Source organism: Plutella xylostella, chromosome 13 (assembly GCF_932276165.1).
Source record: "Plutella xylostella chromosome 13, ilPluXylo3.1, whole genome shotgun sequence".
In the NCBI taxonomy this organism is placed as follows: Eukaryota; Metazoa; Arthropoda; class Insecta; order Lepidoptera; family Plutellidae; genus Plutella; species Plutella xylostella.
In genome coordinates this window covers 9,530,765-9,590,467 of record NC_063993.1, presented here as the reverse complement: position 1 = coordinate 9,590,467, position 59,703 = coordinate 9,530,765, and the positions used below count along the sequence as shown (strand labels likewise).

The following is a 59,703-nucleotide window of genomic DNA, read 5'->3' as shown; positions in this document are numbered from 1 at the left end:
AAAAATTAGATGTGCAGATGTTCCTTTTTTATCTCAATCACGTAATCGTCAAATCTCAAACCATGTAAAGGAACATAAACAAGTAGGTTCTCAAACGAGAAGCCTACAACTATTTATTTAAGTACCTAAGTAAGTTAAAATAATTTATACCCAACTTACCCTATGAGATGCATACGAGACACATGAAACTTCTCGTGCACATGCTAAGTATATTATAAATTTTATTATAATAATTGAATGCCCCACGGGGGGGTCATATGACGCCAAGAAGAAGAAGAATTGAATAATATTTAAGTATCTACCAACCTGTTAAATTTAACCATCTATTTACCATTCTTATTACATACAGTTTCATTAACCCGTTAGAAAACCGATAGCTGTTATAGTTTAATGGCTATATTAGTGTTTATTTATAAAGGTATTTTTAACCACGTAGGCACTTACTTATTTTAAATTTTAGATAATCTCAAGAATTAGGTTAACCTACTGGCTGTATTTATGTTTAAAGTAGGTAGGCTACCTTTAAATTTCAAACTTTATTTTGTATTTTGTTTGCCGCCATTTTTCATGGGGAAATCCATAGACAATCATAGATCATAGATCGTACTATAGACAATCCAGGCAACATTATTAGTCTGTGGTATACGAAAAATTACTAATAATGGGGGTCGTTATTATTATTCTGAGGCCGCGTTTACAACAGCGGAAAGGCGACGACCGACGGACGGTGCCGGTGGTGTGGCGGCGGGCGCGGCGGTCCCTGAGGTCAGGATTATTTTCATAAATAATTTAAAACCAAAATTAGCGAAATGAATCCCGTTATCATTCTCTGCCCCTTCATCTCCACATCTCCACACTCTCCACACTATTTCAAAGGCTGTTATTATTCGGAGTTTAAGCCCCTGTTCCACAATGTCTGGTTAGTGGCTACCTGTGAGATAAAATACATGCTGTCACTTTCTGTTATTATTTTTTTGACAGTGACAGCATGTATTTTATCTCACAGGTAGCCACTAACCAGACATTGTGGAACAAGGCCTAAATAAAATATATTTTTGTATCTGTGTGTTAAGTTTAAAACGTCAAAATTCTGTTCGTTTGGTTTCGCTTTGCTGTAAATCTTCAAAATCGAATTAATTTATGATTTTATTTGATAAAAATTACATTATTTGATCAATACTTCTTCAATCGCACGGTTGGAATAAAATAAGGTTTATATCCAGCTAGTTAAACCACTTAAATACCGTTCTGATAAGGACATAGAGTAACAAGTTTATAAAAAACATGAAGTCGTTCTAACTATCTACGTAGCGTGTAAATATTGTATTCGCCGGCCTTCGGAGTGATTTGTCTTATTATTGACTGGACTCGGCCAGAATCGATGGACGTAGACGTCGACAGCTGGTAACATGGCCCCGCAACGCAACAATGAGCATCGCCATTCCGGAAACCCGACTGGCACCATTCCGAAAACGAAAGTGAGGAACAACTGCAATGTCCCTCAAGAAGCCGTGACTCCGACTCGCCGCGATATGACCATGACGTCCAATCTTGTCTCGGTACGAATGTTGACTTAATCTTTAAAACTTATTGGGCTTGATGTTTTGCTTATATTTGCAGGCCTCTTGTTAGCAGAGAATGGTTTCCCTTTGTGTTTTTTGACAATAATAGGTATATACTAAGTACCTTATGTACTATTGTCCCTAAATAGTTTATGATTGTACTAATGAACTCAGTATGTACACACACAGTATACACACTATGTATTGGGTGCATTGTATTTATAAGTTATACATAATTTTATTTATGTGTTATTCATCATCTGCCTACACACATGCACTGTAGGGCCAGCCACCTATACCAACATTAGACTTTTACATACATTGGTATGAGTGGTTTATAGTTATTTTATCATCACCTAACAATTGTGTACGGCTGGCAATATGCCTCTCCCAATGAGCACCTCCACACTCTTGCACTTGGCCACCATTAAGGTAATTGTCTGCCTGTTGGCATCAAATGCAATGGATGCATCAGATTAAGTGTTCTTTGTGTAGAAATTCACACAAGTGTGTCCACTTTATTGGCAATGCTGACACTGTTTCTCCATATATTTATGACAATCCATTTGGTGTATACTTACCTTTATCCAACTCATCAATATAGTAGGTTAGACAATGTCCCACACAAATGTTTTGTTTGCAACACATAAGATTTTTGATTGCCTCTGATTTTATGGTTGACATGGGGCTAAGGTCATCTCTCTACTTCATTTCATCACTTTGGTCACTGGAACAAATGATATAGATAATAGATATCCAGACACATTTGCCATTATGATTTTCCTTGGGGCCAATCAAGCAATTCACTTTCCCCCTTTTGTAAAGCCTTTGCAGATCAGATATTCAAATAAATCATAATGCATAACAATCTCTTAGATAACATACTTATATTACTCATGCAGATTATCTCAAGAACTTTACAGTTTTAAGAAAAGCCAAAATATGTGCTACAATTTACAATACATCAGATATTTTTCATCCTCACAGCCACTGAATAGTTTTGTTTTTCTATATATTTTTTAATGAAAATTTGGATGGATAATAATTTTGTCACAAGGCAGCCAACCCCATTGTTTACACACAATACTATACAACACATACAGACTCCTATCTATCTGAAGATCTTTCAGACAATCTGCTGTAGGTACTTGTTATTTTTAGCAATCCACTGGTGTAGTATGACTTGGATCTCTGCCAATACCACATCATTTTGGGACTGACTACTCATCCTTACACTTTCTAATACGATTTCAACACAATATCCATCTGATCCTATTAGTTAACATTTTGATGTAACAGTTCACAAGTTCATTCAACCTATGGGAGGTTGCTTTTCCAAATTAAGTCTCAAAAAGGTGTGTTTTTGAAAGATTTTGGTTTAAGGTGCTTTATTTTTGCTGCAAATTCAATAGCTGTGCAACTGTTTGGTTATGTATTGTGTTGTGTGTGTCTGAGATTTGAGACCTGTTCTAGACTTCCCTTGACTGGGTCCCCGTGTCAGAGTACAACTCAAGATCTAATTATAACCAGTCGAGGAAACCAGCTAATAATTCGGACCACGAGTTGACAGATTTGGGTGAGTGCACTCTATGTCTTATATTGGATATTTAATTGCTATTTATTCATTATTTATATTTGACTTGAAAAAAAATTATACACCTTTATTGGTTATCATTATCATAAATAAGTAAAGGATGTTCCCCAAAGTATTTGATACTGTAAGAAATTTCCAAAAAGTTTTATTCTGACAGTTCAGATTTTCTATTGTATACAAAATATCCCAAATCGCTCCATTTCTTTAAGTCACCAACATGAGAGCCTCACATTCAATTAACATTCCCCTTACAGAAAACTCAGCAACATTTGACAGTGGCTTTGGGCGGTTCGTCCCGGTGCGACCGCAGCCTCGTGTTTTACCACTGAACGTTCAGAGGGACTCACTCACTGCTGACCACAACGACGATGGTGCGGGGTCCACAGCGTCAGGGTACAGCCAGCATGGGTACCCGCATGCTATGCAGAACGGTTAGTCTATACCACTATTCTATTCTATATTTGTTAAGGTCTTAGGTCTGTCACCTGGGTCACTTCAATTGGAGCTTTATTTAACACTGTAAAACTGTGCAAATTTGAACAGGTTTATAAGGACATTGAATGAAATTTCAAGCTTTTCAGGCTATGGACAGTTTACGTATAAAAACAGTGTATTCTCCCGACAGTGTTGTTGCCAATTTCATGCGCATCATTTAAAAGTCTGATTGACGTGCGCTGATTGATCTCCAACGTCTATCATTATGTCTATCACTCAGATCTCTGAAGATTTTAAACATGTCATTGCATCTTATAGGTGTATGAGATCGTGCCCTACGCTATGGGCCTTGTCACATATACTAACAGTGTTTAACAGATATTTAGCGATGTCAAACGCCTTATTAATCAGTTATATTTTGTATAAAAACCTGTTAAACAAAGTTTAAAGTTTTTTGTGTTAGCATTGTATATTTTTACCAGTCTCGAGCCGACAGGTGTAAATCTATGTGCATAAATAAAGTAAATAATATGTAATATTGTAAATTTCAGGCCTAAACCCGCATTCGAACCACGCGGCCGCGGCTGTCATGATCGTGAACCCGACCACGCCTAATGCTGTCACTGGGAACATATCACAGCCTTATAACGTACGTATTCCATGAAATTGTGTACTGTATAATACCTGCACTAAAAACACGTAATAAGTGTACGGTTCATTAGTGGCTAAGTATACTTAGGTACTTAAACTTTTTTACCTTATTGAACTCATAAAACTTTTGAATTAATAGGCGGTAAACTAACAATTGTTTGTTAAAAAAGATATAAAGGTACTACTAATCAAGCTGACTGTACCTTTGTGTGTCTTAAATTCGATTTTATCTTCTATCTATAAGTACTATAAGGTTATCGTTATTTTCAATCTAATCTAATCTATGTCCTGTGTTTTAAAGACTAAACACGTCCCATTGTAACAACAAAAACCTATCAATTCAATTCTCCGTTCAACTACTAATCTTCCAACCGTTCCAGGCACCCGGCAACCAGACTCGTAACAACTTGTCGCGCAACCTGAACGCACCGCGCAACAACCTGGACGCGCCCGCGCGCGCCAAGACCGTCAACCTGGAGAGCAACATGTACGAGCAGGGCAGCAACGGGAGCGATAATGTGAGTTATAATTATAATAAATACATGGCGACGGTGGAAAGGCAAAAATCAGCCGCTTTTAATTTAACAATTTATAAAAGCGCAACAAAAAAAGTAGCTTAGTCATTTGTCTTCGACCGTCGATACCTACTTCTGGCCCATCGCGCAACATCTTGCTTCGCTACCAGTTCCGCCACAGAATTATATAGCGAGCGCCACTGGAGGTACTAGTGTTCTTTTAGCATTTAGCACATAGTTTGTAATAATCTAATAATGACTCAGAGACATCCCTGGCTGGCCCATTTCTTGCTAAGAGCGCTGCCATGTCTGTCGCGGTCTGCCGAGTCTTCGTTTTCCGCCATGTCGGTGATTCCTTAGGTACCTAACCTACCTAAAGGTGTCTTCAGTCTTCTAATAGCGGTACAATCTTCCCCAATGTGTATATATGTAACAAGTGTATGTGGCGGGCAGGGGCGGCGCGCGGCGGCGGCGTGTCCGGACGCGGCGGCCGTGGAGCGCCGTCTGGGGCAGATCCGCGAGTACATCCGCGTCACCTCCTCGCTCGTGGACACCATGCGCGGGTCTGAAGATGAGGTTAGTGCCTATTCTTATTTATTTGGTGTCTCGAATCACTTAAAAAAAAATTACAACTTAAAATTTTATAGTAATTTTTAAAGTTGAAATTTTTGTTGTTCAACTGCCCTGAGGCTGGTTAATGTGCCAACGCTGAAAATAGCGAACAAGTAAACAGAAAAGTGTATAACAAAACAAGTAAATGTGGAAAGTCCGGGTATATTACCATGCATGCCTTTTAGAATATTTTTTATAATGTATCATGCTTTAAATATTATCATATTCAATCATCATTTCATCTATATTTTAACCTCTGTTATATCTTGGCCATCTCAATTTTGATGTGAAATTTCTAATTTAGGCCTATATCGAACACACCAAAGAGGAATACGACGAATTAGTAGGAATGGTAATGAAACTGAAGGAGAGTGAAACGAAACTCGTGAATTTGTTGGAAGACAAAGAGCCTGATAACATTGAGGTGCCGGCCGATGAGGCTGAGGCAGACACTGCACCAGCGTCCATACCTATAGTAGTCACCCCGGCTGAGTCACCGGAACCTGTAGTCAACGAAGATATTGCTAAAACCCCAGCTGTAAAAGATAGCACTGCAACTCCAGTTGTTAAAGATAATAACACTGCAACTTCATCTGTAAAAGATAATACCACTGCAAATCCCGCTGTAAAAGCAAGCAATACCGATTTGGCTCAAGCACTCAAAAAAGTAACCAACATTGAAAATGAACAGTTGAATAAAACTCTACAAAGCAATGTAGTTAGTATCGAAGAAGTGGTTACTCCAGATACTAAGCCTCCAGAAGTGGTTACAGAAATTATCAAAGTTAAAATACCAGAAAGTGTAGTTATAGCTGAGGAGAATGTCGTCGAAAATATCATAGAAATTAAAGAAATTGACACATCTCCACTCATTGACATAGAAGTAGAGAAAGAAGAACATGTAATAGACGACACATTAAGACAAAACATACTATCGTGCGTCGAAAAAGTAGCGCGAATCGAGGAAATGAAAAACAAAAACGTTTCGACAAGTGAATCCGATAATCAGGTTATTGTGAGCATCAGAGTGAATCGCTGTTTGTGAAACATCGCATGGATATGAAATGAATTTAAATCCCACATAACATTATTAATCTTCATAACATACTATTGAACTACCATTTTGAAAGTGATAATGTCTGTGTTTAATATTGTGGAAACAATAACATTAGTATAATCTTTGATATCTGATATAATTTTCATCAAGTTGTGATGAATGATTTGTGAATTTAACTTTTGATGTTACCCTTTCACCATTATAATTTATAAATAACTTCTATCCCCCTCACCTACGACCGCCTTAACTTTTCCGTGCTATCGTTGTTTTGATCAAAGTTTGGTGTTGTTTTGTTATCATACTTTATTTAAATGCCAATAACCTTTTAGTAATAAGGCCTACCACTATAGTTTTTTTAGATGTTTCATCTATGTGTATCTTTGTGTGTGAAATAAAGAGTGTTTTTATCTTATCTTAACCAATAAATAACCAATTCCATCTATTTCTTAGGATGTAGTGGTGCGTCCGATGTCTTCACAGAGCAATGGCTCGGCGTACAGCGAAAATGAACTCTGGCAGAATGAGATAAAGAACAAAATGGAGATCTCCCAACAACGCCTGGCCGCGCTGAAGCAGCAACAGAAGCGACTGCTGAAGTATCAGGTTTGTTTTTATCAATGAGCATAATAAAATTGGTTACTCTATAACAACAAAAAACTGTTTTAGTAAGTGTCTAACACGGTATTTGATGGATGAATAAGGTAGTGCTAAACCTCTGTTAATCTTGTGTCTAGAGAATTTCTGTGGTAAGTAAGGCCTTTAATGACGACTCCTATAAAAATATTAGCAACATTATTATTGTTATAGGTTATACCATTTTGTCAGATAAAGCTAGTTATATTATTCTTTCTTAAAAGCAATGAAATGTTTCCAAAAAAACATCTCCGAACTGCTGTTATAATCATTACACCACAAATATTTATTATGCTGTATAACTTTTAGGAGGAAGCAAAACAGCAGCTAGAAGAGATGCACCGCGCGAGACAAGAGCAGGAGATGCAGCCGTCCCGCTCGCACGACAACCTGGCCGCAGTGCAGGTCAGTGCTTGTTTTACATGCCTATGTAGAGTCCGACAACGATAACTTAATGCTTTAAATAATAGCACAATATTAATGAAGAAGAGTAAGCGTATCTAAACTTAAAGAGTAACATAACTTCCGCACAGTGGTAATCTTTCCGATCTTGCTTCTGACTAATGTGTAATCCACAAAACTACACGTATAAACGTCACTTACACCATCCCAACCTAACCTTTACCATCTCCAAACAGAACCAACTCAACGGCCATCACCAGCAGGCGCCAAAGCAACGGGTTTCCGTCGCCAACCAAGCAGGACTGCCATCACTGCCCACACGCCGCGCCTCGGCCAACGTCGACCACTCGGACAGCGGACAGAGAGAGGTGACAGTCTATCACTGCTATAACTATAGGGGTTTATAATTCGCAGATAACGAGATTAATGAACTTGTTCGACAACTCCGGTACTAACTGCTTTCCTGTACCAAGAAACACACAACGACAGCTCTGTCGACCAACTGACGCCATAACTGTGCCTACCTACGAGTGACAAGGACAGATATATTAATCTCTCGCTATCGCAATGTAACTCAGCAACGGTTCGGACGGTGACAGTCTATCACTGCTATAACTAGGGTACAACCAGGCGGTGACAGTCTATCACTGCTATAACTAGGGTACAACTACGCGGTGACAGTCTATCACTGCTATAACTAGGGTACAACCGGGCAGTGACAGTCTATCACTGCTATAACTAGGGTACAACCGGGCGGTGACAGTCTATCACTGCTATGACTAGGGTACAACCAGGCGGTGACAGTCTATCACTGCTATAACTAGGGTACAACCAAGCAGGACTGCCATCACTGCCCACACGCCGCGCCTCGGCCAACGTCGACCACTCGGAGGGCGGACAGAGAGAGGTGACAGTCTATCACTGCTATAACTAGTGACAGTCTATCACTATATAACTATAGGGAACAATCGGGCGGTGATAATCTATCACTGCTATAACACGATGACCTAGGCCTGAAGTGCCACAACAGTCTTATATTATCCACAGAGCGTCTTACTGCTGGAAAGGTTTGACTACTTGTTTGATCTAGCTACACAATTTAACATCTATGTTTGTCCAGATAATCGCCGTGTTCGTTGGCAGAAAATCCTTACCTTGTAAGCCTTTCAATTAAGGCTCTTTTATAGTCTTTTACCTCTAACGTGACGAATGCCAACGGCAAGGTTAGAAACTTTACCCTGTATCCACATAAAATTAAACTGTATTTTCGCAGGAGGCTTCCGGTGGCGAGGCGGAGGACGAGGACGGGCTGTCGGACCGCGGCCGCCAGCTCACCATGAAGCTCAGAGAGCTGCAGATGAAGAAGCAACACATGGAGTCGCTGGTACGATGCAGTTATGTTTATATGAACTGTTAACAAATTGTCTTGTGGTAGTTCTAGGTCGTATTATAGGAAAGAGAGCGCCACAAGATATTTTTCGGCCTTACCTTATGCTACCGCTACTGTAGTAATCACCTAACCACTTAATTTCAAAATAGCGGTCATCTGCGCAAGTTGCTTTTTTGAATGGATGATAGATAGAGTTCACTGTGCCTGATAATATAATCATAATAATATACTGCCGAAATAGAAATCCGGTGCAAATAACTATTCTATTCTTTAGGATTATAATCAAGATCTAAATATTTTTGTTTCATTCAGGTATCGGAGTTCCAAAAGCTACAAATGGCGACCCGTTTGGAAAGCTCCCACAACACCTACTCAAGCTCCGGAGAGGAAAGCTTAGAAGAAGAACCGACACGGAAATGTAAGCTTTTTATGCATAAAGTATCTATGAAAACTTTACAGCCATGCTAGATTTATTATAATTATACACACGGCATTATATTGTGCACAATTTGGGCATAGGCTTTAAAATTATACGTCTAAACAAAAACATAGTATTTCAATTACCATTTATGTGTGCAGAATTATGTTATAAGCTTTTGTGCCCACCGTCGCTTTAATTTAACGTATAAAATCCTACTTTCATATACGTAGCTTAAATGTAGACGTCTAGATATAAAAACATATTTTCACCTCACATCTAGCACTCTTAAACATGTAAACAAACTAATTAAAAAAATCGATCCGCTATTGTCATAGTCACTTTATTGTTTTTAAAACCGCATTCCTTCGCTTATTTGGACTTAAAATCGTAGTTGCTTTGCTTATAAACTTTATTCACTAAATCTGTGGTTTATCTATTTTATTAATCCCTTATCTCGAAATTACCTTTCAGGTAACAAACCTAGTGGTTCCAATAATAAAAACGAGGATCCATTTAAACTAATGGAAATTAAAGCTATAAAGCAAGCACTGCAAAAAACTAAGGGTAAGGATAAAAAGCTTATGACAGTCAGTACTTAATTTAAAAATGTATAAGTAGGTGTTTCTATTATGCGCGGATATCTTATCTATTTTAAATTAAACCAAAAGACACATAATTTTGCGTTGGATGTATAGTTATTGTAAACGTCATAATAACCTATTATATTTACGGTATTTACTAAACGCTTTCAGAACACACCAATTGATTAATCGCATCGGGTAATTAAAAACATTTTTACGCCTTTAACTCTCTCGGCTTCTATAGTGTGACCATTACCGCTGTGCACTGCGAGGTGCGGGGCGTGGCCGCCACGAGCGTGAAAGAGACAGAGATAGAGACGTGACTCCCGTCTCGCCGCGCGCATACCTCAGGGAGTGCACAGCGATAATGATCACATTTTAACAAAATAAGCTGTAATTTCTATGTGAAGTTAAATACTTATAATATATGTATGTTAATTTTGTCTACAGATCTGATGCGTTCAGTGGAGAACTACGAGGAGGAGCGCAGCCCGAGCGCGCACGACGAGCCCTTCCAGATGACGGCGCACGCTAATAACCATGACAAGTTAGTTGTATTCATTATTAGATAGTAATATTTATAGTGTATCTGCAAAGGAGCGCTTGAACCTTCTGAAAAGAAATGTGGCCTAGCGGGCTGATTTTTTGCTTGTTTGTGGATACCACTAGAAAACAAATCTATGGTTTAGATCAGCTATACTCATCCTGCGGCCCGCGGGCCGCATGCGGCCCGCCAGGCCTTTCTCCGTGGCCCGCGTGCCATGAGAGATAATAGGGAATATGCGTGTGTTTTTTTATATTATATTCGATAGTTTACATCGCTTTATAATAGTTAAAAAAAACAAAAAAATATTGCTTGTGGCCCGCGAAACCATGACTTAAACGTTTTTGTGGCCCGCGAAAAAAAAAAAGGTTGAGTACCAGGGGTTTAGATAGATATGTAGGTTACTCTTTATTTGTATACTAATCCAAAACAAACTTACAGAACTTCAACTTAATTCAAGGGCAAATTTATTTTCTTATGGTTTTTGTGGAACTTATGCTACCGACTCTGCCTTTGCAATATGAAAGTAAATAAAAAAGATAAATGTGACACGTTAATTGAAATCACTGTTGCCAAACCACACCAAAATACTAACTAAATCTCTTCCAAACCACCTATTTAATCATAACAATTTTATTCCCTCAGTAAATCCGACGGCAGCGCGGGCGGCTGGTCCAACGAGGGCAGCGTGCGGCGCGTGCGCAACTCACTACCGCCGCGACACAAGTACACCAATGAACAACACGAGCAGCATCAGAGTGAGTAGTAATCGACCAATCAGAGGATAGATATTGGGCTGTCACGCACGCGGCGGTATGTTTCGGAACTATGATTGGACACTGATGAGCATGCATTCAAAGAGCCCCACAAAAAACGTGTCGTCCACCGTTAAACATGGTACACTAAACTTACTCTATAATCTAGTAGTACAAACTCTGCTTCTTAAAATCAAAGGCCAAGGTTCGAGTTTCAATTTGTGTTACTTAATTGAGGTTCCAAGCTTGGTTAGGAGTTTAGGACATAGATTTTTATTGGGTTCCATGCTACATATAACGACTATACTGCTTTATTAATAAATATTTTCGTAATCAGGTCACGAGGCGAACATAGCGTCGCTACAAGAAATGGCTCAGGAGCTGCGAATGGAGACTGAGAAGATAATGGGCGAACGAGCACGGCTCAAGGACATCGTCTCTAATAAAGGTAAATATTTGGCAAAATATAGTTATACATAATGAAAATGAAAAATATAAGGGCGATACATGAGTCGTGAATGGTATTATTTTCTGACTCTACCAAACAGAATGATAAACATGTCCAAAATAATAATAAATACAGTTCTCCCATATTAATAATGCGCATGCAAATCTTCGCAAACTGTCGTATTCCCGGAAACACCCGAATCATTGAATTATAAGAGCCTTAAACAAAGCACTTGCATTTTGATCCTTGTTCGAAACAAATAGTAGTCAATATCATGTGACACATAATCGAAAACAATTTGGGCGGTCGGTGGCTGTCACCGATCAGTCAAAGGTGTCAAGGTCAAGATCAGTATTACTTTTGTGGAATTATAAAGAGCTGCAATTACACATCGTTCTTGTTATTTTTTTCAAATGTGAATTTAATTTCAACTTTAATTATTTTTGACGACGCCATATTATGAGGCACATTTAAGAATAAAATATACGTCACATTGATAGACTTCACTTTGCCAATAAAGCCACACCCAAAAGACCAAGTTTGTAATTGTAATATTATTGTGAATGATCAGCGCTGTAAATACTTTTGAACTGAGATTTTAATGTAAACATTTTTATTAATGTGAAATAATCAGTGCTGTAAATACTTTTGAACTGAGATTTAAAATTTTTAATGTACCTAAACCTGTGTTTGAAATCCATTTCTCCTTATAATATAAACCTTGTGTTATTCAAACCTTCACATCCATCTTTACATCAGCTTCAGTAAGATACTTGAAAAGTACCTACTGTAACATTTTCGAAGTAAATTTTAATATTATGGAATATTATGAATTATCGAATCAAATTTCGTTACTGATAAATCAATTATCTCTTTTAGCACCAATTACATAATTCTACTAAAATTTCATGAAGAAAATGCACTTAACCACTCTAAATACATAATAGTTTTCTAACGCTCGGGAATACGACCGTTGCCGAACAATTACGAAGATTTCTATGTGCATTATCAATTTTGGGGAACTGTACGGTTTTATAAAATGTTTCGTCTTATTAATATTGTCAGAATTTCGCAGCAGAATTCCGTCGCAAGCAACAGTCGAACTCGGAGGCAGCTCATAGTTCCCACAACGCCCACAGCTCTCAGAACATCCACACTTCCCAGAACGTCCATAGTTCCCAAAACGTCCATAGTCCTCACAACGCCCAGACCTCTCAAAACGACCAGGGTCCCCAGAACCCCTATGCTCACCTCGGCTACGTGCCGGGCCCGGCCGAGCGGAGGCAGATGCAGCTGCGAGCGATATTGGCAGAGAAACAGAAGGAGTTGGAATCTCTACTCAACAAAGAGGTAAGATAGAAAAGAATAGCATATAAGTACCTTATATTATAATACCAATGTAACATATTTTACATTTATGTGTATTAGATTATGGTTCTTTTAAATAGCATTTTTTTTTTTACTTTCTGGCTGAAGCTTATTATTTCTAACGTGATTTTCATTTTATTTTTTTCTAGAAGGTTCTTTGTGGTCCGGAGACGCAAATGAAGCCGAATTCTCGCGCCGCATCCATCGTGAATCAATCGTACAATAGGTAAGGACAGTGCATACTATTAGTATATTAATATTATAGTATGAAATCAGTATGAGAGACTAATTTATGTATATTTTCAGCGAACAAGAAGAGCCAGATTCACGCTCGGAGCAAATCATGATTCACAATGAAGCACAAAACGCTAGAGAGAATGAAAATTACAGGGTAAGTTTACTAAACGTTATATTCGTTGTTAACTGTTAGTGTCCTTCACCCACCGGCTGCCGTATTATTATAGATCTGTGTGTTTTAAATTATAATCATGAAAATATTGTTTTGCTTCAGGGCGGTGGCGACAGCAGTCTAAGTGGTAGACCTATCAACGCTCTACCGTCAAATCTTGGAAGCGTATACGCCAGCGACAGCGATAGGTAAGATAAATTTATCGCATTAAAAGTGTTTCCATATGGCTATTGGGAACGTTTCTGAAGCGTCAAGAGCTAATGTGTTGTATTGATTATGGTAATATTGTTGTATATTATGGTCTATGTAACACTTTTTCCATTTTTCTTACAGTGCATCGCGGACAAAGTCGAATCAAAGAAACCGCAGTCGCAGAAGGCCGCCACAAGATCGCCAGCCTGAGGAAACTCCTGTAAGTTAATAATATAAACGGTTCAAAGAATCAAAGAAGAATCAAAGAATAGTTTATTTCTTTCTACAAATTCAGTAACAAAGTAGTGACCAGAGCCTCACTTGTAAGTTAAAAGAAACCTGTGCCAGTGGGGCCCCGCTCTTCCGTTTAGTATACAATTCAATAAACTTAGGTAGTTAGAAATATAACAAGTAGTTGGTAAACAATTAAATATTTAAAATAAAAACAAGTAAGGTTAACATTAATTATTTAACACTTATTTAAGTGTGTATGTGTGTGTGTGTGTAGTGTATGTATGTGTGTGTGTGTGTGTGTGTGTGTGTGCGTGTGTGTGTGTGTGTAGGTGTGTGTGTGTGTGTGGGTGGGGGGTGTGTTACTTATTTATATGTATACATAATATATAATATATTCTTTTATGCTAGTCAGGAAGTTCTTTCATTTTATTAACGCACTTTCAGTTTTAGTGTAATCTAGAGTATTAAGCCAGTCTGTAATGATAGATTTACATTCTGATAATGTAAGAGAATAAATGTTAAGATTTTTATTAATTTTATTGTAAAGGTAGATGGAAATTGATACATATTGAAATTGGGCAAATTTAGTTTTTACTGCAGTGCAGGGGCCATGGCTACATCAGGAATTCTTCTTGTGGCTCTGTTGTAAGCTACAAATGGAGTTGATTTGTGTCTTCTAAGGATTGTTGACAGTATATATAGTTTTCTAACACTAAGCACTTGCACTGTTTTATACAGTTCTGTTGTGGAAAATAACATAGGCTTAAACAATATTATCTTTAAGAGAAGTCTTTGAGCTCTCTCTAATTCAAGAAATTTGGTTTTACCAGCCCCTCCCCATACTGGAATACAATATAATAAAATAGATTGAGCTAGCGATAGGTAGACATTTCTGATAAGAGAAGGAGAGGATGCATGTCGAAGTTTCTTAAAGATCCAAATAAGCTTGCGGAGTCTGGATATCACAAGGTCTATTTGAGGATGCCAGGAGAGTCTTTGGTCTAATATAATTCCTAAATATTTAACCTGCGATACTTTGCAAATGTTGCTGCAGTTGCAATTTGTGAGGACTCTTGGATATTGCTCACAAGTGTGCATTTTAATATTAAAGTTAGTATCAGGTTGATGTGCGTCTAGAATCGAGAATGAAATATAATTAGTTTTTGATAGATTAAGGGTCAAAAGATTGTTGTGCAGCCAGCTGGCAACCTGTCGAAGTCCAGTTTCTGTTTTTGACTTTAGATCAGACCAGGAGGAGTCATAAAAAACAAGGGCTGTGTCGTCGGCATAAGTAAAAACTTTGCCATTTTCAAGACTCATACTGCATAGGTCATTTATATAAATCAAAAACAGGGTAGGTCCTAAGACACTACCCTGGGGAACACCGTACTCTATTGAGGAGCAAGAACTCAAAGTTTCATTTAGTTTGACTTGCTGTACGCGATTTGATAGGTAATCTTGGAAAATGTTCAAAGTTACATCTCTGATGCCGATTTTTTGAAGTTTCGATATAAGTATGGGAATTGACACCGTGTCAAACGCCTTCTTTAGGTCGAGAAACACAGCTAAGCATTTGGTGAGTCCAGTTTTTCAACAATAAGGTTTGTTAGAGGGCATACAGCATCTTCTGTGGAGACACCTTTTTGAAATCCAAACTGATTGGGGGATAATATATTGAATTTAGAGAGATAGGAGACGAGGCGATTATTCAGGGCTTTCTCTATGATTTTTGAAATAACGGGTAGGATGGCAATCGGTCTATAGTTAGAGATATCAGTTTTTTTCCCCGACTTATAAATAGGAAGAATAATTGCATGTTTGTATATTGATGGAAAAACTCCATATTTGAAGCAAATATTTATGAGGTGAGAAATAATGGGCACAATTATGTGACTAGCAAGCTTCAAAAGCATTGTAGGAATATTATCCCATCCACTTGCGCTGTTCGATTTTAAATTCATAATAATACCTTGAACCTCATAAATATCAGTATCCAATAATACAAATGAATTTTGTTGTTGGGGGTTAGTGCTAGAGAGGGGTGCCACATTATAAGGGGGAGGATTATTTGTAATCTCTTCAGCCAGGTTTTTACCTATACTAGAGAAGTAGGTATTTGCTGTATCAGCAGCCGATTTCTGACTATGATGGGAGCTAAATAGTGGAGAATTATCTGTTTTTTTACGTTGTTGGTCTGTAATATTTTAAATTGCTTTCCAAAGGGATTTGTTACTTTTTGATTTCAAAGCTATTTCTAGTTGCAATTTGTCATATGTTCTCTTTAATTTTTTTATCAGGTTATTACAGAAATTTCTGTAGCGTTTGTATGTAATCTGAAGTAGGTCATTGAATGGGTTATTGCGCAATTTTTTCTGTAATTTATTACGGTTACGAATGCATCTAAGGATACCAGGAGTTATCCAAGGCTTTACATACTCGATGGATTTTCGGAATCTTTATAACTGTAGAATTTTTTATTATGACATCATTGAGGCTTTCATTAATTGTATCTGCCACAAGTTGAGGGTCTTCCAGTTTTGTTAAGTTACTTAAATTTTTGTCTTGAAGGTCCAGTAGAGCAGCATCATAGTTAATAGATGTTTTGTATCTGTCGATATTTTTAGAGATATTAATATGAGGTAGAGCTAGGAGGACCATATCATGATCAGTAATTGTAGATTTTATTACTGAGATAAACAAGCGGTTCAAATTCAAGCGATAATTTTCATTAAACTATAACTTTCAAGCTGGCCCATGAATTTGCCCAGCATGTGATTTGGTCAATTAAAACCGTTTATACATATATGTTTCCTCTGGCTTTGTGTTTATTACTCGCTTCATGACTCGTATCTCAAGGACCGACAAAAATCTTATGTTATGCTTATATACAGATAGCGTAACATAGTCTGGAAGCCCTGTTATGATTGGTTTAACAGTTATTTAAAGTTGCTAACATAAATTCTGACATGTATTATATCACTCATATACCAATTAATGTGCTCCCCTCCAAAATCTATAGTTACAACATAATTATAATAATGTTGAATAATTCCCCCAGCAATCCCCACTTTCCCACCCGCACGTGAATATCAACCCGGGCGTGCGCCACGAGCCTCGCGTCGACACCGTCAACGTCAACACCGTCCCGCCCATGATGCCGCACGGAGGTGAGATCCATTGTGACAGGTTTTACATTCATCAGTTAGGCCTAAGCCTTGTCCGCACTAGGCTAGTAATTTAGTCAAGTGGAGAGTAATTTAGTGTCTACATCACTTGCTATAGGCTAATATTCCATTCAAAGCCTTTATAGATACATTATCATCGGTTGTGATATCTAGTGAATAGTCTCGCATCGACACTGTTAATGTTAACACTGTTCCGCCCATGATGCCGCACGGAGGTGAGATCCATTGTGACACGTTTTACATTCATCAGTTATTATTATCACTTAGCTTATGATTCATTCTGACATGTTTTACATTCATCGTTTCCCAGTTAGTACCTTACCTTCTACTTAGCGGCCATTTCGCAGGCGATTGCTTTTGAAATGCACATAGTAGATTGTTGAAGTTTTCATAAACTTAACCTACAAGTATATTTTCTTTCTTTCACAATTCCACTATCGCAGCATAGCCAACTTTCCTAGCAATATAAATAACCCCCTTTTTTCCATTCCAGTGGACGCGCTTCCCCCCATGCCGTACCTGCCCCCGCCGTGCTGGGGCAAGCCCGACGAGCGCATCTACCCCTCTCCGCTGAATTACGCCATGCCGCCGCCGCCCGGTCAGTACCCGTTTATATTACCTACTAATATAATAAATGTGATGAATGTTTATGGTTTCATGTTATTTGGTATTATGAAAGCTGAAAACCGTTAACACATAAGTTTAACGCCTCTAGTGGTACCGCTTACCATGGGTGTCATTTAAATGACTATGGGAAACAAAAATACACTGTTTTTTTTTTCTCAGTACTCATACATGTAGTGTAGAACACAGTGTATGGCTACTAGGAACAAGAATTCCCATGGGAAAACTCAGGCAAAAAAGTTCGTGGGCAACAGCAACAAATCTATTCAGTGTACCAAAGTCAGGGTGTTTATTAACACCACAATTTCCTCCCCTCAGGCGCCCTACCGATGTCGTCATGCGCGTGCGCGTGCGCGCTGTGGGCGGCGTGGAGCTGGCAGCAGTGCGCGCTGCAGCAGCGGGAGACGCTCGCGCTGCGCCAGCAGATAGCCAGCGTGAGTACAGTGCGGTGCACGAGGGATGACCAGCAGGGCTATTGTCAACCACACCGACTTTATAGAGGCCTGTCTGTGGCGGCGTATATGCACCTATGAATTTTAAAACTCTCTTCGAAAGACAAGTGTTTCAGAATTGGCTGTCGTAGGCAATTAGAGAAGGAGAAGAAGTCCCTTCCCAAGGGACGTATCAATGTGGACTGCCAGATACTGACTACTAATCTAACTGGCTAATCCTTTCAGCACGGTGTTTGCCTCCAGCTCAACGCATCAAATGGCGTCCCACAATTTTGCGAGCAATCCGCACGTGGTTCACGTGTTCATACTGGTCATGACCAATCCCAAGGCGCTCTGCTAACCATTTTATTTACCTATTCTTCAATACCTAAACCATTTTATTTATTCCTTGTCCAGTTGGAGGAAAGATGGCGGTCCAGTGTGGAGACGGCGTCGCACACGCTCAACAACCAGGTGCCTCCTGGAAACCGGGCTAACAACTACTGGGATAACTTTAGAAGGTGTGTAGAGTGTTGGATAATTTTATTAGGTGTTAAGATCTATACAGAATACCTAGTACGGGGCGCACAACAAAAAGGGACAAAAATATTTGCGATTGAGGCTGCGCGATTTGAGCGAGCGAACTTTTGTCACGTATTGTTTTGTGCGTCTTACGACCCGTGCTAGGTATACAGGGTGTGGTAAATTTGGTCTAGTAAGGTAAATAGAGGTGATTTAGATACTCAACAACTTTAAATGTTTTTTTTTAATGGGAGTCGCATAAAAAAGTCACGTAGCCCATTAATTTCTTTTGGTCAAGCAACAGAAATTGGTTCCGAATGAAAAAATCACCTCCTTTCACCTTACTCCACCAAAATCCATTATTCTGTATGTAGACTATGAAATTTGTTCAAAATTAATTAGAATGTGTGAAATTAGATACTTATCTGTTGTCTAGACAAAATTCTAGTTATATTAACACACTTATTTTCTTTTGCAGATATTAGAATTATCAGTAACGTTATAAAGTATATATTTAGTTTTTGTTTTGTATTCAGTATCTATATATTTTATTATGTATTCATAGAAGACTTGAGTAGTAAAATATAAGGGTGAGATTTTATACTTTTCATTGGTTTCTTTACTTTTATTCAAATATACTTACTTACCTACCCATAACAAGAAGGACATCTCATCTATTTATTTATGTAAGTTTATGATCTCCCCGCATCTCTTTCTACTATTTTGTTGAATTTTGTGTGCTGCTAATTACCTATGTGTTTTGTGCTAGTATTTATGTGAATTTTACATGTTCATCTAACTAACAAAAATATTATATTTTGCTTTCCAATTTTTGATTTATGTATTTTTGATGATCTAACCTATGCAATATAACCTACCCAAAATTAAAGTTATCGTCTCACCTACTTGATCTATTAAAATAATATATTTTTTCCAGTTACTCCCGCCAAAACCTCCTATCAGCCAGTAGCAAGACGAACGCAGACGGTCATCTGGGCGTGGTCCCGCAGCACAACCCGCACCCATTGGTCGAGCGATCGCACAACACACTGCACGCCGCCCCCGCCCCCACACCCCCGTCCAATACCCCCAAGCGAAACATCAACGCGTCGACCACTCAGAACACGGCACAGACCAACCAGCCAATCAACAACGCGGAAGAATTCACCAATAGGCACGGCCGCAGCAACGTCACGTATGAAAGATCGCTGTCGTTCTCTTCCGCGCCTGACGTTCTGAATTTAAACCAGAACAACGAGCAGGAAGCTAGCTCCAGCCAAGCCAGGAATTTAGACGATGTCAACATCAACCGCCAGGAACCAGCTAACTCTTTTCGGAATTTGAATATAACGAACCCGATACCAGAGATTATACAGTCGCACGCGAACAATATTAATACCACGTCGAACTCGCTGAATAGCAAGAAGAAATCCTGTTCCAAACTGCCGGCTAAAAACTCGGCCAACAGACGTAATAACGCACTAGATTACTCGCAGACTAGCAACATCAATATAGCGAGCACGTCAGAGGCACCCAACCCTAACCTCGCCTCCGCAAATCGTGAGGTCAATGATAAAGCCACAACTAAACTCTTTGAGTTCCTCAGAGAGAATGTGTACTCGGAAGTGACAGCCCTCATCGGAGTGAACGAATCTCACCCAGACTTCCTCATACAGCTGTTCAGAGAACTACAGCTGATTAGCTCGGACCCTCTGAGGCACCGGGTGCTACAGTCTATTAGGAGTGTGCTCTCCCAATACCCACCGATAATAGAAAATGAGAATAACGAACATATCGCGAACGAGGAACAAATGGGCGACACGGTGACCACCACGACCCACGAGACTACCAGCTACCAAGAAAACGCCATGCAGGAACCAAACTCTTCCAACACAAACTCACAAAACGACAATGGCATCGTCCACTTTTTGTTCCTAAAAAGCGAAGACGTATGCTCGCCCGAACTGCTAGACATGTTGGCCTCCGTCATAATAAACAGCTCTAACAGCCGGCAGCAGTTATCCAAGAAACGCATTCTAGAAACCCTCGCCAAATACGAAGGAAGCCGTGTTTGTGACGTATCTGGCGAAATACTCGAAAGCCTATCTCTAATGTTGTCTGTGAACAACGACGGCGACGAATCGACGCAACACACCGGCGAGTCAGAGTCTTCCATACTGCAAGACGTGGCGGGGTCACTGAACCTGTTCAGCTCTAGCGACACCCAGCTTCACCAAATGAACGGGTTTCCCTACGACATGTGGACGGGGCATATGGAGCTCGACCAAGGAGAGGACAACGCTCGCAACGACGGGAAGCTTGATCTTATAAACTGTTCCGAGATGCTGAATGGGGAGTTGGCTGAGGCTGACCAGACGTGCCCGGAGCCGCCGCCGCCGGAGTTGCCAGATGTCGTCGAGGACGAGACCACGCCCACTGAGGTAATGCAAAACGCCCTTTACTGTAGGTGCCTGCCGCTAATCAATTGCGTCAACCGCCGAGACTTGTTCGGCCCGTGATGTTCTAAAGAGCTTTCGAAATTCCTAATATTTATGTGATATACTATGATGATATAATCGTTAAAAGTCCTGCCATTTTATATTTGCAGTGATGTTTTTGATAATTATTGCGCCATTTTTTATTAACAAAGCACAACTATTTATGTACCAAGTCTTTGATCACTTTTTACGTATCTAATAAATTGAAGAAATGAAATATTTGCCTTTTACTAAATATTGTTATCTATTTACTGTCTATTCATTATCACGAGCCTCCAGTTTTTAGCTGAACAATAGCAATAGAAGTGTTCGACTTTAAACCTGGTGAAGATAAGTCGCGCCAATGGTGAAACGAATCCAAAATGGCCGCACAAAATGATTCCATCTTACTTGCACACGCTATATAGCATGTCTGTTTTGTAGAAATTACTAACAGGTGTTCTAGATTCGTTTCTTTCTTGGAGGGGCTTATAATCCATTATGATACAGTGCAATATGAAGTAGTTAATCAATAATTTGGAAAAAATATTAACTGACGCCATTGTTTAAAGTCAACTGGTCGTATTATTCTCATATTGCACAGTAAGTTACTTGAATAGGAGTAATAAAACAAAATATTACAATAGTAGCAGTCTATTACAAAATCAGTCTAGTAAAGTCAGGTACAAAAATATCACAGATAACTTTTCTTAACAACACAAAGTGCTATCCTTACTTTTTACTAACATGTTACTCTTAGCGTAAATCTGTATTTAATATAAAATACGCAAATTTTTGGTATATTAAAGGCCGAAGCGGAATGGCTGGGGCTGGACCGAGTGCCCACCAGGCTGCACACGGAAGACTCATCTGAAAATCAAAAAGGTAACGTTAGCAACTTCATACTGCTAGATCAAACACTCAAACCATAGGCCCTCCGGCCCGCCCTGCGTTTGAGCGAACCTGAAATCTATAAAGACATGAATTAAATCTTCATTTACTCCATCTGAAACAGAGAAACAGAATAGAAGAGAATTAATAGTTTGCTTTCTTTACAGATTAATTTGAAGAGCTTTCTCAAGACTTTAATTTAAATTAACTTTATTTATTGCATTGTATGTTCCTTTAACTTGATGTATCTCAATGTTCATACTGTAAGTATTATATTACTAGCAATAAAATGTATTATTCAAGATTACTGTGCGTCTTTTTTTTAATGTGAACTTTTCAAATTAATGAGAGAATAGACATAATAAGTTAAATAAAAAGCCTCACTTGTCCTATGTTAAATTTTATTATGAAATACTGTTAGCACAACTATTAAGAAAATGGTCCTTAACCTTATAGTAAAATTTTAACATTAATATTAAGTTAACTGTCCCAACACTGCAGTAGACGAACACCGAGTCACTTATATCTAACACCATCACAAACATTGTACTAAATGAAACATGCTTCCGCCGTGAGTGTTCCACAACAAGGATTCCATCAAATCTTCTGGAGTCTCTTCTAACCTCATGTTTTCTTTAGACTCTGGTTCTCTTTCTCTTTGTACTTCTGCAGATAAAACGGAGATTCCTGAATTAGAACATTGTTTGGCGGGTGGGTCGGCCTAGATCATATGGACCATGAGACAGCGAGAGATGTCGGGGTTGTTGTGGGTCGGGCGGAGTAAACACAGGTTGTTGCTAGTAGTTGGTGGCACCATACCCTCTGAAATAAAGTCGGACTTCGTCACACTGTGCACTCAACTCTCACAGTGGGAAGCCTCCAAGTGTTTTGTTGCAGTTCCAATATTATTTTAATGTTACAACTATTATACTAATTATGATTATAATTGACAAGTTATTTTTAAATTCAGTGTTTTTTTTAACAAATTATATGTATAAAATTTTGGAAAGATTAGGTATTTTATAATTTCATTTAACAAAAAAGTGCTGATTTTGATTTGAGCTTGTTCAGAAGATATTTTTTTTATTTTAGGAAAAACAGAGTAGTTAGTGTATTTTTTATAAATAATTTCGTTGTATTTTCTTGATTCCTTCAGATGCTGCAAATGCTGAAATTTCTATTCAAATTTATAATAAAATATACACATTAGTCAGTCCTGTAACATCATAGCCTTCACTTTAAATACATTATTTTCTTTCTGGAAAACTAGTAAACATTGCTACAGTCTTATCATGACTTATAGTAACTAGATCAGGTCAAATGATAATAATTATTTTGCTTATGATATAAAATATGATCAACTTAGTTTTTACAAGTTAAATATTATTATCATGAGTTAAACTAGTTGCAACAAATATCATACAAAGTTTCGCAATGTTGTAATACATAGAAAAAACAAACTTATCAAACTATAAACATTGTAAGTTACTTTTAATATCTGTATGAGGAAAATAATATGCCTCTAAAACTATACTGCAAGATAGCAATGCCTGAATGTACCTTTGATTACACACTAATTATTGCTAGAGATACACTTTATATTTATATTGCACTATAAATTTTCTGAGGAAGTGGCCACACCAAGACCAGGAGTAAGGGCGCCTTCAAATTAGTCGCTAAGTGTCGCGCGACTGCAGCGCTGCTGCAGCGCTGCAGCCGCGCTGCTGTCAAAATCCATATAAATATTGTAATTTAAAAGATGCGCGACTGCAGCGCCGCAGCAGCGCTGCAGTCGCGCGTTAATAATTTATATGGAATTTTGACAGCAGCGCGGCTGCAGCGCTGCAGCAGCGCTGCAGTCGCGCGACACTTAGCGACTAATTTGAAGGCGCCCTAAAAGTGTATTTAGTTAGTGCACAAATATTTAATATTTGGTTTCTTATGCACCTAGCCACACTTGATTCCTTTCCTTTTTGTGGCCTCTTCTCAATTATTTACAACTATGCAAAAGTAAGCTTTAATATTCAAAGCAACCATAGCAGCTCACACTGTCCAGCTCTCATCTAGAAAAGGTATGTAGGTCAAATGGTCTTATTCAAATTCAAACTGCATTTTGACTTCATTGCAATGGAATCATGATTTTTGCAGTCCTAATAATAGCATACTTGGTGGTTGATTTGAAATCTATGCCATGTAACTTAGAAAATAAGCTAAATCAGGTTCTACCCAATGTTATACTTCTATTACTGACATGAAAGCAATATTCTATGCAGCTGCCAATATTAGTAGTAGAAATATTTACAATTAAATAATTTGACTTGAAATATTATATTGAAACTGCAACAAAATGATCACCAAAAAATTTGGACAAGCGGATGGGTAGTTTACATAAACAGGCAGTTTCACTATTTCCATAATGAGACTTCCCATTCATTACTTAGAAACAAAATAGTTAACTGAGTGCCAACATTTATAAAGTGAAAGGATAATATAGTGGCAATTGCATTAGGTCACAGAAACTCAGTGAATGGCTAGCTTGTGTAATTTATTCATTTCTAACTACTTTGTATGTAACTTGTAAAGTGAGAAATTCCAATTGGCAATGGTTTGATTCACTGAATTTCCGTTGTTCAAAATGAGAAGTGAAACGTACCTTCGCGGAGTCGCTTTGTTTGAGGGCATTCATCGTCAGGAGCGCTGCGTTTCCGGGCGGTGTTGGCGGGCGGCGCGGCGGCGGCCGACGCCTGCACCGGGGCCGCTTCCATCATTTCGCAATCGTTATCCACCTGCACGAATCCCGACGTTTTTGGCTCGTGGTATCCGTAGTAGCAGTTTGTGGATATATGTATCGGTTGACATTGACCCACTGCTTGATTGGCATCAAGACAAACCGGGGCAGGCCTCATGGCATCAAAATTATTTCTAGCGTCGTGCATGTAGTACAAATCGACGAAACTGCTGGCTGGCATTTATCTTGCTTGTTCAGGTATTTCACCGACGTAGTGTGTCGCAATGTTATACGATGAATTGCACAATTTGTAGGCAAAAACAATGTTTGCAAACTTATTTTTAATCTTCACACAACCGGCCGCCACAAACCCAAGCTTAAAATTACCATAGACAAAAAAAAACTTATCCACTGACAGTTCATCTCTGGTCTATGGAACGATTGGAGGGGCAAGTAGCCTGCTATAGACAGATGAAGTAGCTGACTATTCGGACAGTACCTAGTGAGTGAGTGACGAAACAGGCAAAACAAATCATACGAAGACATACAATGCCTTTGGAACAATCAAAGTGGTGAAATAAGGAGCCAACGCGACGACGCTATGGGAAGAATTAGATCATGAATCGTTCCTTGGGAGTTTAGCGGGGTGGAGAGAGAGAGAGAACTAAATACCGAAATTTATTTACACGACGTTGTACTGGCCAAGTTCTGGTTTATTCATACAGATAAATTGTACATTTTAAAACAGAATTATTGCTTTCTTGTTGATATTATTTTTCACTATCAAATTGATTGGATCTCAGAACATTAACTACGACGTGACAGTATACTCTATATCCGTTTCCTTTTTTGACGTAACCATAAACTAACCTCTTTCTTTATCCGTCAAGCTTTGTGAGCTAAGGTGAATATTGCGAAAAAATCCAAATTAAAGTGATAAAACCGCAAATATTATCGTAAATTAACAATATAACATCGTAAATATCGTCTTTTAATGATAAAACATTAAAATAACTATAGTTTATTTGGAATTTGTGCGTTTGGTGACTGTTTTGCGATACCGTGTTCACACGTGCGTCTGTTCTACCAGTAAAAGGTTTGTTTTCTTTCAGGCGTAAAAATGACGAACTCCAAGGGTTACCGCCGCGGTACTAGGGACCTGTTCGCCCGCAGGTTCCGCACACATGGAACCATCTCCCTGTCCACGTACATGAAAGTGTACAAAGTTGGAGACATCGTCGACATCAGGGTACGTACGCAAATATTTATTTTATCGTACCCATTTTCATGAAGCATCATTGGTAATATTGTCGAGTTGAGGAAAAACTAGGAAACTAGTGTCTGCATAGACTAGGCAGGTGCCATGAGTCCATGACCCATCAACAGACATGCCTGTACCAGAATCCTTTCTAAGTTTGTAGAGCATGATGCTATGCGATTTCCTGGTTAACCAAATTAAAAGTCCTCTTGAGTCTGCAACTGACTGGAAACTATACATTCTATTCATACTATGCACTCATTATTATGGATGCAATGTTTACATTTCACTTGTATTCTTACTAACCCCTCTGATATTTTAATTACATACTATCATTGACAAGCTATCCTGATTAAAATAATGAGCTTAAAATCAACTACTTCAAAACATCCTAACAAATCAAAACTTCCATTTTCCAGGGCAACGGTGCAGTCCAGAAGGGTATGCCACACAAAGTGTACCACGGAAAGACTGGTCGCGTTTACAACGTCACAGCCCACGCTCTCGGCGTCATCGTCAACAAGCGAGTACGCGGCAGGATTCTACCCAAGAGGATCAACATCCGCATTGAGCACGTCAAGCACTCCAAGTGCCGTCAGGACTTCCTCACCCGTGTCAAGGAGAACGAGAGGCTGCTGAAGGAAGCCAAGGCTGCCGGCAAGGTCGCCAAGCTAAAGAGACAGCCCGCACAGCCCAAGCCCGCGCACATAGTGAGCGGAGACGAGAAGCCCGTGCTCCTCGCCCCCATCCCCTATGAGTTTGTAGCTTAAACTGTGTAATAAACTATTTTTAAGACAGCTCTTGCTTTTATTTCATTCATAGCTACAATATTTACATGTAGGTACAACGAAATATACAGAGATAATATAAAATAATTAATTATACCCAGTTATGAAATATGCAGGATCATGTCAAGTCAGTGTGGACCTGCAGCTAGAGCTCTTTGTTAGAGAAGGGAGTAGTGTTTAGGTCAAGGTTGATAGGAAAATAAGTGACTGTCCAACGTAAGGATACTAGACATCTTGCACACCATATCCATGATATCATCTTTAGTACATCTCATGGTCGGTCATTGCTCTGGACATAAGCCCCACATGGAAAAAACCCCAACATCATTATAGTCTGTCAGGTCAGCTCGCCGGATCGCGTCTCACCCGGTCGTATACATATATGAGACTGGTTGGAGGGAATGGATGATGTGACTGCTGACGACAAGGCATGTACCTGATATAATTTTAAATAAAAATACTCTTGGTAAACCAGGAAAAGATTGCAACATTTTATTATGAAATGAAAGATATTTACAATGAAGAAACACTAAAAGATGAAGTAAAATATTTTATGTTTGGAATTAAATAATATCTTTAAATGCCGTAACTTCAACTTGGCATTCTAGTATTAACATGATTTATCATCACATTTGACTATCTTAAATATATAAATACTATAATTGAATTGCATAAACTTAACAACTAGCGTCCCTTGATTGATAGAACAATATGTATCCCGTTTCGGACGACTTTTGTATATCGGACGTTAGGCCGTAGAAGTCTTCTATCGCAGATGCATCGATTTTCTGTAAGTAAATAAAAATACACAATTAGTTTTATCTAACATGGCCACATGGATAATAATGATGCGTAGTAAATTAGGTAAATAGTGGCTAATTAGGCATACTGTACTGTGATGATTCAGTCCTCAGTACTACCACCATGGGCCACTATAATACTGGCTTGGTTCATCGTATTGCATCGTCTTGCGAGATGACTTGGATTGTATGATTTACCATCTACCGGCTCTCCGACAGACATAACCTCATACTCACATCGACCATGTCGTCGTCGAAGAGCAGCCACAGGCCGTGGCTCTTGACGATGCTGATGTAGTGGCCGCGGTTGGGCCCGGAGCCGCAGTGCACCACCACCGCCACCAGGTCGTACAGCCGGTCTGGGTTCACCGCGTCGTCCGACTGGGACGGGAAGAAGGGGAAATGTTATTTCAACAATTGATTTCAGAGTGACGGCTGAATGGCGTATTGGTTAGTGACCCTGACTACTGAGCCGAAGGTCCCGGGTTCGATTCCCGGCTGGGCAAGATATTTGTTTAAACACAGATATTTGTTCTCGGGTCTTGGATGTGCCCGTGAAATGGCAATAGGCCCGCCCCCTATTACATTGGGACTAACATAAACACTGGCGTAAAGTGGGTGCAGCAATGCACCTCTGCCTACCCCGCAAGGGAGTACATTAGTACAAGGTGTGAGTGTTTATATTAAGTATATTATATTTTTAACCGACTTCAAAAAAAGGAGGAGGTTCTCAATTCGTCGGGATAATTCACAAGTTGCTCAGCATGTGGTTATGTGACCGGCTGTCGGGAATTACATTCATAAATCAACATGTGTTCTGTCTGCAGGGTGTTGTAAGCTGAAAGTGGGTAAGTAACGGAGGATATCGTACTTAACAACTGATGGAAATTCGTATAAAAAAGTGTTCTTCTTTTTTTCCTAGCCTTTTCCTTATTTAGGGTCGGCTTTGTGCGTCATGTCACGCCATTTCGTGAAAAAATAATTATCCCCCTTATAACAAAAAAGTGATGTGACCAACTAAAACTTAAGTTTCTATAAAGAAGCTAGATTTTGCAAAAGTCGTAGAGAATGAAAAACGGATGTAAAACCGAGAGTATCAAGGCAGTGGGCGATTGAGGGTCGATGACGATCATACAATATTTTATACAGGGTGTAAAACTGTACAATATAAAAAAAAAACTCCAAAACTCACCGTATTAAACAGCCTCAACTCCAGCGGAAACACGACCCTGTGCGACACCTTAATATGTCTGTTATACTGCTCCATATATTTAAATCTCTTCAGATGCAGTGCCAGTATCAGGGGCAGTTTCTTGACCCTCATTCTCTTCTGTGCCTCCTGGTAGCTGCTGCAGTGGTCGCATTTGAACTTGTTGTCGCTACAGAGGGTCTCTGTGTCGCTGAAGCATTTCAGGCAGTGTGTGATGCTGGTGTTCTGGCCTACGTCTACCTGGGAATAGGGGAATTAGATTCATTACATTCTGATCTGATGTCATCTGAACATATTATTATGAAAAATCTAAGATTTTAAACTAGGTATCCAGTAAGCCGAGTACCTATACCTATACCTACCAGGGGACAAATTAGTGACTGAACTGGAATGTTGCTGATGATTTCATCAAAATGTGTGTCATGTAAGTACATTGAGTTCGACTGGCTTTCCCTCCTGTATACAGCAAAAGCATTTACCTGCAGATCAAAGAAGTGCTCATCCTTGCTGCTGACAGTCTCACAGTTGAGGCAACGCGTTTCGCTGGTAAGCGTGCCCTGGAAACAAACATACACGAATATTACTAAACTTATTTAAACTATTCGGTGGTGGAAGTTATTCGAATAACCTTCATGCATTCGAATTTGAAAGAGAGAAAACGAAATAAATACAATGCCAAATTGAATGAATGAGCGGTGGTAGCTCAGTCGGGTAAGAGCCCGCTTCTCACGCCAGAGATGCGGGTTCGAATCCCGGCGCTGACATGTACCAATGAGTTCTTTTAACTTAAGTACAATGTATACCATCGCTCTTACGGTGAAGGAAAACATCGTGAGGAAACCTGCATATCTAGATTTAGCACATCTAGATATGTGAACCCACCAACCCGCAGTGGACCAGCGTGGTGGGAAATGGTCCAAGCTTAGGAAGGCAATTTAGGTCTTGGGGATATGCGCAAAGGTTCCACTCGAGAGAGCCACGTGCAGGTACCTACACCCCCACAGAGAATAGAATAGAATGGATGAAACTAGCGATATCATTACAATTTGCAAATTAGTGAACCATTCGATTGTTGATTCATTCACAACCGCTCATCTTCGGACAGCCGAATGGTGTAGTAGGTAGGTAGGTACTTAGGCACAACACAAGAACAATCAATACAGTAATGACCTACTACATAAACAAATGCACGCTACATAAAAAAAGTCACCCTTTATGCATTTTTATTTATTTATTTATATGACGGCCGACTGGTTTTGTGGTTAGTGACCCTGACTGCTGAGCCGACCCGGCGACGAAATACAGATATTCGTACTCGGGTCTTGGGTGTTGATATTTATATTTAATATGTATCTATGTATGTATTTGTGTACCTAGATATATCAGCTATCCGATACCCATAACACAGGCCCACCCTAGCTTGGGGTCGGATGGCAGTGTGTGAGATGTACCCACATATTTATTATTATTATTTATGTATTTACCTGGAAGATCTCGTGCACCCACGTCGGCTCGGTGCTTGCAGGCGCCGCGCCGCCGCCGCCGCCGCCGCCGTTGCACGTCACGTTCTCACCGGGGCCATTCTTCTGGATCTTCAGGGTGCTTTGGTTGCGCTCGGCTGGAAGGATTTGGAGGAGACATTATTGATTATATTTCATTTCACAGGAAAAGACATCTGATACGACCAAAACCTTAATTATTCGAATGTAATAAGGGTCCTGTCAGATTTCTTTCCCTGTGAAACAAAGTACCACCTATTTCCATCATTAGGAGTGTTCACGCGTGTAAACGCGTCATAAGTGCAAAACTGTTAATCTGTGAAACTAGTGTAATCTGTGTCCATAAAAAACTATATTGCCTTCTCTATGCTTAATACTATTGAGGTATTGAGTATTGTTCGATTGTTAATGATTGTTTGCAACTAAAATGTAAAACGATACTAAAATGTGTAAAGTTAATTAAATTACGCTATTCTACAAGAAGAACCCAAGACTTCTCATTTACTTATGTTTTATAATAAACATAATTTGGCGACCGTAAGACGAGAACTTCTGCAATGACCGATTAACAACGCGGCGCATTCGCAGCCAAGCTCAAGATCCCGCCATTTTGCCCAACTCGAAGGAAGCCAAACAAATTGTTCCCGCTATAAATGATCATGATCAAGACCCAGCCTGCTATCACGACGACCGACGAACGAGCAATCATCAGGGTATCGTCCAGATTTCACGTCAGGGTATCTACAAGATTATTGAGGACGTCGATCCGACACATCAAAACTGCAGCGTCACCTGTGCAGCAGCCGTCTGAGACTCCGGAATATTCTACGCGGCAGACCTCCACACCATCTTCGAGTTCTACAAACGGCAGCGGCAGTGGCTATCTCCACCAGATCGGCTTGGCCTATTAGTTAAGTGTCCAAATCTCTAATTTCAAGCATTCTATCTATCTTCAAGTTAACAAATGCTTCTTTCTAGTTCCTAACAACTTTCTCTGCTATTTTCTACTACTGCAAACAATGCCATCTTCCTAATAAGATGATAATGTAGTCTATTTTTTATAAAACTAGCTAGAGACTTGTAAGTATTCTGCTATTACTTTCAAGTAGGATTCCTACTTCAGATGCTTACCTATTTTTCATAAGTCTCACTAGTTTTCATTTCAGTCTAGTTCTCATAGAGCTAGCTGGAGACTTTGTAAGTGTGGCTGCTATTTTCAAGTAAGTAGGTACCAATTCCTATTTCAGCGACTTACCTAGTGTTTTAAAGTCTCCCTAGTTTTCAATATTCAGTCTAGTTCTTACAGAGCTAGCTGGAGACTTTGTAAGTTTTCTGCTATTAATTTCAAGTATTCATACTTCAGAAAACTTACCTATTGTTTAAAGTCTCCCTAGTTTGCTATACCTAAATTCTTTTAGAATTATCTAGAGGCTGTAAGTTTCTGCTATTTTTAAGAAAGTAGGTAACTATTCCTACTTCAGAAACTTACCTAGTTTTTATAAGTCTCACTAGTTTTCAATTTTCCCCCAAGTTTTTGCATTCTTTGTTTGCAACAAGTGATCAGCATTGCTCTGCCGACCAATTTCAGCTGGGCCGCTATCCTGCGAGGTTCGTGCACGTCACAACGAGCGTCCTCTGCCCAGAGTCAGCCTACATCGAGCAGTGCCCCAGATCCTGTGGTCAAGTCTTCGCGGTCAGCGGTAACAAGTCACCGAGGAGGAGCGTGAGACACCACCTATCTATTTTTGTACATTCAGTTGCACTGCACTGCTATTTTAAACCTATTGCTATCTTAACAAACAAGCATGACAGAGCTAAAGGCACTTTTTGCCAAGCGTAGCTCCGTAAAGGGCCGCTTAACAAAGTTTCATAACTATCTTGACACTATACTATCAATAACTGAACCAAGTGCAGAGCAGCTTAATGAGCTTGCGCTAAGATTGGCAAAGATTGAGTCATTGGCCAAAACATTTGATGATTTACAATGTCAGATCGAGATTTTAAACTCTGATGCATTAGATTCAGAGCTTGATGAGCGGGAACTTATTGAGCAAGATTTCTATAAATTTATATCCAAAGCCCAGCTTATCCTAAGCAATGAGAAGCCTAAATCTAATGCATCCAATAGCATGCCTTCTGGAGGTCCATCGTTTAAACTTCCACAAATTCAAATATTAAAGTTTGATGGCTCACTTCACCACTGGCTCGAGTTTAGGGACATGTTTGTATCACTGATACATGAGAATCCGAGTATACAGCCCGTTCATAAGTTCCACTACCTTAATTCCTACCTAGAAGGAGAGGCTGCCCGTGTCACATCAAACTTAGAGATGTCAGTGTCTAACTATGACAAAGCATGGTCTTTACTATGTGATCGGTTTAACAACAAGAGGCAATTGATAAGTTACCATTTAAATTCACTCTTCAACACTGAAAAATTAAACCGTGAGTCAGACAGATCACTGCGTACGCTGATTGACAATGTTAACAAGAACCTGCGTGCACTTGCCAGCCTCGATGAACCGACAGACAGTTGGGACACTTTGATTATCCATATGATAACATCAAAACTGGATTCTCCAACCAATCTAAAATGGGAAGAGCATCGTAACACTTTAAGTGACTCTCCCACACTTGCAATTTTTAACAAGTTCCTGAAGGATAGAGCCGATGTACTAGAATCATGTAGCAACAACAAGTTTGACCAATCTAAGCCACAAACGCCTCACAAATCACAAGCGAAAACGTATACTTGCACGGCACAGCTCTCACACAACACTAACCCGACATTTGCATGTGTGTTTTGCAAGGCAGCTCATAGAATTTATGATTGCCCTAATTTTTTAGTGTTGCCTGTTGAACAACGAATTGCTGAAGCTGCTAAATTGGGATTATGTTTTAATTGCCTCCGCTTGGGTCACCATAGCTCCCGCTGCCCCATGGGTCCATGCCGGGAATGCAGAAAACGCCACAACAGCCTGCTGCATAAGGTTTTACCTTCTCCACAGCCAGCAACGAGCGCCTCTTCTGTTGCACAAGCGGACACGGCGGTCAACATCAGCGTCCAGCCGACTAATCTAGTTTTTCTGTCAACAGCACTGCTACGGGTCATAAATCCAAAAACTAATAAAGAATGCGTTGTGAGAGCACTATTGGACTCAGGTAGCCAGTCTAGTTTTATAACCGAGTCCCTAAAACAAACACTAGGTTTGGATGCCTTACCTACAAACATTAAGGTAATCGGCATAGGCAATACCAACAGCAGTTCCGTTAGTGAACGCAGTATTGTCCAATTTCAGTCAACAAATTCGGATTTTAAGGTCACCCTATCATGTTCTGTCCTAAGGGAAATAACAGGTGACCTTCCCAAGGTCCATGTGGATTTAAAAGAATTTAAATTTCCACCTAAAATAATGTTAGCTGACCCAAGTTTTAACACCCCAGCGCCAATAGATGTTCTCATCGGTGCCGATATATTTTGGGATGTTGTCGGCGACAAACAGCAATCATTAGGAAAAGGCAAGCCATACTTGCGCAGTTCACAATTAGGTTGGATCGTGTCCGGCCCTATGTGTATTGATAATTGTGAACCTATCTATAATTCGCGAAGTAACTTTTCCCTCTCTCTCCATAATATGCAGGAGGATGTCACTCTGAACAACCAGTTTGCCCGCTGCTGGGGGCCCGAAGTGCTTCCCCAGTCTAAGCCTTTACTGAGTGACAGCGAGATAGCTTGTGAGAAATATTTGCTTACTACTCGCCTAGATAATGGTCAGTTTAGTGATAAACTGCCTGATTCACCCGAGTGTCTTGGTGAACCCTACATTAATGCTAAAAAGCGATTACTCGCCCTAGATAAGCTTTTCAAGAAGCAGCTTGAACTGAAGACAGCCTATTCCACATTTATTCAGGAACATTGTTCTGAATCAGCTGTTCTAAACCCTGAACTTTACAACTATTTTGGATGTCATGACACCGAAGCTGAGCTCCTAAACATATTAGAGTCTCTTACAGATACTCTGAGTTCAGCATGCTTACATTTAAGGAAGTTCAGGACCAACTTACCATCGTTTTTGAAAAATTCTAATCATAATTTAAATGTAAACGAGACTTTGAGTGATTCCACCTATACTTTGGGTTTAGGTTGAGATGCAACCACTGACAAGCTAAGGTATTTCTATTTAATTTCAAATAAAGTCAGCCCAGTGAAATCACTGAAAGGACAATTATTTATATATTTTCTAATATTTTTTTTATCTTTTATAATTTCTAGTACAGTCCAATTCAAAATGCTATCAACTATAGTTACATAAGCTTTATTGGGACGTAACTGTACCTAATTATTAATGATATTATTATTAAAACACTGGGAATTTTTTATAAGCTAATTTAGCCCATATTCTAAAAATTTTATGTTCCCAGGCGAGCCTTTTGTGACGATCCAACATGCATCGAGCTTCACTGTTTATGTGAACTCCCATCTATAATAAATATGCATATGACTGGTCCTTTCTCCATTCTAAGTAGGTTTTAATAATTCAAATTTCAAAGATCAATTGTTTATGCTTAACTTAAACTAAACTTAACTATTTTGTATGTCAAAGATACAAATGTGTACATCTCGAGGCAGTGATTGAGCTGTCAAACTATTGCTATTACTTCTACAAGGTACATTTTAAATTTTTTAAGCATCTAATGTTGCGGCAATTGATTCCATCAACTTCAATTTTATACTATCTATCTATCTCACGCTCCTTATTTCGTTGACTTGTGAGACGCTGGAATTTATTCCGCAAAGTACCACTTTAAAAGGGTCATGGGCTACACAAACCTCACGTTTGAGGATTCTTATTTTTTTCACTAATATTTTTATTAGTCGCCGACTATGTCCCCTATCGTTTTGTCCTTAAGACCATCAGTTTTTTTCTCTTGGACATTTTCTAATTGGCCGGCCGTTAATGTCGCTGCCGTCTCCGAAGAAAGAAGACTCAAGAATGCCGCCGTGCTACGCAGCAAGCGAGCACCTCCGATAGCAATGCCTGGAGCCGACGCAAAGTCACGAATGGCCGACGTGCAATCGATGTGCATAGTGATTGAAGATCCCTTCAACCGGGGGGACTATGTTCACGCGTGTAAACGCGTCATAAGTGCAAAACTGTTAATCTGTGAAACTAGTGTAATCTGTGTCCATAAAAAACTATATTGCCTTCTCTATGCTTAATACTATTGAGGTATTGAGTATTGTTCGATTGTTAATGATTGTTTGCAACTAAAATGTAAAACGATACTAAAATGTGTAAAGTTAATTAAATTACGCTATTCTACAAGAAGAACCCAAGACTTCTCATTTACTTATGTTTTATAATAAACAAGGAGATGTATATCTAAGCCCGAAACTGAAATCAGAATTTCAAAAATCGCGAAAAAAAAGTCATTCTCGATAGTAAAAAGTATGTGACTTTTTACTATGACTTATTTTTCGACCAACATAGTATCTATGAAAAATTATTTAAAAAAAACGCGAATTTTGAAATTCTGATTTCAGTTTCGGGCTTAGATATACCATGCCGCACATGTAGGTTTCTGATTTGTATACTCTTTTTGCAACACCCTGTATATGGTTGAGGTAAGTAACACTGACGCTAGTGCAGAAGATCTGTGGACTGAATTCCAGCTTATTTTGGGATGGCTCCGGATTGTAAGCTCATTGGGAGAAACCGCCATGGATCAGTCTGAATGGCTAATGGATGTAGAAAGCTGCGGAACAGTGTTTTGATAGGCCTATGGTATTTTTTTTCTCATGATTATCTTTTATGATTTGTTTGACATAGCTCACAAAGATAGTAAGCTTAAGTGGCAGTGGCCTGGTCACATCTGGGGTAAAGGGTGACAACTTGCAAAAGGTGGCTGGTTATGATTGGATACGGAAAGCTAAAGATCGCATCCAGTGGCGTGCTTTGGGAGAGGCCTAAGTCCAGCAGTGGACTGCTATAGGCTAATGATGACGATTATCTTTGTGGATATTCAATAACCAGTTTAGATGCGAGAACAAGTTTACAGGAGGTGATAAAATCATAAGTAATCGCAACAGCACTCACCCAAGATAATCTCATTAATGTGGTTAATCAAAAAATTCAGGAACTCATGGGCATCTTGTTGCATGTAGTTATCGAATTCCTCTGCAAATTCAATAAAAAGTATTAGTACTTATAAATGTTTACATGAATATTGAATTCGGCCAGGCGTCTCATGGGCAACATGATCAGGCCCATAATTCTTCACACACATTATTCTTGGGAATAAGAAAATATATCGAAATAGAAGAAGAAATTATGCAATTGTAAAGTATGTTCACCTTTTTCCTTCCTCAATCTGGCTATGAACTTTTTAGGTGCAATGGATCCGACTTTTTTCTTCTGAGTAGCAATGCTATAAAACAGGTCCGCCAGGCATGTTAGCAGTGTTTCCTTTGTCCTCTTGTTCTTGGCTTTGTATTCTAGAACTTTCTCTCGGAATGGGCGACAGAAGTATAACGCTTGCAACACTGAGTTGCTGTAACAAGTGTTGCCAAACTGAAACCAAAATATGACATTATTGTGAGTATATTTTTATGTATATCTCAGTCCTTCCAAGAGTTCCATTTCAAAGATTGACTTTCATTACATGAATGTGTGGCACATTCTTGAAAGAAATAAAGAATGCCTAAGTGCAACAACATAGGTATTTGCAATAAAAAACTACAAATCTACCCCACAGCAGATAATCCTAGATAAAAAAATATGATGTTAACAGCACTCTAACAAATTCTGAGACAGTCGTAAATCCTTATCTTATGTTTGAAGTGTGTTGTTTGCTGTTCCTGTATAATTTTATGTTTAAGACTATTTAGAATCCAGTAAATCCAATAAGCATGAGTAATAGCTACTAATTATTATCATGTTTGCAGAAAGTGTATCGTCACTGGGTGGCAAGTTGGCAACTTACATATACTTTTCAGTAGGTATATGTTGCTTAGTTTTGTAGAAATCACAACAAGTACACAACTCAACGAAACAAAACAGTTAAGTCAATCTAAAAGTTAGCAGGGCATTGCTCCAACTAATTTGAATGTTAGCCCTAAAACATACCATTACACTGATGCCTTTTTTTATGTATTTGCTTGTGAAATAGTTAAAGGTGCAATGGCAAGAATAGGAAGCTTACACTCATTTTTGTCTATTGAAGTTTATCTCTAATTTTTATTGTGTACTAGCTGTTCCCGCACGCTTCGCTTCGCCTTAAAAAGTTTTCCCGTGGGAATTCCGGGATAAAAAGTAGCCTATGTTCTTTCCCAGGGTCTAGACCGTATGTATACCAAATTTCATTCAAATCCGTTCGGTAGTTTTGGCGTGAAAGAGTAACACAGACAGACACAGTTACTTTCACATTTATAATATTAGTTAGGATGTATTGTATGTATGTATCTATGCATTTTTTTGGGTATATCAGATGTTTCGCACCCATCTGCCTAGTTTGGGATTGAATGGTGTGTGAAATATGTTATAAGTATTAATATTTTGTATTTGGTATGTAAGACTGTAAGTCCTAGTTTTTTCTATATTGGGGCATATCCAAGACCAGGGAACCAATATTTAGCTTCACACATTTATATCTGGAATAGAATTTACAGTCCTAACATAATGTATGTGTATTGTACTTACATTGACTAATCCAAAGTAATGTTCATTGGGTGGGAATTGTTCTGAGCCAATGTCTCTTTCCAGTTGCGATATATTTGCGCCCTGAAAACAAATTATCAGGCATTCAGTAAGTAATTGTTTGTAGAAAATTATGTAGGAATTATCCATAGGATTGTAGCGAGATGAATTTTCACTAATTAGGTAAATATGTAGTATGATAGCCAAATTTACATAATAAGAATATGTATTTGATAAAAACCATAATCAAGATAAGATAAATGATTTGCACCTCGGAGATAAACTAGCTAAGTGTTCGGTGGTGTATCTACATGTATAGATCGTGAATCACTAGAATATCATGAGTTTTCAATTAAAACTAAAATAAGATCCCGGGTGATTGCTTTAATCACACTAATTTCATTGATCGGAACTGAATTAAATGGAAACTTGGGAAGGATTCAGCGGAAATACTTTGGGATGGAGTTTACTCACCATTCTCTGTTGGAAGTTAAGGCCGAGATCCTGACATATTGACATTTGCAATCCGTTTTTATGACTGATTCACAAAATACAAATATTTCAAAAAGAAAACATCTATTTACAACAAAATTTTAATATTTTGTAGACACATAGCGAATTTTTACCAAAAATTCACAAATGCGAAATGACAAGTTGTTGACAGTTGGCATTGGCAGGTGGAAAGCAAAATGGATCCTAGAAGCTTTTTCGAAGTGCAAAGATTTCAAACCAGTTTTCTCCGTTTTTAAAAACAGTTTTAGGTAAAATTTGCTGATTTTAATAAAACACTGATTATTGTGTGTATATGTATAGTTCAATAATTAAGTACTTAATTTTATATTTAAAAAGATTAAATATAAAAGGATAAAATATACTTAGATGCAGAATAATTTATATTAGAAATTTCCTACATATTGAAAAACCTATCATTCTTTACTTTGTCTTTGGTTTCAGGTGCTGCCATAGTGAAAAAAATAATAGTTTATTTATGAAATAGTTCCATTGTCTTTTGCTAAATAGCGCTGTTATAGGCTTATAGGCCAACAAAAAAAATGCGATGACGAAGCGACTGAGCGAAGCGATGACGTTATTATTTTGGACTTCTAACATGGTTAAAGCCATAGATTTATAAATAAATGAACAATAAACAAAACAATAAACAAAACAAAACAAACAATTTAGTATATACTGAGGCCAAGATAAAATCAGATAAATAGACGAAACTAAAGACGGAGTCTTAGCTTAAGCACATGCTTAGAACACAATTTCACTATCATAGACACTACTTGAGCACAGACTAAGCTACGGAGTTCGCACTCTGACTTAGCCGAGTTCGAGTTCACATTTGTCAAGACTTGGCCCTTGCTAAGCACGCCGTTGAAATAAATAGTTGTGGTATTTATTATCAATTGGTTCGCTTATACGAATTTTTATGGGAAAAAACCGACATTCAAAACTAAAATTAAAGTAATCGCAGAACTTTGGAACTGCTAAGTTGATTTTAATAAAATATAGGTAGGCACTTTGGGTTATATTACCAATCATCGTAATAAAACAAATCGGAAATCGATTCAGCTGACAAATACATACACAGACACATTAGACATAATATAACACTCCTATTTTCGCCGAGGGTTAATTAATAAATAAATATGAGCGTGAACTTTTATAGCACGGGGAGAGTCGCCACCTGGCGGTAAGTGGCTGCACTAGTTCTAAGGAATTATTATTCTAAGCTCTCAGGCTATCCACAGACCACATTTGTACCAAATTTGCTAAAAAACTACGGAATGAAACACAGGGGTATAATCGTGACAGTTCTGACATTGCGAAAAAGAGACGCTTAGCTACATTAAGCGTAAGAAAGAAACGTTAAGCTGTAAATGTTTTTTGTCCTTTTTGCTGTGGCGCCTGTTTACGTCAGTTCTCTGTGCCAAACAATGAAACAAATGAAAAATCTGTGCCAAACAAAGGCTGACAGTTACAACAAAATTTTCTAAATGCTATTTATTTTTGATTTGCTAGTGATTTGTGGGTGTTTATTAAGTTTATTAGACTATTATCATCACTTAACGAGTGTGTGACATGGGTGGGTGGATTTTGTTCGGTTGTATAGAGCACATTGAACGAAAACACGATGGAATGATGGATGAGATATATTTTCACATGTAAGTAGATACTATCAAGTTTAACAAGCTTACATTCATCATAGTACTATTATATTTTAATATAAAACGATACTAATTTTAATACTGTAAGGTCTTTTAGTATCAGTTTTAAGTAAACATTACGAGGTACCATATCATAACAAATCACATGGTGTTGCAAGTTATTGAAAATTTATTTTACCCACAAATATTATAGTATGCAAAGAAAATCTAGAAATTGTAACGGACTCGGGTTGGGTTTACAAATGGGGCGCACGAATTCGGTTTTTGTGAAGATTGTATTTTGTAGAAGTCATTCTCCTGTTTCAAATGAGGTGCCTCTCATTGTGAGGAAACGTTCGTTTCTTTTTTTTTTCTTCCATGTGTGATTTCTTCTGTATAATATAAAGTTTATTGTATTGATACGAAATACGTGTTTCCTTTAAAAAAAACCCCATCACATATTTGGCCCACGATTATAATGCTCATGCTCATCCATTTATCTCTTTCATAGGTTTCCGACAGAAAAAAAAAATATCAAGAAAATGGATAGACATTACCGGTCGCACAAATTGGGAACCAAGGAAACATACAAAAATTGTGTTCGGCACATTTTGAAGAGGATTGTTTCGATTGGACGAAGACAATGAATTATACAATCCACTCAGTTTGTGTATATTAAATAATTATATTGAAATCAAATAAGTATGAGTAAAGTTTTTTTTCTTATATCGTCGGTTGACAGGAAAAACTCACTAAGGCTGATTTTTCAATATTCAGATAAATGTTATCTGGGTAATACAAACATTGAGAAACATTGAGACGCAACAGCATCAAAATTATTTCCCAGCAAAACTTTTGTCTGGCTATTGAAAAATTAGCCTTTAGTGTCGTTTTCCTATCAACCGACGATATACTCAAGTTTTGTTTTTGTTATTATGATAAGTTGAATTTCCCCATATTTAGGTTTTATTTTTTTGTCGGCAACATCTATGGTTTGAGTGAGAAAGAGAATAGTGCACACGGCGGTTGCGAATCTATTTGTAGTTGATCTGAGGAATGAAACTATGACCACAGATAAATAAATATACAAATGTTAAGTTAATGTTATGTCAAATCTGCGTAAAATGTATATTTATTTATCTGTGGTCATAGTAGTTTTTTAGCAAATTTGGTATAAATGTGGTCTGTGGATAGCCTGAGAGCTTAGAATAATAATTCCTTAGAACTAGTGCAGCCACTTACCGCCACTACCGACTCTCCCCGTGCTATAAAAGTTCACGTTCATATTTATTTATTAATTAACCCTCGGCGAAAATAGGAGTGTTATATTATGTTTAATGAGTCTGTGTATTTATTTATTTATTCTTCATTGCACAATATACAAAAGTAATTATGTACAATTAGGTGGACTTAATGCTAAAAGCATTTTCTACCAGTCAACCTGTATCTGTGTGTGTATGTATTTGTCAGCTGAATCGATTTCCGATTTGTTTTTTTACGATGATTGGTAATATAACCCAGAGTGCCTAACTATATTTTATTAAAATCAACTTTATATTTTATTTTAATATTATTATAATTTTAGTTTTGAATGTCGGTTTTTCCCATAAAAATTCGTATAAACGCACCAATTGATAATAAATACCACAACTATTTATTTCAACGGCGTGCTAAGCAAGGGCCAAGTCTTCAGTGGCGGATTTACCTATAGGCCAAAAAGGCCAGTGCCTAGGGCGGCAGATTGAGAGGGGCGGCAAATTTGGCAAATAAGTAGTTTTTTTATAATTAATTATACGTGCACACCATCCATGTATAAATTACGATTATAAAATACGAAAACGATTAATAAATGCTTTGTAATATTTCGATAAAACCGGATTCTGGATCATTACATACTCGTATCTATCTTTGCTACTGCGAAAACAGAATTTGGAGCATACTATTATTTATCCAAACTTGGATAGCACTTTGCCTTGCACACCGCTGCCCCCATACTCTTGAAAGGCAATGTATTGCGTGTGTCTTGCGTTGGCAACATTAAAAAAATCATAACTTCTCTTCAAAATCGATTTTACAAAAAGTAAAAATACATAAATGTTCATCAAGATAAAGCCTTTTATTAGAACCTAGCACTAAGAACTAAGCACCCGGAATGAAGAATTTATTTTAGATTTTTGCCAAAAAAGTCTTTTTTGGCGTTTATTGTAACTTCTAAATTTTATGCATTATATTCTTGTTTCTAGGTTCTTAAAATAGGCATTATCTATCTGATTACATAATTAGGTATTTTTAGTCTTTGTAAAAACGCTTTTGAAGACAAGTTATAATTTTTTTAATGTTGACAACGAAAGATAGACGCAATGCATTTCCTTTCAAGAGTAGGGGGGCTGAACGAATGAACCGATTTCAATTTAGTTTTTTTTGTATCACATTTGTTCTACGGGAGAGTGTTCTTAGACAATAAGTTTGCTGAAAATCGATTTAGCCGTTTAAAAGTTACAGATGTTTTACACTCTAAAGTCGTTTTACGGGTTTTTTATTTGCCTGTCAAATTAAACTTTTTAAGTCAACATTAAACTCTTTAATTAATGATTAATTAATTAGTACATAGCGGGTTGCAAAAATAATCTAATTAGGTAAATGACAGAAAATGATTATGTTCACAATCGTACTAATAACGGAATTATTTATATATAATATTTGACGGCACCGTAGCGTAGGCGGTAGTGAAGCTGCTTCCGAAGCTTGGGCCGCGGGTTCGAATCCCGCCCAAGGCAAACATTCGTGTGATGAGCACTTGTGTTTTCCGTGTGTCTGGTTTTCGTTTATCTATTTAATATCTATCTATCTATGTATCTGTGTAGATATATCAGCTGTCCGACACCCATAACACAGGTTCTACCTAGCTTGGGGTCGGATGGCCGTGTGTGAGATGTCCCCACATATTCATATTCATTAAACTAACGTATTGAATTTCAAAAGTCAGTAGGGGCGGCAAAATATTAATGGCCTACGGGCGGCAAATTTGTAAATCCGCCACTGCAAGTCTTGACAAATGTAAACTCGAACTCGGCTAGTCAGAGTGCGAACTCCGTAGCTTAGTCTGTGCTCAAGTAGTGTCTATGATAGTGAAATTGTGTTGCTTAAGCTAAAGCCGCGTACAGACCGGCCCAACCAACGAACGCCAACGAACGTTTTACGTTGACCTTCGTTGCTGCAATCTGCCCTGTATTATGTATGAATAATATCCATCGTTGGGATCACCGTTGGCGTCCGTTTGGCCGTTGGCCCGGTGTGTACGCAGCTTACGACTCCGTCTTAATTTTGGTCTATTTATCTTGGCCTGAGTCTATGGTTAAAGCATACTTCTCTAAAGCTGCGTACAGACGGGCCCAACGAACGGCCGACGAACGCCCAACGATGGATATTTATCATACATAATACAGGGCAGATTGCAGCAACGAAGGTCAACGAAACCCGTTCGTTAGCGTTCGTTGGGCCGGTCTGTACGCAGCTTAAGACTCTTCTCGTTAAGCTGCGTACAGACCGGCCAAACTGAGTCTGCAATCTGCCCTGTATTATGTATCATACAACATATCCATGTTTGGGCGTTCGTTGGGCCAGTCTGTACACGTAGCTTTATTATCATGGGTAGATCACCTTATCTTGTCTTGAGATACACACACACACACACACTCACGCCTTGTACTCCCTTGCGGGGTAGGCAGAGGTGCATTGCTGCACCCACTTTTCGCCAGAGTGTTTTGTTAGTCCCAATGTAATAGGGGGCGGGCCTATTGCCATTTTACGGGCACATCCAAGACCCGAGAACAAATGTCTGTGTTTAAACAAATCTGCCCCAGCCGGGAATCGAACCCAGGACCATCGGCTCAGTAGCAGTGGCGGCTGCACCTTAAGTGCGCCCGTGCAACGCACTACCATTTAAAAGAATTCTAAATATGTACCTTCCTTCTTGCTATACCATACTAGACTAGGTAGGTACTAGGTACGTCTAAAGAAAACTTCACAAAAATACCAATATAACAACCGTAATACCTATACCTACCCTAAACAGAAATTACATAAATCATTCGAACGTTACGAGTTAAATTAAACCGAGCTGGCTTATTTTGATTTCTACTGCGAAAGACTTAGATCTTATTTTTGCTTGAACAAAAACTGCCTCGTGCGCTCGGATTGTCGCACGGAGCGAGCTCCTACACATAGTATGAAACAGGATGGAAATCGCCCGGCGCGTGAGACGGAAGATGCTCAGTACAAACTGTATGCAGTTCTAGGATAAATTCGTGCGCCGCACGCGACCGGAAATTGCCGAAATCATACGAATGACGCCACGGGAGGCGCGGGCGGCGGCCTTGACCGGTGGCGTGACCTACGAACTACGAACGATGCACTTGTCATGTCATTGTCGCAGTTTCACCTTTCGCGCGCGAATACGTAATTAATTTGTTACTCTAATTACTTATTAACTAAGAAAGTAGTAAATATTTCGTGAGTGTGTAGGTATATGTGTGTGTGAGTGAAAATGAGTGCAAAATACAATATGGACTTCATAAAAAGCAATAGGACATTTCAAAATAGACTGGACATTAAATCTGCTGGGCCGCCTCGGCCTTTTCTCATCTTAAAATAGGAGTGCAAAACAAAAAATAAAACTTATACCTGAATTTTCAAAAGTGAAATGTACAATAAAAAGAAATGTTTATGTGGATGTGAGAGACTAAATGCTTTATTTTGCTTTCCGTGTGTTGTTTTCGTTTCGACGGAGAAGCAATTTCTCGTCAAAAAAGGAACGCAGAATGGATTTAAAATATAAATAAGGTAAAATATACTTATATTTTTTTTACTTCTAATTGTAATAGGTAATCTATTTTTCTTCCAAAATTTACTAAACCCATAAAGTGCACCACCGGGTATCTGAGGCACCAGCCGCCACTGCTCAGTAGTCAGGGTCACTAACCACTACGCCATTCGGTAGCGATGCGCGATTATAAATGATACTACATTAATTATTCGATTATTACAATCATTCGATTATTCGATTATCATTTTAGAGTATTACTAATCATTTACCACTACTTTTGTATCGCTACTTATTCATCGCTACTTTTTCATTTACTACTTATTCATCGCTACTTTTGCATTTACTAATCATTTACCACTACTTTTGTATCGCTACTTATTCGTCGCTACTTTTTCATTTACTACTTATTAGTAAGAGATAGGTATAATTAGTAAAACAACATGGTCCAATAAAGTATTCGGTATGTATAAAAATTTATTATGTCCACCAAAAAATATAAAAATCAAAACAAATAAAAAACAAAAATACACTCTATGTAGAACAAATAATTTCTTAGCCTCTCTAACTTTAGCACAAATCCTTTTTTTTTTATTAATAAAATAATAGTAAACTCTTACATGCATTGGAAGATGTCTTTAAGACGTTGGACTGGAAAGGACATGGCATATGTATAAATGGCGAGTACATGTCACACCTCCGCTTCGCGGACGACATCGTTATTATGGCAGAATCTCTGCAAGAACTCAGCTGGATGCTAAGTGGCCTAAATGCTGCTTCCCGACGTGTAGGCCTCGGTATGACAAGTCGAAAGTCATGTACAATGCTCACATCAAACCGGAGCCGGTCGCCGTTGGTGACGCAACAATCGAAGTTGTGCAAGAATATGTCTACCTCGGGCAGACTATTCGGCTAGGCATAAGCAACTTCGACAAGGAGGCTGCAAGGCGCATCCAACTGAGTTGGGCTGCATTCGGGAAACTTCGTCACATATTCACCTCGGCCATTCCTCAGAGCCTGAAGACAAAAGTCTTCAACCAGTGCGTCCTGCCAGTGATGACGTATGGTGCAGAGACGTGGACACTGACGGTAGGACTGGCCGACATAGCTGTCAAAATATGCAAGCTGAAGTGGCAGTGGGCTGGTCATATCTGCCGAAGAACCGATAACCGTTGGGGTAGACGAGTTCTCGAGTGGAGACCACGAACAGGCAAACGCAGCGTGGGACGCCCTCCTGCCCGCTGGACTGACGACCTTAGGAGGGTGGCGGGTAGTGGTTGGATGAGGAAGGCCGAGGACCGAGTGTTGTGGCGCTCCTTGGGAGAGGCCTATGTCCAGCAGTGGATGATTATTGGCTGATGATGATGATGAAACACTAACATTAAATAACCAAGTATGCGCCTATCTACTACGACTGCCATACAGACCTCTATGTATAACTATACAGTTAACAAAATAGTAACAGCAGGTTAAAGTTAAATAAAATCGTTAAATAAAATAAAAAACAAGAGTAAAATGTTGGGCATAGGTCAAGCCTAGCCTGGATAAGAAGCCTAACGGTTTATTTTTTTTGGGTTTCAATATTGTGATTAAGAAAAATTATCTCGTTCATTTTATCTGATGATAATCTATTACGCCGTTCTGACAGCACATAGCCTGCTTTTGAAAAAAGCCTCTCCGATGGCACTGACGTTGCAGGAATACACAAGTATTTTTTTGCCATTTTGTAAAGTTCCGGAAAGGTTCTTTCGTGGTCTCTCCAATACTCCATGGGATCCTTCTTCCTGTTAAACAGGGGCGTTTCCATGTACTGCCTCAACATCACAATGGCAGTTGCGATTGGGGTTGGTCTTTGCTCAGATGCCCGTTCATCAAAAAATGACCATAACGACATTTCCCTATTTGGCACACGGAATGAACTGTGAGTCCGTTCTGTATCTACTGTAGCTCCCTCCTCATTGTGCCTAGCTAGTAATGAGGTTAACTCCTCCGTTACCCACTGCTGTGCATTACGTGCGTTGTCGTCTTGGCCGAATGCTGCTTTTTTGAATCGTGGATCAAGAAATGTAGCCTTAGCCACAATTTTATTGGATTCTATCGAACCAAGACGACGAGTCACGTAATCCACGCAAGAAATTTGTAAGGATTGCCCTATAAATGATATAGGAGAAGCTTCCCTTATAGCTAGTCTTAAGCCTCTTATGAGGGGAACGATGGTCGACATAGTTACGTATTTGTCACCTGATAGCTCCTCCGTTAACTGTAAAAAGGGCTGCAGTATCGGCAATACATCTTTGATCACCGTCCAATCATCCGCACTGAGGTTTTCTGGAGCTCTGTCTAGTTCCATCAGTGCCAAACAGATGGGCTGCCTCAGAGTCAGTAATCGCTCTAACATAATATATGTGGAATTCCACCTTGTCACAATATCTTGTTTTAAGACAAGCTCTGTGAGATTTAACTCGCCTTGCTTCTCTTTCAGCTTGTAGGAAGCTACCGAACTTTGCTTAAAGTGAGTGACTATTGTTCTACACTTTAGCAGAAGTTCTTTTAGCCCTTCTACACTAGCAATGGCGTCGTTTACTGTGAGGTTGACCGTGTGGGCAACACATGGATGATGATGCTTTTGCAAGTCATCATTGATTGCCTTTTTCATATTGGCGGCGCTATCGGTAACGACAGTCACCACCTTACTCAAAATGTCAAACTCGTTACATACTTCAGTTATCGCTGCAGCAGTGTTAGTACCTGTGTGGGATATTTTAACTTCGACAGTCGCCAAAGTTTTTGACTGCAGTGAAAAATCGAGGATGAAGTGCCCAGTCATGCTCAAATAAGTTCTGTTATTTTGTCCTTTCCAATAATCGCAGGTGACGCTGATGTATTCTACCTGGTGAAGGGAATTTTGCAGTTCTTGTTTAATCCGCATATAATATCTTGGCAACAATTTTTCGGATAAAGTTCTTCTTGAAGGAAGAGTATATTTTTTATTAAGTTTGTTAACCAATATTTTAAAGCCAACATCTTCGACAATTGATAACGGTTGATAGTCCAAGACAATCATATCTAGCACAGCTTCATCGATGTCACTTATTTGCTCGTCCGTAAGATCACGAGTGTTGTCGACAGCACACAATCGGAGCTGTTTCTTCCTTTTGGCGCCACCACTTCGGTTTTCTTGGAGATTACTGGTATCTAACGGGAGATATATTTTTTATTATTGATTTAATCATATTAATAATAAAAAGGTCTAAAAATTATATTTAAAAAAAACGTACGTACCGTCTCTTACTTCTTCGTTATGAGCAACTTGAATTGGCACTGCCGTTGCATGCGAAGTACTTGGAGTAACAATCTCCTGGTCTCTCTGACTATTAGTCGTAGTACCTAAATAATAAAAACATGTATTAGTACCTATATGAGGAATGGAATACACAGAAGACTCGAAGGTAGCTCAATTATTAATTTTGACCTGTATTTTTGTTGTTACATGTTCAAACATGTAGGTAATCGATTAAAATCGATAACAAAAAAAATCGATTGATTGCTTTATCGGTAAGTATATCGGAATTATTTCACGTCACTAGTTACAATAACTGGCTCCTCGGCATGTAAAAAAATCATTGTATGAAGGAATTAGACAATATTACAAACCCGATGCGTAGTAATTTTTTTCATAAGGGCTCTGTAGATTTTTTTTATTAAAAAAACCTTTTTATTAGAGGATAGAATTAAGCTTTAGTTGCACACCAGAAAGAAATAGGTAGGTACTTAACTTTCTTTATATTATGCATTAATGCATTCAATGCTCAGCCTAAATAAACTATGAAGGTATGAATTGTAGCTATCCGATTTCAACCTACCTGGCAATATACCATACACACACATACATATTATAATGAAACCTACAAAAAATCACTCTTATTAGCGGGTTTAAAAATAAATTAAAAACAATACTAACCTTGCCTCTCGTCTTCTTCTCGTTGAAATTGGATTGGGTGAAGTCTTTTTAAGTGTTGTTTGAAATTTGTGGTATTTTTATGATTAATAAAAGTTTTTTTACATAATTTACAACACACTGTTTTTTTGTCAGGTGCTAAGTCAAAAAAATCCCACACAATTGACTTTTTAAAACTAGGACGCGGCATTCTAGTTTTTCTTTGCCAAACTTTAAAAAAACACCACCGAAGGCTTAGTTAAAAAGTCACGTAGGTATAAACTTCTGTTTAGGGAATGCCTGAAAACTTCACTGTCTCTAATCACTTTCTACTCGTAGTCTAATAGAACTTTAGGTAATTCTACCTGCAAACACTAATTAATCTTAACAATTTACAGGGACTTTACGGGGACAATCACATATAAGAAGAAATTGCTTCCGTTCCAATAGTTCCGAACTTCCGAATGACTCGAATAATGAGTTATTTTTCAAATTTGCGCGGGACGCTAATTCATATTTTTTTAACTCAGGTGATAGAGATGGGGTGTGTGGTTTAAAAAAACTATTGTTTTTTTTAAAGAAAACCAATAACATTGGTATATATTGGAATCTACTTTTTAAACATATACAGTGTGGAACTTTATCAGTGAACTTCCCGCAGGCAGGTGACTAACCGACATACCAAGCAACTTTCATTATGGGACCAACTCTGGCAAAAAAATCCAGCTTTTCCTTAGTAAAGTTAAATACCTACTAAACCAAAATGTTTGGAATATTGAAAGTTGCTTAGTTTGTCGGGTAGAGTCACCTGCCTTCGGGAAGTTTACTGATAAAGTTCCACCCTGTAGGTAACTTTATTCATAAATCTTTACATTAGTAAATCTAAAAATATTGCAGGGACCATTTAACCATAATTTAACTATACTTAAACATTATGCATTGATTTATTGCTTCGACACACACATAACTATAAATTCCAGATTATTAAGACCCTCTTTTTAACCGACAAAAAAGGAGGAGGTTCTCAATTCGTCTGTATGTATGTTTTTTTTTATGTATGTTCATCGATTACTCAGCCAATAAAATCTTTTTTTGATGTATTGGGTTGAGCTCAGGGGTGGTCCCATTTTGTTTCAGAATTTTATTCCACCCCCAAGGGTGGGTAAAAGGGTAAAAACAGGGGTATACATTTCCATTTTGGCCACTTATCAACCGATTCTTATGAAATTTATAACGTAAATATTGTTATTATAACAAAAAGATATGATGGTGACCTTGAGCTGATCTGATGATGGAAACGGAAGGCAGTCAAGGGAACTCCTCAACGGTATATAGCAACTACCTCGTGTTTGGGCTTGAATGATAAGTATTAACGAGTAGGACATATTGGTATCATTTGCATCTTACTTTTGATTGATAATTATTGCAAATAAACTTCTTCTTCTTGAAGAAGAAGCAAATAAACTAAAAATAATAAAATAAAATAATAATTTAAAAAAAATTAAATCCTACTTCCAAAAACCACTTAAAACGTAAGAAATAATATGCTTAGGTATATTTATACTGTGACCTAGGATTGGTCTAAACCTTAAATTATTTCTTACGTTTTAGTGGTTTTTTGAAGTCGGTTTTTAATTTTTTTTAATTATTTACATGTAACATCATTGATTCAGTATACTGTGCCAAATTATGGTAGGAAAGTTGTTTTTAGGAATAGATGAATGAACTAACTAAGTACTTACCGGTATAAACCCTGCTTATTTTGACATTTTGTAAATAGTCCGATTAAAAAAACTAAATCAATTGAAACTACCTATTAATTTTATTTTATTATATTATAAGTAGGTACTTACATAGGTATATTATATTTATAAAGAAAAAAAACTAGGTTATTAATATATAATATAACACTGCTAAAAACATCCCTTAGGTACCTAGGTACTTTCACAGATTTATAATGGTTTAAAAACCAAACTAGTTGTTATTCGATATTCCCACCCCTAGTTGTGTCCGTTAGACACCCCGTCCGTCTTAGCGGCGCCCGTAGATGGCGCCATAGCTGACCGTCGCCGGCGCGTCTGTGTTCAACTCGCCGCGCCCGCGCCCCTTTCTTACGTCTTACTCATCATTACATTGTTGCAAATAATCGAATCGGTCATCCACCGCTACTTTTGCATTTACGAATCAAGTAGCGGTCAAGTTAGAATCGATAATCGAAGTAGTGGTGCTTATTCGATTATTGCAATAAGTATATCGCTACTTTGATATTCGATTATGGAGAGTAGCGGTAGTGGTGTATTCGATTATTGATATAAGTGATAATCGCGCATCGCTACCATTCGGTCGTCAAGGTCGTCGGTTTTCAAAACCCTTGAAAAGGTTGTAAAAACCATCTTATCGATATTTTCTGTACTTACAATAAGGGCTCTTGCTAATAAATACCTACGATACGACGTTTTGCGTTGGCGTAGTGCTACGTCGTCTTGGGGGTATTCAGAATGAAAATGTCTGCACATTAAAATAAATAAATGATGTAGGTAAGAACTAACTACCTACAAACCTATATACGTATCTAACCTACTAACCTTACCTAGTGGTTTACTTGTCTTATCTCACCTACCTATCTACATTTGCAGATGCAATAATTCACATGCACCTCGGAGTGATTTATACATGTAAAGTTTACCTATTTCCATTACTAAATCAAAAAAGTTTGCCAAACCATGTGCCATCCTTTAAGGGCCCGTACAGGGTGACGTGCCGCGCCAATTTTGGGTTTTCAATGCTCTTCACACAGCACACGCAGTGACACGCACACATGTAAGTTTGCACAGTGGGTCAATAAACTTTTACTCGCCAACTTTATTGACAATTATGTTCAAGTACATTTTGGGTGATTTTAGGGTAAGTAAGTATAATTCTTACTTACACTGGTAGGCACCAGGAAAGAGTAGAAATTAATAGGGGTGCCACTTTACTCTATACTCGGAACCCGATTAGCTTTCTCAAACAAATGTGGTATTTACTTGTAGAAAGGTAACTACAAGTATTAAAGTGTAGATAATAAGTTTCGGGCATCCTCCAGCCAACTGAACCCCGACGACAAAGCAAAGTAAATACATAGTGTCGCAAAAGGGCTATACTAAACCAAAAGGGGATGACTCAAGGGGTCATTCTGAACAACTTTTGTTCTACGAGATTTGCAAATTCGCGAAAAAAAATATTCGTTTTCCATGGTAAAAAGTCACATGTCCAACAAAGTTTCTATGAAAAAGGTTTTTTTTTGTTAATTTCCAAAACTCGTAGAGCAAAAGTTCAGAATGACCCCCTATCTTACTCCTTTTTACCCGACTGCCGAAGGAGGAGGGTAATGTTTTTTGATTGTATGTATGTAGGTAACGTAACGTACCTAGGGACATTTTCGACTACCCCAACTTTGAATGAAGCTATCGCAGCGTACAACTAAGATATGAATGTGAAATTTTCTTTATTCGGTAGGATATATAATCTATTATCACTAGTATTTGTGCTAAAGCTTTAGTGTGGCCGGATTTTATTAAATTAAGATAAAAGTAAAAATGCTTGTTTTGACCCAAGGTACGTTACACGTTTGTACCTTGGGACACTGTTTCCTATAGCTTTGTACTATGGAAAATGCAAACTTCTAAATAACGCCTTATATCTCTGTTCTTATTGATTTACTGCATCTCTCTTCTGTCTAGTTTCACTCTGGCACTAATAAGAACAGAGATATAAGGCGTTATTTAGATGTTTGCATTTTCCATAGTACAAAGCCATAGGAAACAGTGTCCCAAGGTACAAATTTAATCGTGTCCCAAGGTACAAAAAAGCAATATTTAACCAAAATTTAAATATCTTTATTTTTAATTTAGGAATCTTTCAGATAATTGCCATGTCATAAAATTAAATAACTGAAAAGTTATACGTGACATCCATGTTTTTATTTAGAGCATGCCTCAATGAGATAAAGCAACAGAAAAAACTATACAAAAGCTACTTTTGACTCCAAAAAACTTCATATTGTCTTCACCACACACTCGATGCTGGTATGATCACGAGACTCACTAGTTTTGCCAAGCGAGTAAAATACTATGCCTAGGGTGGAATTTTAATGTGTTTATTTAGCCGGTTTTTAAAATACAATCAATGTCCCGAGGTACAAGCGTCCCAAGGTACGTTACGTTACCCTATGTTTGTTTGTTCCCTCCTGTAGCCTAAACGGCTTGATAGATTTTGATGTATGAGGTATTGTTAGAAGCGTATTGATGGCGCGATGGTTATAGGCTATGTGACGTTCCATTAAAATGTACATAGCGCCCTCTAGAGGACATAACGTGATGATCGAAAAAATAATAATTCAACTTTGCCGCGTAAGGTATCAAATGAAAGGGCTTGATTTTCACATTACAAAAATATGCATATTGAAGGTATTTAAATTTTTTGAAATAAAAAATGATCATGAACTACTGACGTAAAATTTCATAAAATAAAAACAACTAAAAAGTTACAAATAAAAAAATACAATTATAAACAAACGAAAAACCCGACTGTACGCTAAAAACATGAAAACAAGTCCCAATGTTAATGGAAAGTATCGCAGGCGGGGACCAACTTGACCGCCACTCAAGGCCGTTTTCTAAGTAACATTCAGCTAAATGGTGAACCCTCTGCTGGTCCCCGCCTACGATACTTTCCATTAACATTGGGACTTGTTTTCATCTTTTTAGCGTGCAGTCGGGTTTTTTGTTTGTTTATAATTTGTTTAGTACTATATACCGCTTTTTCAATACCTGTAAGTACATTTTTTGGTAGCAGCATAATATTTTTACTTAATTTTAGGGTTTCGAACGTCAAAAGAAAAAACCGGCCAAGTGCGAGTCGGGCTCGCGCACAAAGGGTTCCGTAGCAGCAAAATTACAGTTAAATCAACCTATCTCAAAAACTATAAGAGATACTTTGATCAAACCAAAAATCGTTGAAAGAGTTAATTAGCATGCATCACCTCTATTTTTTTTAGAATTTTATACCCCGTAGTTATAAAAATAGAGGGGGGGGGACATACTTTTTACGACTTTGAGAGCTGATATCTCAAAAACCGTTCACTTTAAGAAAAATGTTTTTTAGAAAACTTTATATCATTTTAAAAGACCTTTCCATTGATACCCCACACGGGTATGTACATCGAAAAAAAAAAATTCATCCCTCAGTTACATGTATGGGGGGCCCCACCCCCAATTCTTTTTTTTACTATTTAGTGTCATATTTTTGTAGCGGTTCATACAACACATATTCCCATCAAATTTCATCACTGTAGTACTTATAGTTTCCGAGTAAATCGGCTGTGACAGACGGACAGACGGACAGACGGACATGACGAAACTATAAGGGTTCCGTTTTTGCCATTTTGGCTACGGAACCCTAAAAAAAGCAACCGTTATAGGATCTCTTTGTTGTCCGTCTGTCTGACTGACTGTCTGTCACCGCCCTTTTTCTCAGAAACGGGTAAAGATATCAAGCTGATATTTCGCATAGATGGGGATACCCTAAAAAAATATTATGGTACTCCCTGTCCCACACAAGTAAATTGGGGCTTATATTTTTTCCAGTTATTTTGATGTGTATCCTTTTTTTTCTTTGTTGTTTTGTATAAGTATGTGTTTCTTTTCTTTAAATCTGTATTTTTTTTGTTGTTGCTGTCTATGTGTCGAATAAATGTGTTTTTATCTTCAAATCACGCCATCTATCGTTTGTTTTTTTTGTGGCTACTGTCTATAGAAGAAATTCCGTCATTGACAATTTTACGTTACGAATTTATTTTTATTTATTTTATTTTTATTTTTACATTTTCGTGGAGAACCAACAGCATTTTGTTAATAAATAATTATTACTTATGAACACATAACAACTTGATGCCATTAACAGAATGAACTTAGTAAACCCAGTAAACCTTACACATCCAGAGGAAAAATAAAATCTCTTTCTCTCTCTCTGAAAAACATACTTAATAGCCTAAACTCGATGCTTTTAGCTATTGACATCTTTGAAATAAAATTGAGCCACCACCGTGTTACTGCCCTCATCAGATCCTCACGAGACCATCCCTCAACCAGCACCAAGAGACTGTATTTTGATCCCTAACCTAATGTTCGTGCGTATTGTCATCACTTAGATCCATTCGCTATATTCCTGCTCCTCATCAGACCTTTACGAGACTGTAATGTCACGAGAATATTGCACACTATCTAATTTAATTTCATGTATTGAATATACTGGAAGAATTATGCTTCCTCAATTTCAAATCAAATTATGTTGGTGTCATAAAAGTTGAAAAAGTGCAATGACAACCAATGTGCAGTGATTTTGTATCTGTACACGATAAGATCGCGAGCTGTCAGTGCTGCCTAAACCGACGTGACCCTTCTTTGGAGGCCAGCGGCGAACTGAGTCAAACGTCGCTTGTGTTTATGATTTTATAACACAGAAAGCCGCCATAGATATTTGTATGAAGATTTTAGGGAAAAAAATTGCTCAAGTTTGGGATTAATTTACACAAAATAAATGTGTGTTTATTAAAAAACAAGGTATTTAGCGCCTAGTCCAAGCCTTTAACTTTATAATATGATAAAAATCATATGAAATTTCTTAATAATTACGACACAGTTGTTACAATACGGGAGTGTGATTTTCTGGTTATTCGTCATATTCTGAATTTTATTTACAGTTATCCATAATCATTTACTTGAATTCGAATCATTCAGCACCTAGCTAGACTCTTCGGCTACCTGTGTGATTTTTTTCAAGGTTGTAGAGCATCGTTTACTACATAATTCTATGACAATGCCAACCCTCGATTCCCCCTTGCAGACCCTTAAAAGCTTAAGGCCTAATTTCACACCATTCGGTTAGGTTAAAAATACCTCGGTTTGGTTACATTTTGGACCGTTAAAGTTAGTGAGTGTCCCACCATGCTAAATCACGGGGTTAACTCCCTTGATCGGGTGATAAACTTGATTGCTGCTGTGGGGTTCCGCTAAGACTTGGTTAAGTCCGGTAACCAGGCAACGGGTTGTTTACTTGTGACTCATTCTGTCAAGATTCAAGATGGAAAAAACCGGCCAAGTGCGAGTCGGGCTCGCGCTTGCACAAAGGGTTCCGTAGCAGCAAATATAATAAACTTATTATGTCACCTATCTCAAAAACTATAAGAGATACTTTGATCAAACCAAAAATCGTTGAAAGAGTTAATTAGCATGCATCACCTCTATTTTTTTTAGAATTTTATACCCCGTAGTTATAAAAATAGAGGGGGGGGGGACATACTTTTTACGACTTTGAGAGCTGATATCTCAAAAACCGTTCACTTTAAGAAAAATGTTTTTTAGAAAACTTTATATCATTTTAAAAGACCTTTCCATTGATACCCCACACGGGTATGTACATCGAAAAAAAAAATTTCATCCCTCAGTTACATGTATGGGGGGCCCCACCCCCAATTCTTTTTTTTACTATTTAGTATCATATTTTTGTAGCGGTTCATACAACACATATTCCCATCAAATTTCATCACTGTAGTACTTATAGTTTCCGAGTAAATCGGCTGTGACAGACGGACAGACGGACAGACGGACAGACGGACATGACGAAACTATAAGGGTTCCGTTTTTGCCATTTTGGCTACGGAACCCTAAAAATGAACAGAGTCTTTGATAAACAATATACGAACTAGATGTTGTGTGACATAAAAAATGAAGCGAAATACTGTCTGGGTTTTATATAATGTCAAACCGAGATAAAAGATTTAATTTAATGTCCTAACCTAACTTGGAACCGCAATATAGAAACACAAATTGATGGCCCTACCTGGAAATCGAACCCGGGATCCCTGGGTGATGAAGCTGAGCTTCTACCACTAGACCACAGAAGTAGATATAAGAAGTTAAACCTAATGACTTAATGAGAACTATTGAATTAAGTGAAAAATCTTCTAACAAAATATTTTAAAATAAGACCTTACTTAGAAATTGAGGTGTTATTTATTGAGTCCTTTCTTGTGCACTGACACTCCATCTAGTTCTTTGTATTGTTTTTCAAAGGGCATGGCGTAGTGATATTATTTTCAATGACGGATGTCAAAAAACAACCTCGATAGAAATAGTAACCATGGCAACCTCAAAACCAAAAAGTTTGGTTGTTTGAGGTTGTTTGACATTATAGAGACATAGACACCAATTTCAATGAATATGACAGAATATTGAATGAAGTGTGAGTGAATGATTCACATAATGCTTGATTTATGAATGGTCTATTAGATTTTCGTCATGGGACTCATCCAATTAACAAGGGTAATAATCCTTAAACGCGTCGTCAGCAAATCCGTTATTGAGACTGTAACTAACAGAATCATGAGAAACCAGGTCTAAACTTATATAAGTACTTAATAGGTCCTTTAAAAAAAAAACATATTTCAAAGTGCATTCATTCCAATTTTAATTGTATTAATTATTGTACCTAACTAACTACATATCTTTCAATATTTATAGGTAGATACAGTAAAAAATAATATTAATAATGCTACTAATGATTGCAAAGCAGTCAGCTATATCTCTATTTACAGTCCAACTATAAAGTCCTGATTCCTGACATTAAAGAGTGCGATTTTGCAAAGACTTTTTATCATTATCAGTTATTTACTTTCATGTACATACATTTAAAAAATAAAATACCGTTTGGCAATGGCTTTTTAACGGATTGGATTTGTCCTTTAATAAATAAAATACCTACATCGATTAAATACGGTCTGTAACGGTGCGGAGCGGTGGAAGCTCAGTCGGGTAAGCGCCCGCTTCTCACGCCATAGTCAGCATAGACTTACCCCCTTATTCATAGAGAAGTTACAGAACGTTTTAACTAATAAACTGTTTTGTCCCTCTCCGACGAAGAACAATTTGTTCTTTGACAGAGAGGGACAAAACAGTATATTAGTTAAAACGTTTTGTAACTTTTCTATGAATAAGGGGGTTAGTATATACTAGCGAATATACTAACCCCCTTATTCATAGAAAAGTTACAATACGTTTTAACTAATAAACTGTTTTGTCCCTCTCTGTCAAAGATCAAATTGTTCTTTGTCGGAGAGGGACAAAACAGTTTATTAGTTAAAACGTTTTGTAACTTCTCTATGAATAAGGGGGTAAGTCTATGCACGCCAGAGATGCGGGTTCGAATGCCGGCGCTGACATGTACCAATGAGTTCATTAAATTTAAGTAAGGTGCAGGTGGGTTATTCCGAAAGGTATTTGGCTAAGGGTGGATTCGTCCAAACATCTCGTTACACGAGAATAACTATACCGGAATAAAATTTATACGCGAGTAAATATGTGGGATAAGTACATTTGCATTCTACCAAGTTATACCATGATTAATTGAATGAACGAGGAACGAAACTATACTGCACCTAAAATAAAAATAGCTGCGTTTTCAAAGCATGCAATAGAAATGACATGCCAACTTAGTTTGAATGGATTATAATAGTAGGAAATTGTTTATGTTTTAATATTTCATTCGCTGTTGTTATTCTGAGAATTTGCCTTTTAACGTACTTTTGTTTATGATTTGACAGATGTGTTTATATGTCATTATGACGGTTTTCTAATCAGCTGATGTGCTGCCGCCATTACAAAATTACTCTCGGATAAGCTCGTTACACGGAAAATTTTGGCATTTTATTCTTGGGATAAGCTACTTATCTTGGTTTCAGGTTTGGTAGAATGCAAAATCTGCTTACTCGCGAGTAACTGGTAGTTTACTCTCGAGTAAAACGTTACTCGACGTTGGTCGAATCCGCCCTGTTGGATATATTATGGTCGTATTTTGTCACTTTATGGTTGAGTCATTTTGATTCATGTAAGGATATACAAAATACTTGAATATACCACCTAAAACTCTGTTTAACAGACTTCTCTAAATTACTACGGAATTCGTGAATATTTTAGTTTCAAAAGCTGATATTTTTTTTGTTGCACAAGGGTAATTCCGAATGAATGCGGATTATTCCGAATGACATTTAAAATATATTTTAGGTAATTTAAGCCAAAGGAACATATGTATTTTTCGATCAGCTATAACCTCACAAAAACTAATTTCGAAATATTTCCAATAAGCACTGCCCAAAAGTACTTACACATTTATATGATATTTATAATTCGGAATTACCCGATCCACAGAATTTCATAATAAAATTTCCAACATTCGGAATCGCCCTAGTAACCTTATTCCGGAAAGTAAAAAAAAATAGAGCTAGGGTTTTTAAACTCCGAACGTAGTGAACAAACACGATGAAAAAACAATCAGTTAAATAACTTCAAATTCAACTTCAAAACTCATTTCTTAATTAATAACTTCAAAACTCATTTCTTAATTACCGATGTGCGGGTAATTCCGAAAATTCAAAAATGCGGAAATTTGAAGTTTTGTACTAATTTTACGTTTTAACACCCACGCTTGATCCTAGCGCCCTGAGTCCACTCTTCAAAATATGGCTGCGTTTGGAAGAAATCGGCCAAAATCGGAATAACCCGAAATTCGACTTCACCTTACAATGTATACCATCGCTCATACGGTGAAGGAAAACATCGTGAGGAAACCTGCATATCTAGATGAAGCACATCTAGAGATGTGAACCCACCAACCCACAGTAGACCAGCGTGGTGGGAAATGGTCCAAGCTTAGGAAGGCAGTTTAGACATTGGGGATATGAACAAAGGTTCCACTCGAGAGAGCCAGGTGCAGGTACTTACACCCCCACAGAAAATAGAATAGAATAGAATACGGTCTGTAACAATTAGTTAGGATCCACTTCCG

General features: G+C 38.1%; 5 protein-coding genes across 6 annotated transcripts; 2 read left to right on the top strand and 3 right to left on the bottom strand.

Annotated features, from left to right (window-relative positions):
• Window positions 1-1,068: 1,068 nt before the first annotated feature.
• Window positions 1,069-22,240, top strand: LOC105385224 (pericentriolar material 1 protein). The gene is made up of 27 exons (XM_048624885.1): window positions 1,069-1,559; window positions 3,036-3,138; window positions 3,411-3,587; window positions 4,143-4,240; window positions 4,623-4,760; window positions 5,211-5,333; window positions 5,674-6,378; window positions 6,877-7,029; window positions 7,369-7,464; window positions 7,698-7,829; window positions 8,735-8,845; window positions 9,164-9,269; window positions 9,744-9,836; window positions 10,304-10,400; window positions 11,043-11,155; window positions 11,490-11,600; window positions 12,676-12,950; window positions 13,118-13,194; window positions 13,275-13,359; window positions 13,480-13,565; window positions 13,711-13,789; window positions 16,862-16,970; window positions 17,482-17,586; window positions 17,931-18,046; window positions 18,461-18,564; window positions 19,503-21,006; window positions 21,852-22,240. Exons 1-27 carry the CDS (start codon window positions 1,410-1,412, stop codon window positions 21,972-21,974), a joined length of 5,169 nt encoding a protein of 1,722 aa, XP_048480842.1. The 5' UTR covers window positions 1,069-1,409; the 3' UTR covers window positions 21,975-22,240.
• Window positions 22,241-22,320: 80 nt separating this feature from the next.
• On the bottom strand, window positions 22,321-25,059 carry LOC105385225. Of its 2 annotated transcripts, none has more exons than XM_011555569.3 (2): window positions 24,587-25,059; window positions 22,321-22,599 (listed from the first exon to the last, which is right to left on the bottom strand). In XM_011555569.3, exons 1-2 carry the CDS (start codon window positions 24,900-24,902, stop codon window positions 22,469-22,471), a joined length of 447 nt encoding a protein of 148 aa, XP_011553871.1. In that variant the 5' UTR covers window positions 24,903-25,059; the 3' UTR covers window positions 22,321-22,468. The 2 variants fall into 2 exon arrangements, with proteins under 2 accessions (XP_011553871.1, XP_011553872.1); XM_011555570.3 differs by having other exon boundaries at window positions 22,321-22,755; window positions 24,587-25,058.
• Window positions 25,060-25,475: 416 nt separating this feature from the next.
• LOC105385223 (60S ribosomal protein L21) lies at window positions 25,476-26,716 on the top strand. The gene is given in 3 exon segments (NM_001309056.2): window positions 25,476-25,565; window positions 25,774-25,910; window positions 26,339-26,716. Coding segments are annotated over 2 exon segments (480 nt in total). The 5' UTR covers window positions 25,476-25,565; window positions 25,774-25,781; the 3' UTR covers window positions 26,690-26,716.
• A 458-nt stretch (window positions 26,717-27,174) lies between these two features.
• LOC105385222 (ubiquitin carboxyl-terminal hydrolase 46) lies at window positions 27,175-38,672 on the bottom strand. Its single transcript, XM_011555558.3, has 9 exons — window positions 38,388-38,672; window positions 37,917-37,997; window positions 36,572-36,788; window positions 36,315-36,395; window positions 30,202-30,335; window positions 29,197-29,274; window positions 28,700-28,957; window positions 27,745-27,888; window positions 27,175-27,495 (listed from the first exon to the last, which is right to left on the bottom strand). Exons 1-9 carry the CDS (start codon window positions 38,430-38,432, stop codon window positions 27,385-27,387), a joined length of 1,149 nt encoding a protein of 382 aa, XP_011553860.2. The 5' UTR covers window positions 38,433-38,672; the 3' UTR covers window positions 27,175-27,384.
• A 7,478-nt stretch (window positions 38,673-46,150) lies between these two features.
• LOC119690765 (E3 SUMO-protein ligase ZBED1) lies at window positions 46,151-49,950 on the bottom strand. Its single transcript, XM_038106504.2, has 2 exons — window positions 48,168-49,950; window positions 46,151-48,080 (listed from the first exon to the last, which is right to left on the bottom strand). The coding sequence occupies exon 2, from the start codon at window positions 47,947-47,949 to the stop codon at window positions 46,447-46,449; it is 1,503 nt and encodes a 500-aa protein (XP_037962432.1). The 5' UTR covers window positions 47,950-48,080; window positions 48,168-49,950; the 3' UTR covers window positions 46,151-46,446.
• Between the last annotated feature and the right edge of the window lie 9,753 nt (window positions 49,951-59,703).

Excerpts from the sequence above, each read along its gene's own strand:
- LOC119690765 (XM_038106504.2), bottom strand. The coding sequence starts at position 47,949 with ATGATTGTCTTGGACTATCAACCGTTATCAATTGTCGAAGATGTTGGC.
- LOC105385224 (XM_048624885.1), top strand. The coding sequence starts at position 1,410 with ATGGCCCCGCAACGCAACAATGAGCATCGCCATTCCGGAAACCCGACT. Across the intron at positions 9,837-10,303 it reads AGCACTGCAAAAAACTAAGG|ATCTGATGCGTTCAGTGGAG; the intron begins GTAAGGATAAAA and ends TTTTGTCTACAG. Across the intron at positions 18,565-19,502 it reads TACTGGGATAACTTTAGAAG|TTACTCCCGCCAAAACCTCC; the intron begins GTGTGTAGAGTG and ends TATTTTTTCCAG.
- LOC105385225 (XM_011555569.3), bottom strand. The coding sequence starts at position 24,902 with ATGCCAGCCAGCAGTTTCGTCGATTTGTACTACATGCACGACGCTAGA. Across the intron at positions 22,600-24,586 it reads AACAAAGCGACTCCGCGAAG|AAGTACAAAGAGAAAGAGAA; the intron begins GTACGTTTCACT and ends TTTTATCTGCAG.
- LOC105385222 (XM_011555558.3), bottom strand. The coding sequence starts at position 38,432 with ATGTCAATATGTCAGGATCTCGGCCTTAACTTCCAACAGAGAATG. Across the intron at positions 36,789-37,916 it reads ATTACTTTGGATTAGTCAAT|TTTGGCAACACTTGTTACAG; the intron begins GTAAGTACAATA and ends TTTTGGTTTCAG. Across the intron at positions 29,275-30,201 it reads GGGTGCACGAGATCTTCCAG|GGCACGCTTACCAGCGAAAC; the intron begins GTAAATACATAA and ends GTTTGTTTCCAG.